This window comes from Gallinula chloropus (genome assembly GCF_964237585.1).
Source record: "Gallinula chloropus genome assembly, chromosome: 23".
Lineage (NCBI taxonomy): Eukaryota > Metazoa > Chordata > Aves > Gruiformes > Rallidae > Gallinula > Gallinula chloropus.
The window spans coordinates 6666436-6738524 of record NC_140108.1 but is presented as its reverse complement, the minus strand read 5'-3'; the positions used below and the strand labels follow the sequence as shown (position 1 = coordinate 6738524).

The 72089-nt window shown below is 46.2% G+C and overlaps 1 protein-coding gene across 2 annotated transcripts; it reads right to left on the bottom strand.

Moving 5' to 3' along the window:
* Positions 1-46123: 46123 nt before the first annotated feature.
* On the bottom strand, positions 46124-61250 carry ENO1 (enolase 1). Of its 2 annotated transcripts, none has more exons than XM_084274719.1 (12): positions 61183-61250; positions 55760-55853; positions 54339-54434; positions 51797-51855; positions 50864-50933; positions 50592-50725; positions 50223-50445; positions 48464-48661; positions 48084-48285; positions 47596-47704; positions 47090-47148; positions 46124-46586 (listed from the first exon to the last, which is right to left on the bottom strand). In XM_084274719.1, exons 2-12 carry the CDS (start codon positions 55842-55844, stop codon positions 46517-46519), a joined length of 1305 nt encoding a protein of 434 aa, XP_084130845.1. In that variant the 5' UTR covers positions 55845-55853; positions 61183-61250; the 3' UTR covers positions 46124-46516. The 2 variants fall into 2 exon arrangements, with proteins under 2 accessions (XP_084130845.1, XP_084130846.1); XM_084274720.1 differs by lacking the exon at positions 51797-51855 and adding an exon at positions 52142-52200 and having other exon boundaries at positions 61183-61228.
* Positions 61251-72089: the final 10839 nt, after the last annotated feature.

Sequence of the window (72089 nt, the reverse complement as noted above, 5' to 3'; positions counted from 1 at the left end):
AAGGTTACACCAGACCCCCCTACATTGACAACTAGACCCAAGGGTTTGTTTCTCTGGGAAGCATTGTGTCTCTAAAAATAAAGATGCAGAATATCACAGTATGAGTTAACTGGTACTTCCCCAGAAGACTCATCACAACACACTGGCATCGCAAGACTACAAGTCCATAGACCATGTTAGAATAATCACAGTAAAAGAAGCAATTCCAGTGAGTTAAAATCTGGAAGAAACATAACCAAAAGAAATCCCTGACCATTCTTCAGGATGCATTACTCATCCAGATCCTCTAAAAGGTGGAAGTTACTTTGATGTACGTCAAAAGGACTTTATTTTTAGCAAGTATTACCCATTTCAAGAGCAGATACTGCTCAGCCACCATAGCCTTAAGTCTCCTATATAGTTTGTTATTTCTGATTCCTCAAAGTCTCCTAATGAAATCAAATGTGATCAATACCACCTACTAAGATATTTTTCCCCCCCTCTTTCCACCAGACACCACAAAAGAAATCTGAGCTAAAGGTAGCAACCAAGTTCACATGCCTTCAGCTGTGGTTACAACAGACAAACTGTTGGTCCTCACTTTAATTTCAAGACATCAGTGTACCAACATGAATAAGAGTTGAACTGCAGGGAAACTTTCTTTGTATTAGCTGCAGACACACAGCAGTGTTTTGCCCAGAATTGCAGGATGGTGTTTTCATCTACCATGACAGCTGAGGCTGTGTAGACACCAAACACACAGTAAATGCAGCAAGCGTTTCTTTTAATAAACTGCCACAGAACAAGTATGAAAAAAATGATTCAAGCTGAGGACACGTTGATGAGTACAAAATCCTTGAGGCATTATGCAGCTCACACAAGCTCATGGATCAGTATTATTGCAGCAACCAGTAGCCGTCAAAGCCAATTACCCCAGGGACTTTCCCGAGCAGGACTGGGTTCTCTGGATGCCTCCTGTAACTGTCAGAGCCTGTGCAGGCTGGAGAGGAGAGGGAGTGCTGGAAATCTGTCACAGCCAATTACTGCCAATGTTTTATTTATGTCAGGATACACCTGATCAGCCAACAATAAAGCCATTTTACAAAGAAAAAAAAAATAGATGATTGCAAAACCAGAATGCAAAATGGCAACAACTAGTAGGAAAAATTCCACTTCTAGATGAACACAGCACACAGGGTCCCCACACAGCAACGTGCAAAGTGCATTCTCCACGCTGAAGCAGAGACACACATGGATTTTAAAGCCTGGAGACTGGTTTGTTTTGGGTTTTTTCCTTTTCAAATGCCATGACAAAAGGTTTATTTGGATCTAACTCATTTTAGAGTCAGGAAAATGCAAGTCAGTCTACTACAACAGATTTGGAGAATTAGATTTTATATGGAAGGCAACCAGAAAGGGAAAACACTGACACGATATGAAGTCCACAGAACATCTTTTCGGTGCAACACCAGTCCTTATTTCAGTTGCCCAACTACACTGACAAAAGAAAAGCATTATCTACAGGAAAGAGATAGAATTTATAACATCCTCCAAGGCCTGAAAACCTGCTTTGTACTTAGCTGCCCTCAATTTACAATATACCACCTGCACTTTAAAATTTAAACAGATTTAGGTTTAAATCTGCCCTTCAGCCACAGGACTCAACATGAGATCTCAAATACTGATGATGTTCCCACAGATACATAAGCTATGTCTAGTTTGATTCATACCAATTTTTAACTTACTTTCAGAAGAGGGCATTGTACAAAACTGCTCTGGATGAACAGATCAGCTGGAGCCTTGACATGTGAACATGCTGTCTGGGAAATCCTTCTTTGAGCAGAATTGACCTCACAGGCTAAGTTATATGAGTCACCAAGATGGAAATTGGCACATCTAGGTAATTCCTCTCAATTATTTTGCTGCCCTGAGTTCTGACTGTCAACATTCCTCATCCTCTCCACTAATGGATGTATTCTGACTCCCTCCCCAGAGCCACCAGACACATGTACAGATGTGAAGACGTAGTGACTACATCAACCATGTTCTGAAAACATGATTTCTCTAAGTCACCTTTGAAACAGCCAAGCTCGGGGTCTGCAGAACCTTTCCTAAGTATGGCCTTTTCAGGTACCAAATACAGACTGAGTGATACTCCATTGCTTTGAAAGTACTTTGAAATCTGTGGAGAAACAGCAATATAAGTTTCCAACCATAGTAATAATAATGACAATAATACAATAATCATAACAGTGGGGGAACATCTGTTTCTTATGTTGCAATGCTGAAAAATCACTTGGAATAATCTAATCATCTAATCTACTAGTCTGAAGAGCTACCACAATATTGGCTGCTCCTTCTGTTCATTCTTCAGTTTAAGTAAAACAGCTCAACCCAGGGCCTTAAATTAACTTTGGCTCACACATGTCCATACTTCAAGGAAATTCTAGAGACTATTTACCATACAAAAGGCTCTCCTCTCAAACACTACAAACATATCCCGCTCATCACCAGGATCCAACAGCAATTAGTCTCTAGAAAGAGACAGAACCTGAACTTCTCTGACTCAGATTCTTTCACAATACTGCCAATACAATGCAAGAATGTCAATTAATTTGAAAAGGAAAAATGAGTTTGCTAAAAAGCTGACCAACCTGTATGTCTTGATGAATCTAAAGGTGCTGAACACAAAGCTGGATGAGTGTAGGAATGCTCCACACACACCTAGCAGAGCTTCCTGGGTGTCCACAGCTCCACTGCAGCATGAGGCTAAGTAAGGAACAGAACTTAAGGATAGCCTGGTCACATCTTTCTCACTCCATCAGCTTCCTTCCTCCTGCCATTGGGGAAGTAACATCCCAACCACAGTGAGGACATGCCACAGCTTCAAGGGACTGTCACACACTGCAGCAGCAGCCGCCAGAAGTTAAACAGAGCTCGAGATTCACACCAGCCATCTGAGCTGCTGCAACAGCCAGAGACACAGGAAGCCCAAGGATTGAGAAACCAGAAAACCAAGACTGTATGTACCACCTTAAAGCCATCAACACAGACTGTACACAAGAGGATTTGGGTATGGTCTTCCCCAGGAGAAGAGGAAAGCAAACAATAAGCATTTGAGACCTGAACTAACAGTATGAAAGGAAGGGCTGTGAGGTGCCAAGCTCAGCACTGGATACCTGGATTCCCCCCTCCCTTTCACAGATGGGATATGCAGTGTTTTTTCAAATGGTCTTTTTGCTCACAAGTCAGATACCATGTGAGTACAGCTGCAGAATAAGATGACATTTTAACACAAAAATATACCCTCTATTTTGGGTTTTGTGCACATTTTGGTATACTTTTAAAAGCAGTATGACCTGTAGCTATTAGAAGGAAATATATAGCTTGCTGTTTTAATAGAGCTAAATGAAAGAGGATCAATATTATTTTAATTTTTAAAGGTCTGTTTATGAAATGCAATCATCCTTCATTAAAAATGCAAGCTGTGCTTCACAAGAGGTTAGTGTAAATGATTCATAGTTTGATATCTCTCCAGTATAATCATCTTCTCTCAGGAGGGTCCATTGGATGCTTCATTGCACCACTCAAGCTGGTATTATTAAAAAAAAAATACTTGCCCAAGACAAAAAATCACCACACTTCTTAAAAACCTTGTCCTGCACATTCTTCATCCCAGATACCTACAGCTCTGACACATGTATTATCAGATGGCTGCCTAATTGGTTGGATTATCTGGGGCTAACATGAAACAATCCAGCCACAGGGTTGGGTTTTTTAAAGCCATCTTTGAAAATAAACAGAAAGAGAGCTCACCCCCCCACACCCCCCAGCTAAAAATGTCCACACACACTCTGCATTACAAAAACATCTTTTATTTTCAAAAAGGGGAAAAAATAACATCAGAAAACAAACTGCCACCCTCAATAACATGTTAAGGGGAAGGAAAAAACCCTCTAATTGCTTGATTTCACTTACCTAGCCTGGAATTTCACTATGATTACTGCTCTTCGTTACAATAAAAGAGAATTTACCCTCAACATTGGACTTCAATGGGTTCTAAAGACTGAAATCTTCAAAGTCAAGCCGATGTAGTATTAAATGATAGACCCTTTATTTAAAAAACACTAATCGCAGCTGTTTCAAAACAGCAGCATCTGGCTAATTATAACATGAGGTTTTAACTAATAAATTCTTAATTATTAAACTCCAGTGTTCAATTTCTCTCACACAAATAAACAGCATATTACAGCAATTACAAACACTCTGGATACAAGTTTTTTTTCCTAACTGGTGTATCACAGAAATCCCTTTAAAAAAAGCTCACCAGCTGCTCCATTGCAGCACAGAATATAATGTGAGCATTATACCAGTGTCTACAGAAGCGTCCTTATGAGCTATTACACACAGATGTATACAGCCTTTATCTGGCTAGCAGATATTTCACCTTGCTATCTACCCACGCATAACACAGCAGCTCTGTTTGTGCCCATTACAAGACTATCTGCCAATAATTTCCATCTTTATTCTTTTCTCTACACGCCTTTGAATTTAATAGAACTGTACCACCAGCATCCAGGGTATTTATGGACGTGCTGATGAAAATATATTTAATCAAGGCAATATTACACACTGTAGTGTCTGAGCTCCTCAAGTTCCCTAGAGAATACACTCGGTTCAAGCTTTAATACCTGACAGGGACACCCTTCTCCTACCAAAAAAAAAATATAAAATCAGAAATATAGCAGATCTGACAGAATATTTTACAATGGAGTTGCACAGTATATGCATTCAATCGCTCTATTTCCCAGAAGATTCATTACAGTTGCATTAGAAAGTCAAATCAGGCAATTCTGCAGTCTGGTGAAAGCTAGCATATGAAAGCAGGTTAATACAAAAGAATTTCATTTTAAATAGAGGACATTTAGGACTTTTAAAAGCAACATTATGATAAAAATTTCAGGGTGTTTGTTCTGGCTTCAGAGCGTGCTTTTCAAGTCTTGTTTCAAGGAGGTAGCTGATTTTCTAAAGGAAAGAGGGAGGGGACATTAGATCTCCAAGGTTTGCCATCTTAATTACCCTCCCTGCCTCCACACGTTGCTAAGAATCACACTGGAGATGCACTTCTCTACTCAGCAGCCAGCACATAGTTGGAATCAGCTCTTAGTGGAAACGTTAAATGCATTCGTTAGCATTTCCAGAGGCTGGGCATCATGTGCTAACACATCACTGGGGGATGCATTTTAGACAAAGGTATTAAGTACACGACACAAGCTATTTAAAGTTCTCTGCTTACCTTACAACAGTATTATAGATCATTATTGCCATTTATAACCTTGCTCCACTTCAGGAGGTAAAATGCAGATGTAATTCCTTAATAAACTAATGGTCTAAGAATTGCCTGACAGGTAGGAAGACAAAAATGAGTATAAACTTAATCTGTATGGAGACAGCTCATTCTAGAGCAATTCTTACCTACAAGACACCTACACACACATGCAGAGCTACAAGCAACACCAAAACAGCCAAAACCACAGAACACAAACCCCAGTTGTCACAGCACAACCTTTGGCAGCATGAAAAGATGAACCATGCACCCCTGCCTGTGTTCAATTTAATCCAAACTGAATGCAATCAAAACATCTGGTGCAGTCTTGATGGTTACCAGGATAAATGAAGCTTGACATTCCACAGGAATGTGTAGAAAGGGGAAGGTCTACATTTGTTTCTGATCTTTAGGTGTACATGGTGTGGGTAACAGACTGCATGGAAAGGCAGATGCATCTATGAGGAAAACTCCTTCCTACCGTTTAGAGCATGCAAAAGAAATGCTCGCATCTTGGAGGGCAGGAAGGCAGGTCTTAGGGGCTGTCTCACTTGCTTACAGACCAGGTACAAGCCATTACATTCATATCACTGGAAGGCAGAGGAAGGTACCTTGACACTGAAACATCTAACCTCCCCCAAGAGCCCTGACTTTCTGATAAGACAGACACATTTCTTCCCATTTCAGTTTTTTCCTCATTCATCCCACCAGGTCACAGCCTCTCCAGGAACAACATTCTAGCAACTGCCCTCCCCCAAGTTATTTAAGCAGTCACCTTTTCTTCCTTAACTTTCCACCTGCAGTATTACAGAAGACCTGTAAGTTCAGTCACCAAGACAATCAAAGCCCAAGCTTTTACTCAAGTTTAATTCAAGAACACTGCTTACTACTATTGCTAGATGAATTTCACAGCCAGGCACATGTAATGTTGTTTCTAACAACGCAGTTAAGTTTAATTTTTTAATTATTTTTGCATGAATATTCACTGTGCTATTAGCATGCATTTGATTAAGTCTGTTGCACTCACTATCTCTTAAATTATTCTGAGACAAACTGGAGTCCCAGAAGTACTCAGAGCCCAGCATGTTTACCTGTTATTGTCTCAATCAGGGGGTGGGGTGAGTAGAAATCAAGAGTCAAGTTTTCATACTAATCTCTACTTGATCTTAATAGAAGCAAAATATCTACTACACTACTAGAAGGCACTGAGCTGCTAGTTCTGGCCCTCACACTGCAAAGCAGTCAGCTTGCACAGTTGATGAATATTAAGCTGCTTGTACAACCTATGAAATGGAAAGCATCTGATGTCAGCCACTTCACAGGGTAAACCAGGTATACCAAACTGGCAAATGAATATTAATTGGACCATGAATAAACCCCAGGCTTATTCTCTTTTCCAACCTCTGACAGAAAGGACAAGAATTTAAGCACCACAAACCAGATTTTTTCCTTTATCTGCTACTAAATCCAATATAATTCTTGCAGCATTTTGCCCGATCTGAAGGGCAGAGATCACAAGTTGGGGCAACACAGATACAGGGTCATGCGACTCCTGATCAGATATTAGTAAATGAACTCACACCTGCTATAGCCACAGGAGGCTTCACGCAGCATTTTCACATGTCTGTGTCAGAACACTATACATCAGGAATAAATACACCCCAGTCAAACCAAGAACCATGTTTCCCTTTAATAGCTCACATCTTGACTCAAGAGCTGTACAAAAAGTTATTAAAATTAATGCAAACTATCATAACTCTGTCTTTTTTATTACTGGTAATATTCCTTCTAAAATATTAGTCTCCTTGGCTGAACGAGCATGTCTTTTTTCAAAGTTGCCTTTGAAGATCAGAAACTCTTTATGCTAAAGAGTGAAACATGCAATCATGTTAATTTGACAAGGTAAAGGGAAAAAAATAAATCACTCCAGCTTAGTATTTCTGAAACTCAAGCTTTTTTTTTTTGAAGCAGTTTTTTTTCCCCCTGTTCCCACTACAGTAACTGAAGTGAGGATGTAACAAAGGCTTTTGGTACTCAAGCATTTTAAAAACAAAATAAGAAAGTATCATGCTTGGCAAGAGACCTAAGCAAACACTTCCCACCTTAAACAACATTAGTAGGTTAGAATAAATTGCTGAAGCACAAACAACCCTAGCAAGCCATCAAGTACTTATTTTCCCTTGTTTGCATAATAAATACTGCAGCAATATATACACACACACATATATATGAAGGAGGAAAGGGCAAGACTGAGCACACATGTGTTTTATAAACAAGAAATTCAAGCTGGAATGTCTTGCTCTTCCTTCTGAGGTTTGAGCTGTGTGCGTAGCCAAGACACCACATTATCCAGAACTGTTTTGTGAAGAGCAGGGATAGAGCATCAATGCATTTCAAGTTTGGTAAAAAAATCATTACAAAAATAAAATTAAGAACTCCCTGGGCTGGCAGAGGTATCAGTTTTGTCCAACAGTCAAGTGCAGTTTGTGGTAGCACCTCACACACGTATCACACTCTTGTTACCCTCTCATCTGCTTTGCACCAGGAGAACAGGTACTGCACCCGAATGACCTGAACAGCCCGTTTCACACTGCACCCATGTGCCACTGTTCCTACCAAGTAACCCACTCACCACTACTAGTCCTAAATATTTCTGAACACCTTTGCAGTCTAGTACAGCCTGTCTGCAGTGTTACCAGCACTGAGAATCCCATGCTTCTCAACCACCCTGTGCTACAAACTAAAAGCCAAAATTAAAGCCTCCAAGAGATGCTGGCATACAATCCTATTTGTCTGCAGTCAGATTTTGCAGAAGGATTCCCTTGGAAACCACAAGTTGTACCTCAGTACACGTGGTCAGCTTTCTCCAGGACAGACACCCACATTTCTCAGACATGCAAATCCAGACACACGGAGGCTGAAGTCCCCGAATAAATACACAAACAGAAATTCTGCCATTGCTGTGACTCTGACTTCCTGGTGCTGGGTCAAACACCGAATACTCGGCTCAGACAAAAGGAACCACGTACATCAGTGGCGACTAACCTCCTTTTCATAATTGCTCACTCAGTTTTTAAAAGCATGTTCCTCTCCCTTACAGTTATAGAATTATTTCAAAAGCATGAACCCATTAAACATTTGCCTCAGTCTGCCCTCAACAATAGCCTCAAGAGATAAAAATTCTCATTCATTTCAACAGAGGCCCTATTGATTCTGCTGTCACAGAATATGACTATTTTCTCCTCATGCTGCTTCAGAACAGAGCGTCCTGTCATGCAGCTATACATTTATTTCCTCTCCTGTCTTTTTACAGCAGCTTTGTAGCAGGGGTTTCTCACACCCCACCACCCTTCCCTACCCCAGCAGACAGCTTCCAGCAGTCAAGATGCACATGAGCCTACTCCACACACACTGATACACAGGAGAGTTCATGTGAAAAAGCAGCAATGGGTGGGCTTTAATCTGCAGGCATTCATACCCAAATTGAGGGGGAACACCAAAACTCTTCCCTGCCATACATACTGTTTCACACTACCCAGCAAGAACATCCAAGACTCTAGGAGCCAGCTGGAGATAACTACCTGTCCTATAGAAGCCACCCACTGCACCACACAATGCTGTTCTGTAGGAAAGGGAGGTAAGACTTATTACTGGCAATTCTGTGGATGTGGAAGTCTCCAGGCACCATGCTCAGCTCTCACAGTAAAGCTGCCAAGTTTTATTAGAGCTGGGGAATATTGACTGCATTCTGTCCCCTGAATGTCAATGATCTGATCCTCCAAGTCAAGTCAAGCACAACTTCTCTTTCCAGTGATGCAGGCAGCTGATGGATTCATGCCCTGGTCACAGCAGCTGAAGAGCAGCTGTTTAGGAAAGCCAGTACTACTTAAGCACAACCAGATAACTAAAGGTGTCCTTTATGCAACCTCCAGCCCACATCAAAGGCTGGGACTGTCTAGCCCTGACAGATTGTTCAGGCTTGTTGTTTCCCAAGAAGCAAACCACAACATGAAGTAGTTTTGTAAGCAACAAACCCAAGGACCTTCCAATAGACTCATGCCTCTTTCTAGAGAGTAAAGAGAGGTTGGTCACAGGCATGATGACAGTCTTTCCTTTCAACCCCCAGATACCTGTGAGGTGCTGCACACAGTTACTTTTTCCCAGCAATCCAAAAAAAAACCACCACAAAAAAACCCAAACCAAAATAAAATACCAAACAGAAAACAGACAGAGAAGATGCTCAGTCAGCAAGGTCACCATTCATGTTACCCTCACTCCTTCATACCTCTCCAGGAGAGCTATAGCCAGCCCAGTTACCCAGGCACACAAGGCAAGCTGAACTGTCAGATAGATACACCTGCTGCAGCAGAATAAAAAAACTGACAAGATGAAAAGCTCAGCACTGGGAATCCTATCTCCATCCAGAATTTAAACAAAAAAAAAACAATAACTGATTAACAACAAAATGATTTATGGTTGGGGTTACACATCTCCCCCCAGTACCTCACCACTGGTTTAAGCTTTGGTGCTCAAACAGTTCTTGACAGAGCCAAGCTCACCACAGACAGTTTCTAAATTCATGCTGTCTTCCCCCTTTGACTTTTTGCCAATATTTAAAGTACTTTCCATTCTTCCTTATAGAGAAGATTATTTTGTTTCATTTGTTTTGGGCTCTGTTTTTAATAACATGAACATTACATTGGGCACACCGTTCCTACTCCTGGTAGTTTACCACCCAGAAGCATTTACTCATCTTTCTACATTACAAACCAACAAAACCCTCAGAAAGGAAAACTGCAGGAAGACAGATGGGAAAGCAAGCATCAAGCTAAAACCAAAAGCAAGCTACTCAGTAGGTACTTTTTGTACCAACTGCTTGCAGAAGAGCAAACAAGCTAAGCAGAAATATCAACAGTCACAATTGAGAAGGTATCTGTCTCCCTGCTGAGTGGGTGTTTCAGAGCTTGGCACTGAAAAGCAAGAACTACAATCAGTTCCTACAGAGACCAAGCAAGTTTAAACAACCCTGGGTTTGTCAGGAAAGCACAGGGTATCACTACAGATGTTTAAATCCACATCCCACCTCACTGGCACAGTCTACAAAACATTCTCAGTCTTGATTGTAGTTTGGCCTCTAAAAGTCAGACTATCCAGTGGAGGCAGCTTGAGCAAGCCCTGACTCCAAGTCTCAAGGTTCTCTCTGCTTCCCCCAGTGCAGAACATGAGGTGAGCAGATTAATGGAATGGGGAAACTCTCACAACAGACACAATTCCTCATAGCACTCAATTCAACACTGTCATCAAAGTTACAATAAGCTAAAACACACACAGGATGAGTCATCTTCTGTGTCTTAAACCTTGAACCTTTGACTATACATTAGAGCTGCAAAAACACAGACACACATACAAGAACATCAAACACCACAAGAGAAGAGAAAGCACTGCACCTTCAGTCTTGTCATCTTAGCATGGCTTTGTTCAGCCTGACATAGATAAACTGAGTAGTCAGTTTGCCACTTGATTTTCTTAAAGATAATAAAATGACATACAACTTAGAGAAATTGAAAAAAATCAGATTGCTAATATTTGGGTCAGTACTGACCAGCCCTGAAACATTTCCCACTGATTTCATTTCCACCACAAGAACAACTAGATAGAGGCATCAGAATTTAGCAGACTACTTTATAGAGCTTACAGTTAGATCTAAATGCATTTTCAGTGATCCTCTAGTTCCACTTTAGTTGTAACGCTGCACAGTGCCACCTTCAGCTCACTAAAAAGAGATTCTGTTAAGTATTGTGAAATTTCAGCTTCTTTGATGGTAAGGAAAGAGCCCTCACTGAATCCATTTAAAAAAAAATAAGGTAGCATTAAGATGTGAGATATTTAGGGATGGGCTAAGCTAATTCCAGGAGCTACATGAAGCTGCTTAGTCTCAGAAGCAAACAGTGGTTAACATAAGAACTCCTTGTGACCCTGCTAATACCATGAGACAGACTACCTGCACACCCTGCCATCAGGGCCAAATGATTTCCTGTAGCAGACAGCTCACTGTCCCACTGAATTCAAGTGTTTCCAGACCTAGCAGAATATTCTGACAGCCTTATAAATCTCCTCTTAACCTCTCTGCTTCCCTAATCCTCAGAAGTGTAAGAACTTCCCCCCCCTCAGTATCCTGAGCAGTTTCAGTGGTATATAACTCCCACTTGAGCACTAACATATGGTTCAAACCAGCATCAGACTGTTGCATGGTTTTCATACCAGCCCTCATAATCCCTGGGTTCCTTACATCTGTCTTTCATTTGTGATATAATTACATTTATTTTCTATTTTACTAGTTTAATTCCATATACTGTTTACTTGATCTGGGGTATGATTTTGCTGCAGCAATGAGGCATCATGCTCCCTCCCAGCACAATATGTGGATGTTTCATCTGAGCAAACAGATTTACTTGTGTATAGAAGAGAACTACTTATACAGTCATCCGTCCTGTGTTGTCCCCCCCAACTACAAACTCTTCACACTTCATAAAAAACTTAGTGGGGAAAAAACACAGAAGATGGACCAGTTCCTCTATAAAAATTTCACAATGACTGCCAGGGCTTTAAGTGTACTGAAGGTGAAGGGGGGAGAAGAGGTATCAATATTTAATCTACTGCTAAAAACGTAGCATCAAAGCTCCATCCGAGTGGCATAATGTTGCAGCTGATTCCATTTTCGTGTTCTTACATTAAGAAACCAGATTTTCCTTTTGCATTATGTATTAAATAGTACATATTTTAGAATCTCAGAAAATAATCTCTAAGCCTCACTAAGTCTTTCTAATTGAAAAACCTGCATTGAGCATTTTACTGGCTAGACATGCACGAAATACTAAACTCAGAGGCAGAGCTAGTGTTAATTTCTTGATAGCCTCTTCTGATATATACCCCTTTGAACTCACTATATATGGAAAAGAGTAATCAATGTAATTATATGCCTAACTTAAAGCATGCTTGCGTTCTTCATGTTTAGCCAAAGAAAGTTCAGTCTTCCTATCCACACAAATTCCTCTGAGGAAGTTGCTGCCACATGGTGACTAGCTAGCACGTACATGTTGCCTGAGAACATTAAAAAGCCCAGTAAGCTGTGTTTCCTAACACAGTCATGCATTCATCAGAAGCTGTGCAAAGAAAAGCTGTTTCTGCAGGTTGCTACAGCCAGGAATTTTGTTTTCACGGTTCAAAGCAGGATGCTGGGAACGGGCACTGCTTTACAGGCTTGGAAATTGAGCTCATATCTCCTTCAATACGTGACCTCTAAACACAGCCACCTAACAGAAAGTCTTTCAGTAAATTCAGGAAGGTAGGCACATGTTTACACTGACAGCCCAACGCAGCCATCACTGCAGGGCAGAAGGAAAGCTGGATGAAGAGAATTAGACATATTGTTAACTGCATACACTTCTGGCAACCAAGGAGCAATTAAGATTAGAATTCTTAATCATCTCAAACTCCTCCAAATTTCAGATAAGCATATCAGCATGTGGAATAGTGGTAAAGTCAAGTTTTTTTGAGCCTGCTTTGGCAGGGGGGTTGTACCCAATGATCTCTTGAGGTCCCTTCCAACCCCTACGATTCTGTGATTCACAGTCATCATCAGCGTGGAACAGTGGTGTTTGCACTGGTGTTGCACAATGTTGGTGTGAGTCTCCATGAAGCACCGACTCAGACCTGTCTGTGTGCAGAGGGATCTCCTTTTCACTGCCCCACACAAACTCAGAGAGCTCTCGTGAAAAGTGTGAGGAAAAGGTTTTTAGAAGACATACAGAACAGAATAGCACAACACACTTCTGTAGCATGACAGAATGTGCCGGAAACCAGTTTTACTATGGAGGTGGAAGGGACACACCAGGATCAGAGCCCAACTCCTGGCTCCACACAGGGCCAGCCAAGTCAGAGCATGGGACTGAGTGCATCATCCAGACACTTCCTGACCTCAAGTCAAGCTCAGTTCTGTGACCACTTCCCTGGGGAGCCTGTCCCAGTGCCTGACCACCTCCCTCAGTAAAAACCCTCTTCCTAACATCCAACCTAAACCTCCCCTTGCACGTGTGTATAGATAAATAAATCCATTAAAAACTTCCCTACACAAAAGCGTCACCCCACAGATAACCTTTCACATTATCACTCATGTTTCCACAATGCATCAGTGCCTAATCAGACAATGTCAAAGTCGGCCACATCACCTCCCCTATTTGTCTTTTCTTGTAGCTAACACACACACAGTGGTAGCTAAAAAGTTCTGAAACCTGCCTGGTATCCATTATTAAAAGCTAAACAGATGTTTACTCAAACTGTAACATCATTGTTTGTAAAGCATACAGGAGCTGTTTATGTCGGCACAGAATGGGTGCCATTTACTTCTAGTGCTCTAGGATGAATCAGAAAGCATAACAATGAAAGGCATTCAAGCACAGCAAAACTTGCTAATGGATTTTGATAACAGCAGAGAGACACCCACTGTACTCTTCATTACTGCTGCAATATATTTCACAGTTAGTCCTAAACAGATCTAGACACAGGCATACAGTCACACTGTGTGCTGTATCTCAACTCGGTATTTATCTAAGCACAGGGCTCCCTCAGCACCTTGCTTACACTGCCTAACTGACCAAGGATGTACAAGCCCACCATAATGGAAGCTGTCTTCTCCAGAACCTGCTCATCAGTTCTTCTGCTCATTTGTGCCCTGCCCTCCAATGGCTTTCCATTCTTTAGTAAAATAACCTTAATGGTGTGACCAGAAAGCCGTCATCACAGTAACACTGGGAAAAACACTATTCCATTTCTAAATATCCCATTTAAAAAAGGACAATCACACCAAAGTGCAGCTTGGATTTCTCAGCTAGTGTAGATTTTGGAACTGAGATGCTTGCATTTTACTCATCTACAAATTAAAGCTATGAACAAATGCTGTGCAGGCAAATAATTCTGCTAACATGCCAACAATCACTTTAATCTCTTCCACTTAACAACTCATGAACCTTTTATGAACATAATCTCTTAGAAGGTAACTGGTAATACAAGATAATCCCAGTACAAGTTTAATTAAAAATACAAACTACATATAGCTCCATGCTCACCAACGCTTTCACGCTGAAAAAGCAAGAGTGGCTATTATTAATGGCTCTGTTAATCTGGCAAGCTAAAGTGCACAGAAACAAGCTAAAGCAGCATTCAACAGACCACTTCACACTGAAAAAAGTTTTCAGAAATTATAACTTGCCTTAGCACAAGCATTAGAAAAATCCCCATTTTAAATTGTTGAACTGAAGCGTGCTTGGAGAGTTATGGATCCCACTCTTTCAAAGAAAATCCAGTACAAGATTATTCATTGTTACAGGCTAGAATGGAATTAATCTAAAAAAAGCCATTTTCCTTCGAGAAACACAGAATTTGAGTTACTTGGCTGTCAGATGGAAGTCAACATCAATTTCATTTGAGTTTTGAATGCCAAGAACCTTATTTGACTGGACATAAAATACATTTGCTATTTTTAAACATACCACACATCATCATTTACCCAGAGCCCTGCAATTCGAACTGGGGAGCTCTTTTCACATTAAAAAGCTGATCAGAAGACATGTCTTTACAGCTCTGTTTAAACGTTGGCTTGTTTCCATAAATACATTTTGCTCTCCCAAGCTCCTGTAGTAATCATCTCCACAGCTCTTCCCCCTTCTGAGCCCAGTCAGAGATATTTCAGACTGCCTGAAAACCTCCAGAAAGCTTTTTCTCTTTACCCTTACCACAGCCACTGCCTCAAACCCATGGCAAACAAGAGCTTAGTTAGGTCAGTGATGACCACACACACACCATGGACACTCAGTAGTCTCTGCCTGTATCCATCTCTTCACTACTCTGACAGAGAATAACGATGCCCCAAGTGCTACTCTGCCTTTCTGTGGCACTAACAAGCAAGCCTGTCACCAATACAGAAATAGCATCCCAAGCTAGTTTCTCACCTCAAACACTTCAGCTGTTTAATTTAGGGCTTCAATAGTTATTCAAAGCCATAAAATTATTTCTCTTCAACATACAAAAGTAAAAACATCTATAATGCTCCATCCTGACACACAAAGTGATTCGCAGGTGAGCTCTAAGATGCCTCTTGTTGAGAGGCACACTCCCCAAACCAGTAAGTTTTTCATACCAACTTCTGGATTAGACTATGCCACGATGTGAGGGACTGCATGGGCTCAAAATGTGCACAAGCAAGCGCAAATTACATCTTGTAAACTAAAGCAGATCTCTTTGAACATGTTTCAGCTATGATGCTTGACCATGAACTAAATGCAGAGCAAATATTTTTGCCTCCTACAAGACAGCATCAAACTTTAGACACAGCTAAATGAGTTTCCTCAAGCTCAGGATTGTAAAGGGGGAAAAAAAAGAAAAACCAAAACAAATGACACACCAAAACCCAACAAACCAAGACTATACAAAGCCTTGGTCTTTTCTGACGTGTACTTAACTAATCATAATGGACTAACATAATTGAGATGGATATCCAGCTGCTGAAGGTATCAGGGAGGGCTGCTATTGCTCACAGTAAATTCTTCCATGTTTTGAAACCAGCACCTTTAATGTTGCACTGTAATAACATGCCTCAGCTCCCTCTGAAATGATTTTATGCATCTCATTGCAGTGCTACCCTAAAAGTCAGACTTCGTACCCCCTTTCTGAGCCCCTTCTCACTGATCTGAAAGCTTCCAATACAAGCTTCTGCAGGGCTCAGCCCCTGCAACAGCAGAGGGTTTGTTTTGGTACAAGTGGTAGAAATCAAAAATATGAAAAAAATGGGATTATGCTGCAGACACAACAGAGCCCAGCCTGACAGCCAATCTATCTACAGGCACAGCTCACAGCTAATCAAGTCACTGGAGTAAGCAGAACACCCACAGACCACGCTCTGCAAGTTCTTCCTGACAAACATTTAACATCTGGAAACTCAAGGCATTTCTCCACAGCTACAGAAGTCAGGTTGTGCCATGGATGACTGGCCCCTAACATCCTATTTCTGCAAGCAGGAACTGATGACCCGAGAACTGTTAACATCAAGGAACTAAGCAGGCAACAATCTCAAAGGGATGCTTAAGTGATGCTACCCAAATAGGTTGTTCCAGGATGAAAATCCACTACTTTCAAAAACTTACAATACTTTTTATATCACTAAGGCTTTTTCCTGAATCTTAAACATTGAGACAAGGGCTCTGCTGCTACACTGAAGCACTACTTTTGAATCCAGTGGTTCTGTACTGGCACAGAGTGGAAAACACAGTGCATATTGTCTTTTCTCTCAAAAAAAAAAAAAAACAACCTAGCAGGGGAAAATAAAGAAATCATGCACACATGCTGAAATACTTTCAGTAAAGAAGAAAAAATAAACCCTCTTTCCCCCCAGATATGCTCCCTGATAATTGTTTGTATGATGTCAAGTTCTGTATTGAAGTTTAAAGGCTATCCTGGTTTCACTCATGACACCAGCTTGCTGCAGACACCTCTTCTCCTAATCACAGCCTAGGCAGAAAGGCTGTACAAACCCAGGAACAGCTCCAGCCACACAGAGAACAGACCTGGGTAGACTTCAAACAGAACCTGAAGATCACAGAAGGATCAGCCTGTTTTCTGCACCACAAGTATTAATCTCTTCTACCTGATTTTCTCCTCTGGAGCCCTTCCTCCCTCTCTCACGCTGGGGACAAGGGGGAAAGCAAACTAGAAGGCATATAAATGTCATTCTTCATACACCCACTGAACCACAGGCTGATTTTAAAGAACCTTATTTAAATGAGGTTCAAATTATGCTCCTACTGAGCTAAGTTCTAAAGAGCATACTTTTATTAGAAGTAAACATGAGCTTACTAATGGATGCTGCTACCTCTTTTCCATTTTGGAAGGCTCATTCAACATTTATAGCTTCACCTTTGTACACCTGAAAGCAACATCCCAGTTTCATTCACTTTAAGGAGGTAGAGGGAATGTTACTGAGAGTGTATTTCCAGTATTGATTCAGAACTGTTCTCTGAATGAGCAAACAGTCAATTAGTAACGAGAGAGACTAAGTATGGGAGCTCTCCATTAGTAATACCCAGAGACATCCTGCTACTGCAAAGCACAAAGGCACGAATTTTCTGCTAAAAGCACCAAAAAAAAAAAGGAGTAAGAAGTTACAGTAATTCCTACAAGGCTTACTTTAAAGGCAAGCTTGATTCAGGACAAGAACTGTTGCAAAACACAGTTCTGAGCACCATGGAAAACAGAAAACTAGAAATTTATTCCAAAACTTTAAAGCAGCGTAGTGTAATCCAGATTTGGCAGCTAACAGAACAGGCATTAAAAAAATAAGAATAATTTTCATGCAATACTGAAGAACCAGATATTTTCTACAGCTGCTGTTACCATAAGATCCTTGTAACTACTTTTGATACGGAGAAGTAACACCACATGGTACATCAAGACAAAATAACAAGTGTGAAGATACAGCAGAAAGTTACCATAAGATTTTGAAGTAAAATAAAGAGCAACCATGTCTTAAAGTGATACAGGGAGAAAGCAGTGATCTAGAGCCACACTGAGCAGAGCTCCCTGGTGCCGTGATGTAAACAACCTAATATCTATCAGTCTCCAGATATCAGTACAGGGAAGGAAAAAACCCACCACCAAAACACCATCCACACTTTCAAAGCACAACTTACCCCCTTGTTATGTTCCAACAGGAAAAAGGAAAGCGTATCATGGTAAAATAGCAACACACACCCTCATTCCTCACTGGAAGAAGCAAGCAGTCACAATAAACTGGGAAGACAGCTGCTCAAATAACACGTTTGTAACGTAGTAATTTCTTCACCAGCAGCATAACAGGTTCCCCAGTTTTCCTACTGTTCCTATAACCCACTGCCATTAAAAAGAGCCACCACAAAACAAACAACCCCACATATTTCATCATTATTGTAGGGCCTACTGGTCCTCTCTACCAACCAGCAACATCCACAGGAAGGAAGCCAAAGGTTTGGCACAGCACAGATGCTCATGGTTCTGAGCTCTCTCTGTGTCTGAGGGTGCCCAAGCTGCCACCTTTGGAAAGATTTTTTTTTTGTGTGTCAACAAGCTATGTCATGATCATTGCAGAGAAGAAACATGTAATGTGTAACTAAGTGAACATACGCTTTCAGATTAGCAAAGTAAACACCACAATAAATCGCCTTTTCACATTGCTTAACATCTATAAAACTTCCTGATAACAAAGTATCATCACACCTCTGATACTGCAGGAGTGTTTTTCTGATAATGGGTTGTCAGCTCAGTCATGCAACAACGTGTGGGTTTGGGTTTTTTGAAGTGCCTGGAGCACAATGTGAATATTGTGATGCCAACACCACTAAACTCTCATGACGAATTAACATGCAAACCTTCCAGTCTCTCACAGTGTACTTGCAGCACGACCCTTTACCTTCTCCAGGAATTAAATATGTGACCTAATTAAAATAACTTTGGGATTTTATACAGGAAACATGTTTCATTTCAAACTATGTTATAAACAAGAGACCTCATTCACTAATAATTCCTCCCAGCCTTTGTTTCTATTCAAGAACAGTTAACGTGTGCAGTAGGGTCTCTGAAGAGTCCCAGCAAGGAAAAGTGTGAATATAACTTATCAGGGCTCAGAAGATTTCACTAAACAGACACAAAAGTAATTACTTTCCACGTCTTCCTAAACTTGTACTTTGGGACAAAAGCTATGGAAGTAGTTACTTGATGAATAATTAGTGTAGGGAAGAGAGCAGGGCTCTCATTAATTGAAGCGAGCCTGCACGGAGAGAAGCGACCTTACAGTGAGAATACACATGGAGCCAGGTTCATTCCTCACACACTACAGACATGGAAAAGGGAGGATGCAGTTAGACAATAAAATTCAGCAATAAAAGACTAAGCCTATTCAACATGAAGGGAAGGAGGAAATAAGAATCAAATGGCATTTTCCAGCCAGAGGCAGCAGCAGATATGCTGTTTATAGAGCTGTGTTTGACAAAGCCAGCCATGGCAGGTACGCTGGGACAGTGACTGAGACGTAAGAAACAGCCTCAAACACTCACAATGACCAAAAAGAGAGTCACAGCAGGTAGAATCCCAAAGCCTACTGTAGAGAAATTGATACTATTATGAAAGAAATGTAAGCAGAGGTATAAAGTAAATGTTATAAGCCACATACATTTCTACTGACCTGCTAAAAGACATCTGACTTAGCCAAATGTCACTGGTCATTCCAGCACCTCCCTATGAATTAATACAATGAAAAAAGTCTTAAAACTACTGGAGTGTGTATAACACTATCTTTACACCTACTGGACTTCTAGAATACCTCAAAACTTAGACAAAGAACATTTAAACAGCAGCCAGGACTGTTTTAGCAGGTCAGAAGAGAACTTAGATTCTCCCTAAGGTTTCCTTCAAGAGCATATGGGAACAGTCAAGTTGGCCCTTCTCTAATCCAAATATTATTCAGACTTTCATCCAGAAGTATGCATTGCAACCAAGCCCCAAAAGTCTGCCTATAAACAGAAAAGAGCTAACAACACACAGCCTTTATTCAGAAGTGTTTTGTTTGCATCTCTGCCTTTAGAGAACTGCTCCCACTACCACACTCCAGCCATGTCTCTTCAAACACACCTTCATCAAGTTACTCATGTTTGCCTCTTCTCACTCAATACCTTTGATTTAAAATTTAACCTCTGAAACAATACCCTATTCCAGCTTTGCCCAGCCAACACATGAGCAGCCTTAAACAGTTTTTCTACTGTCATCATCTGAAAGGCTTTCATAGCTTCCAGCCCAAGTTCAGCTGAATTAAGCATCAGGGAATATAAAGTTTACAATGGAAACTGAGTCACAGAAAACACTGAACAAGAAGGGGGAAGGAGGCTTCCCTGATTAACCACAGACACAAGGGGCAAATCGCAGCAAGTTCTCAGTAAAATAAAATAGGGTTTATTTCACTAAAAACATGACCATTTCAATTCTGGTCCTCACAGCATCAAATAAGCTTAAAATCACAGAATATCCTGAGTTGGAAGGGACTCATAAGGATCAAGTCCACTCCAACTTGAATGCATTTGAGATAATAAACCTATAGCTTAAGTCTTGCAAGTAAAATACAATAGAAATGAAATGCATATCTCAAACCAGTCTTATAGTAAGCCAGTTGATTTCCTGATGACTCTTACTAGCTGGGCATGTGGCTCTCCGACATCCTTAAATGTATAGATACCTTTAAGTTCACTCTCTCATTGGGTAAAGTTTCTCATCTTCAGGGCTCATGTTAGAAGGCAAGCAGCATAATTCAGTGGTTTAAGGAGCACTCAGAGGCAGGTCTATTAAGTTTTGTGAAAATGAATGACCTTGGAGACATAAATTAGATTTCCTGTGTCTCACTCCCAGTTTGTAAAAAGATGAGGATTGAGTGTTTAAGTCTCCTGCACTGACCTCATTTGAAGATCTCTAATAGAGACATTGTGTTCCTTTTTATACAAGGTGTACCATGCTGGCACAGAGCTGTCAGGTACCAGAAGAACACCCAGCTACTGTTGAACTGTGTGTGGTGTTCACCTAAACAACCTCTGGCCTGTTCTTGGTGAAGTTAAAAATGGGACAAGGGGCAAGGCAAAGGTTTTTTTCACCAAATCTTGTCATATACTGGACTTTAACCAGGTAAATATTAAGCAACTTCACCAATTCAGAATTCTACCTCCATATTTTGACATTTCTTTCACACTTCCAGGTTCACTCCTCAGTTCTAGATCATACTGAAGTACCATCAGTGAAGCTGATGAACCAGAACAAGAGGTGAAGCACCTGCATGAAAGCTGCTGCAGACAGCAGGGATAGGAAAACAAGTCTAATGACAGAGGAGAGCCAGGTTAAATTGTTTTTCTGGGGGGAAAAAAACCAAACAACTTCCAAAGAATAGATGAGCACCACTATTAAAAACCTCAAACCCACACCTACACATCCAGGCAGTGGAAGACAGAACTGGAAGAGAAAAGCAGCTCCCTTCAAGTTTTCCATGCCAGGAGCCACTCTTCAACAACAGGTCTTGGAAAAAGCATTTGATGTGTGTCCACCCCACCCCCATGAAGACACTTCCCACATGCCAGGTACTTTTTCTTAATGCAAAATACATCTGAAGCTCCAGATTCCCTAAGCACTTTTTTTTTTTACTGGGTATAATTTCTTGTAGAAATACAACCCTTAAACCACTTCAAATGTCATGATGTACCATCACATTCATGACACTTTTCATGTAAACACAGATGAATGGATGGAGACTCCTAAAGCAAGGAGAAGATAGAGGCATTTTAGCATCTACACCGTGTTTTCTAGACCCCTATGGCTGATGATTACTATAATCCTTAAACACATATTTAGTAAGTTTGATATTTAGTACCACGTTTCTGATCCTCTAACACACTATAACACATAGTTAATTACTTTTTTTTTAAAACCAGGGAATAAAAAGTCAAATTAACTGGTTGCCAAAACAGTAGGCTTTGACAGACACCATCGTATTTTATTTTAATTCTCTATTTCACCACACCAACACACTCAAGCCTAGATCACCCTGCTTTACATAGCAACACAACCACATAATTATCATAAATGCTCAAGTTTAAAACTAAATACAGTCTTACAAGTTCCAGCCAGACCATAGCTATTTCAGTAGCAGCACAGAAAAGACCTCTCTGGCGTCACAAGTCTGACTCAATGCTTTTAGCTGCCACTCTAACACTAGAAGGCTGCTATTCATACACATTTGATCTCTCCCAGTCTGTGTATGCTTAGAACAGCTTCTCACTTAAAGGAAACTTAAAACCTCTCCTCACTAGAGCTTCTATTGCCAACATCACAAGTATCCTGGTGAAAATGTAAGCTAAAATAAGATAATTTGTCAGTTTATGTAATACAAGCATGGTTATAGAATGAGTAGTACTACACAGACTACTGACTCAAGGTATAGATGCAGTCCCACAGGTCACACACACTCTGTGTTAAGTGCCCAGAGCCATTTACTGAAGCATAGAACTGAACAGGGCTGCTTGAAATTACCTGTCCTTCAAGGGAAGGACATCAGCTCCTCACATACACTGTCACTAAGAGTGAACACTTGCTGCATGTCTAACTTTGAGCTACACAACAACTTACCCTACACTAACTCATCTGCGTGCCCCTACCTCACACTAGGTGTAAATATATTTAGGCTGCACATGTGATGTGCATGATCAACAGTCCCTGTCCCCAGGTCCATCCCCCATCCATTCAGACTGTGATTCCAACAGAAATCCAAATGCAGGATCAAGAGTTGGGTATACAATATCTGCCCAAGAAATTAACACACACCACTTTAACAAACCCAAGTTCAAATATGATCTGTAATTTTTTATTCCCATAAAATGAATTAGGCTTATTCTAAATAAGGATTCATTTGAGGGGGAATTGGTATAAACACACCAAGAGCCATGTCAAACTACACAAAAGCTGGATTTCCTAAAGTTTTAAACAGTGATTTCTCACTAATAAGAAGTGCTGCTGTTCAGTGGGTTTTTTTTCATTTTTAGCATAATATTCAACAAGAATATTTCCAATACATAACTTAACCAGCAGTTCTACAAAATGCCTGCTGATTACTAAGGAGGTTTCCAAACAGCTAGGAAAAGAGGACAGAAGATCAGCAGAAATATGGGCCCAGTGCCCAAGAACTTGTCAGTTTGCACCCTGAAACAATTGGCCACATGAAGACGACAAACATAAAAGAGAAACAGCTCATCAGGCAGACAGAAAATATTTATTAGCACTAGATGACAGAACTTCCTTTCTCTTCCTTTAAACCCAGTTTCTCTGAGAGAGTAAACTTCCCCAGTTCACCTCACTGCCCCCCTCTCCCCAATTCCCTCATCCTCCCCTTGCACAGCAGTAACTTCTGGTGCGTAATGACTTCCAAACAAGCTGCCACGACAGTCATCTCAGCAACAACCAACATTCCTGAGAGTTTTGTGCAAACCAGCAGATGGATAGGAAAAAGCTCTCTAATTAATTACATCCCCACAAAGGCATGGCCAGACAGAAACCAGCAAGTTGTTCTTGGCAGCCAGCTAGTCCATAGGCACGTCCATGCCCCTCGCCCAGTTCAAGTGTTGCGAAGGACAAGGGAGAAAGAAGTAACTGGCAACAGGGATGGAGAGAAACTGCAGGACTAACAAGCTCTTGTCTCTTCAGAAGAGTTACTAGAGTATAAGCTTCATTAGAGTGCTGCTGGTCATGAACATTAGTTTACAATACAGCCTTCACAGCGTGCACTAGGAAAGACCAGAAATCCTGTTACATATTTGAAACAGGCCAAAACTGACTCTCAGAACCAGGGACTGGTAACACCACTATAACAATTCTACTTATTTTTAAAACTGTAGAGAAGTAGATTAAATACACAGATCAACTAAACCCTCAAAATTCATCACCCCTCATCTTCTTCCACCTTAAAACAGTGAACCAGCCTCTCACTTGTGCTCTGTGGGAAGAACAAAAGACAGGCTACATGTTCAAAGAATTACCCATTTTTCAATAACTCCATCATAAAAAATTTAATCTCTCACATTTCTGCAACACCCAAGCTGATCTCCATTTTCAGAGTTACACTTCCAGTAGAATTAGGATGGCAAAAACAAATGCAATCTTTTATGCTTAGAATTCAGAGAGAGACCCTCAGCTCTGCCACAGAGCATTTCACTGCACACATTTCTAAGAATTCAACAAAAAAGGCCATCATTATCCCCATTAGCAGAAAGGGAAAAGCAGTGTTTGTACCCAAGCTAGTTTCACTTTTCTCTAGGTCAATGTACCATTCTGGATGCTCAGTGAACTACACAGACATTTGTATAAAACCCCCACAACAAACACCAGCCATTGAGATGGGAATAGTCAGCTAATATTTCGATCTGTTTGGGTGGTTTGTTTGGGGTTTTTTTTTCCAGTCAGTCACAGCAAGTCCTTGCCCCTGTAGACTTCTAAATCTAAAGAGCCAGTGCAGTATTCATATCTTGTTTGCTCCTTTGTTCACACACCAGCCTCTCTGAAAAGAGCAGTTGGGCACAGCTACCAACATTATAAAAGCTTGTGTAAAATGCTGCTGGCAAACCGACATAAAGAGCACAATACTGCGTTGTAGATCCTGCTCCCTAACACCTCCTATCACTCCAAGGAGGAGATAGGTTTTTCTTCCTAGCAGCTTGCTGGAAACACCATTGCAGCTGATGACACTCACCTCCTCCTGATACCTTCCACAGGACCAATACCCATCTCACACACCTTCCAGCTGCCCTACCACAACAACCAACTACACATCAGTGGAGCACGAGCTTCACTTCAGGCACATTTAAAAGAGCACACTAAATACACAGGTCCCCCATCAATAGGGGGGTGGTTCAGTTTTGGTTCCAAGATCAGTCTTTTTTCTAAAATATGCTGCATTTTAAGCCTATTGATTTAAATTTAAGCTCTGAGCTGAAGTTAGATACTACACATCCCTTTAAGTCAAGCAGGATGACTTGTTTAGACTTCATCCAGCTGCAATATATTCCCATAGCAAAACCAGAGTTAACCAATAGTTATAATCAGGACACCGACCTAGAAGACTATTAGTAACACACACACAACTGTACATTAGGAAGTTACAGAGGGTTGGTTTCATGCTTGCCTTGTTGTTGGGGTTATTTTTAAAGGCTAACTCCAACCCTGACCACCACTTTTCAATTTACATAGCTGCTCACTCATTTCAGGTCCACTAAGAACTAATTGTTTTCCAACTGTCATTATTTTTTTTAATCTAGACATTCTCCACAATTAAAATAATCCAGCCATATGCCAACAACACACAGCACAACATATTCCAAAAGCTTCACAGTGTCCTTAAATATTGCACATAACGAAAGCAAAGCTACCCTCAGGCCATCTTAATGTCTGAACACCTCTGCTGAGAGGATAGCACAGGTTCTGCTGGGCCATTACCCAGCCAGTCACACAGGCTTGCAAAATTCTATCTGCTCATAGTACACCTTTTTTTTCCCCCCCTCCCACTCCCAGAAGTGAAATAAACTTCTTTATGGGCAAAATAACTACCCAGCAGAGCTAGAGCAGGGAGGTGTGTTTTGTAACGATGACAGTAAATTTAAAAGTAGCATGTTAATAAAAAAAAAGTCAATTATTAAACTGCACCATCAGAATGTGGTTTTTCTCACCCAAGCTGTGCTCAGCAGTAAGAATTACACACACTGCATCTCTTCACATTCATCAGTGTTGTTGACTATCAGCTTTCTGCTGCAGCAGCAGCACTGAATCTATACACACAACTCCACAGGATGGACTTCTGCACACACAGAAACCCCCCCACAAAGTAAAAGCAAACCCCTGGAAGAAATCCCAGCTGTGTAACTGCTATTTAAGGCAGGTCTGCCTTGCCTGGCCCCAGTTACCTTTTCTTCCAGAGCAATGCTTCCCATTTTGCAGGGAGATATGAAGAGCTCTGTCCAAAGGGAGAGTTATCCCCCTCTGAGTCACTTCACAGCACAAATTCACGTGCCATAGGAATGAAAAAGCCACAGAGAGGCAGCATAAGTACTCCATTGTACCTCTCTGAACTCAGATCATGTAGGCAATAGCCTATGACATCAAAACTATCACCAGCTGCACCAGAGCTACACAAGTGGAGGCAAAATCCAAAATGAAAAGCATGTCCCCAACCCAGAGGCAATCACAGCCCTCTACTGGGGTAAGGACACTGGAGTCATTTACCCCAATTACAGGCTGAGGTTAGGTAAAGAGTCAAACCCAGAACTTGGAGGCCCCACGATTAACCTGTGGCAGGCACTGCTGCCTATTTGCCAAAGCTCTAACACACTGATCTTTTCCTCAACTCCCACGCGTTACTTTTTAACCCCCTTCAGCTGACCTCAGTATGATCCACTAGTTGAAGTTATCAGTGGGCTAAGTGAGACTCTACAGGACCTCAACACAACCCCATCTACAGAGCAGCTGCTCCTCCCCAGCTTCAGCACACACTACAGCAGTAGTGCTGTGAGGAGGAGGGAGATGGACTCAGTGATCCAATGATCCTTACGGGTCCCTTCCCTCTCCAGATACACCATGACTGTACAGCTGGGGGGTGTTTGGGTTTGGGGTGTTTTTGTCCAGTTGTTTTCAAGGTTTTTGTGTTTTGTAGGGGAGGAGTTTGGTTTTTTAACTAGATCCTGCTGTAACAACAGAAACATTAATCAATCAAGAAAGGAAACCATGTACACACCAAAATCAACCTCTGCACACTTCCTTTTACTTCTGCCATCCCAACAGCTTTATCTGAAGCATTCTCCCTCGACAGCAGCTCCCTTGCACATGTGCCTCCAGACCAAGCATCCCAAAGCTATGAAAAAATCATTCCACTTCAGCTTTGTGCATTTCAAGCCAGCTGGGGCTCTCATTTGTGGGGGGAGAAGGTAAAACATGAAAGAAAGTTGAGAGAGGCTCAAAAGAGTGTACTTCCCAGTCTCACCTCATGTGCTCCCTCTCTTTATATATTCATTTGCAGACAGGGAAGGCAGCAGAGCCTGCACTGGGAGGGGAGGAGGACAGACACACGGAATGTTTTGCTGCTCTTTAGCTTCTAATGCACTATTTTGCTAGGTTACTAAAAGGCCATTCTGGGGAAGGAAGAAAGAGGTAGGAAATGCTTGCCATTCTCTCTCTCTCTCACACTTCTCTAAAGAAAAACATCCCCACGTTTGAGTGCTAACATGGTCCCAAACACAGCAGAGTGTACGGCAAAGAACAATGAGCTCCCAAGCCTGGGCATTGTGTGCATCTACCTCCTCCTCCTCCCTCCAGACCTCATCAACCAACAAGACAAATCTTTAAAATCAATACTCATCCAAACCAGGCCACTGAAATCAATCCCTGTTCATAGCTTATGGTACAAACTCGAGGAGTAAAACCAAGATAAGATGTATTTACCAGAAGTGCTTTTATTATAGCAGCACTTCCACCCCTCTTAACCACTGTGGATTTCTCAATTCTAAAGGAGCTGTGTACAAAAATAAAGCCCAAACCTTGAAGTGTTTGCCTGGTAATACCAGAATTACAAAAAATATTGCACACTGCACATTAATGAGAAATTTGACATACACCTTTTACAACCAGCAGCTGCTCCTCTAGACACAAGGTTCATCTTTATCTGGTTCAAATCCCTATTTAAGAACAGGCAGACTAATTTGAATTACGCCACTTCAGATTTGTTCTGAGAAAGCATTTCTACTGAATCCTAGCAGTAAGAACTAATGGCTGAGGCTCCTCATTTCAGTTCCATCGGTGCACAAGCACAATAACACCTTTGATTTCAATAATCGGTCAATGTAACTCAGGAGTAAACAGACATCAGGCAGCAGCCTGGTGACTGCATAAAAATGTTCTGAGCTTCTAATCTCCAAGAACATTACAGCTTTGAGGAAAAACTCAGCATAAGAAGTCAGTAAATCAAAATAACTGCACCCAGCACGTAAAAATAAATCTAAGGGAAAAGACAATTCAACAATGAATCATATTGTTTCCTTCCCAGCAATTTCTTGAACAGCCAGTTTCAGCAATAAAACCTCTGATGTTTTCTACCTCCTGCTACTTCTCCTGATTCTGGTCACCTTTTCACACTTGGTAAAGAGAAATGGGAAAGAAAGAAAGAAAAAAGAAAAGAGAAAAACCCCACCCCTTCCTATGCTGCTGGAAATGTTCTGATTAAACCCATTTGCATAAAAGCTTCATCTCACAATCCCATACCCACCACAGATGCAAATAAGTGCATCTTTTCAGCACCTAAGCCCGTTTCCTCTGTGTGTCCACCCGAGTTAAACATTTCCCAGCCCGGGGTTTATTTGGGAGGTTAACAAGTTACAACCCCTCCTCTGCCGGGCATCACACGGGCACCGCACTCAACAGGAAAAACAACCAAACAACCCCCCCTAAACACCCCCCACACCCCCCAAAACCAAGCCAGCCCGACAGAAACACCACCCCCCCGCATCCCCCCCCAGAGAGGGCAGAGCAGCCCCAAGTCTGGGGAACGACTTTGCCCCCCCACACCCACCCCCCCACCCCGCAGCCACAGCCCCCTCCGCGCCTTTCCCGCGCCAAGCCCCGGGCATTCTTCCCGGGGTGCCCTCACCTCGCCTCCCGCACTCATCACGGCGGAGAGGCGAATAAACAAACATGCCCGCAGCGCACAAGGGAGGAGGGAAGGGCCTCGCACACACACACCTCCCCCCCACCTACCCCTTTCACCCCGGCCCCTCCAAGCCCCGGCAAGTTCCCTACCTCGGCGGTGCGCTACACCATCAACGGCGGCTCCGTCTCGCTGCCGGGACAAAGCGGCAGGCGGCGGCGGCGGGGCCGCTGGGGGCTGCGCGGGCGCGGGGCGGCCAACAGCTCCCCTCTTGCCCTGGGCGACGGCGGCGAGCGGCAGAGTCCAGCCCCCCCCGCGCGGTACCTCACCAGCGGCAGCCCAGGGGCATTTTAACGGGGAGACAAGGAGCGGGGCGGCGACCGGGGCGGGGGACCGTGGGGAGGGAGGAGGAGGAGGAGGAGGAGGAAGAGGAGGAGGAGAAGGAGGAGGGGCGGCGGCAGCGGCGGGCTGGGGGGTCCAGGCAGCCGAGCGCTGCCTCCGCCTGCCTTCCCTCACGCACGCACGCACCGAGCGGGCACCCAGCAACGCAGCCAGGCCGGAGCCGCATGCCAGTATCCGGCTTCTCTATTGGAGGAGGAGGGGCACCCCGTGACCCGGCAGGAGGCCGGAACCAATCAGCGAAGTGGATGGAAGTGATTTAAAAGAATAGGGGGAAGGCGGAGAGGGGGGTGCGCGTGGGGAGCGGGCTGATGCCGCTGCCGCCCTCGGGGGCGCCGGGCCCGGTGGCACAAAGGCGGCCGGTACCGCCCCCCACCGCCCCGCTCCGGAGCGGGTCATGCGCTGGGCCTACCCGCCGAGGCCGGGGCCGGGGCCGGGGCCGGGCCTCCCCACGCACTGCCGCCCGCCCGCCAGCAGAGCGCAGCCACGGGCCCCCGGGGTGTTCGGCGGGGCGGTTTAACGATCAAACGTCAGGCGGGGATGGGGTGGGGCGGGGGGGCTGCCCGCACCCCTCCCGCAGCGTCAGGCCGGCGGAGAGAGAAGCACGGGGAGCGTCAGCCCCGCCACCCCCCTCCCCCCCCTTAGCCCGGGCCGTGTGGCCCAGCCCGGCGCCGCACGAGGCCTGGTGTCAAGGCGGAGCGGGGCTGCCGAGGCACCGCGCTGGGTAGCGCCCTCCTGCCAGGCCCCTGCCTGCCCACAGTCTGCTCCTCAGGCCGGCCTTTCCTCTCAGCTGTCTCCTTCTCATGAATAAATAAACAGCTGCCGGTGCTGTGAGCACACCTATGGCTGAGGCCTCTTCAGCACAAGGCCAGGCACAAGGTTTCATTGCTGCCAGGAGCTTTGGGCTGTGCCCGGGCTCTGGTCCATCGGACCTTTTACATCCACCCTCTGTTAGTCTCACTAAGCCACTGTCGCTGGTCTCACACCAAGAGCTGAGGTTACGCGTTAAAAGCATTGGGTGTGTTAAAAGGAGGGGATCCTCCCCCTCTGCTCTGCCCTGCTCAGGCCCCAGCTGGAGTGTTGTGTCCAGTGCTGGGCTCCCCAGTACAAAGAGGACAGGGATCTCCTGGGAAGAATCCAGTGGAAGGACACGGAGATGAGTAAGGGCCTGGAGCATCTCCCCTGTGAGGAAAGGCTGAGTGAGCTGGGGCTGTTCAGCCTGGAGAAAAGAGACTGAGAGGGGATCTGATCAATGGTTCTCAGTATCTGAAGGGTGGGACACAGGGGGAAATGGGCAGCCTCTTCCCAGTGTCTGTGGGGACAGGACAAGGGGCGATGGCCCCAAGTTGGAGCACAGAGAGTTCCACACCAACATGGGGAAGAACAACTTCCCAGTGAGGGTGAGGGAGCCCTGGGACAGGCTGCCCAGGGGGTGTGGAGTCTCCTTCTCTGGAGAGATTCCAGCCCCATCTGGATGCCGCCCTGTGCGCCCTGTCCTAGGGACCCTGCTTTGGCAGGGGGTTGGACCCCATGGGCTCTGGAGGTCCCTTCTGACCCCTACCGTCCTGTGAAGCTGTGAAGCTGTGTAAGTGCATTACTAGATAAAAACCTGACGCTGCTTCTTACTGCTCTGTGCAGTGAGGAAGTTGTCACAACAGCAGAATTGCAAATTAATGAGCAGCAGTTAATAAACCCTTGGACACTGAGGAGATTTTTAAGCTGCTTCATCTCTGAGCTATCACATAGTCAGAAAAGGTAGCACGAAGGTACCAGTGCCCAAAACAGAGCAAACTCATCACTTAACATTAACCTCACCTTTCTTTTATCCACAGACCACAGGCCAGCAAAATAAATCACATGGCTGTAGAGAAAGTCACACCTCCTTCCTGGGGAGCTGAGAAATTTCATGTGGAATTATATCTTCTTTCTGAAAAAGCGTTGGGACAGATTTTGCCCTCAATTACACTGGTGTAACCCCAACTGTTTGCTGTCTCTGTAAACTGCCTTCATGGGCGATGCTGGTAGTATCCCAGGAGATGAGTCTGAGGCTCTTAACGTTATTGCCTTTAGCAGAGGGAAGTGGGAACTGTTTTCACTGAAGAGAAAGGCAGACACAAGGAGATTTGAGGTCGGCACATCAGAGGGATTCAGCTCTTTGCCCTGAACATACAGGACAAATTTATCCCTAGCATAACTGCAGGGCCATTCACCGCCAGAGGTTGAGACACAGAGTTGATTGTGTTCTAATAACTAATTTAGATAAGCGTCTAAAAATGCACATCAGTTAAATGTCTGACACAGCCATTTTGGAGGCTACACTGAAGCTGTCCTTGATAGAGCCTGATTCCATCACTCCTATTTTCTCTGCTAATTACAATTTCATGTTCCTTCATCTCTGGGTGCATGCATTAAACACTGTACAAATTGCCACCACAGCAGGCTTGCCTCCAGCTCTCTCCAGTCCTCATCTCTGTAGTAGAAGGTTTTCCACAGCACTCAGCTTCGCTCTCCTCCTTCCTCCTCTTCCTCTTCTGCTAACCTGGGGATCACATCACCACACAAGGATGACTTGTATTTCCTCCTGACGCTTTCAACTCCTATTTTGTTGTTAAACAGAAATAATCATGTTTGGTGGGAACTCCCCCCTCCCTTGTGTAACTAACATCTGTGCACCCCCTGAAATTCAGGTAAGTTGAGCTGCAAAGCACCTGATTATTCACAGCCCATTGAGCAGGCAAAGCCACATCCTCATACCACGCACAAGAGATCCAGTTCTGAGCTTGCTTCCTAACCAGAGGACGGTTGCAGGAGTAGCACTTGAAGCTGCTGGCTTGTTGGGCTTTGGTTGGTGCGTTTGGGGTTGGTTTCTATTTTTATTTTCACAAAGATGCAGCCCAACCTGTGGAGAGTAATAAGCAAAACCACAGAGCTCGTTCTGTAACCTTCCACCAGCCCTGTCTGGATGCCAACCTGTGTGCCCTGTCCTAGGGACCCTGCTTTGGCAGGGGGTTGGACCCCATGAGCTCTGGGGTCCTTCCAACCCCTACAGCTCTGTGATTCTGTGAGAGTACAAGGAAGATCAAGGAAGACCCAAATGCCACAGAGAGACATCACTGGTCTGCTGACTGCAGATTCTGTGTCCCAGCAGAGAGAGCACCACATGACGGGGCATGTTCTATGCATAGAATATTTTAGGTGCACTTAGATGGTCTGTATGAGACACTGGCAGGGCTCTAACAAGGCAGTGTCTGACATCTTTGCAATGTTTTGTGCCTCTGTCCCTCAGTGCTCCTGGGAGATACAAAGCTGCTGATGCAGAGAAAGGCTAATTGGCCAAATCCACAAAGAGACTTAAATTCCAACATGCCACATAAAGTATCGACATACACAATGTTAATCCTCAAAATCCTGGTCCTTTAGCCCAGGATGTTTCTACAGACCCAATGCAGCAGCATTTCTGCTAACTGTTCTGGATCTGCAGCGCTGCTGCTGCTCTCAACTGGAAACACAATCAGGGTGACACCAGAGTCCCATCAGTATTCACAGCCCCACTGCAGGGCTGCCTGTCCTGGGTGGATGTGTAGGTGTCCGTGCCATAGATGCATCACAGAGCCAAGAACATGCTCTGGGGTGCTGCAGGAACCTTGCTGAGGCTGCAAGGTGCCCTTTGGGTTAGCAGAAAGCACACGGTGTTGCTCCTGCCTCATCTGCTGCTCTCCCATCTTGCCCACTCTCACAGACCTCCTGCCCTGAGTTGTTCTGCCAGCTGCCCCTCAGCTACCGAGATCCGTTCTGCTGGCCACGCATCCAGCATCCACTCAGGCAAACTTCAGGTGGTTGGTGGTTTTATTCCTACCTATTCCATCACCATTTAAGAAAAAAAAAACCATAAAACCTACACAAACCCCCCAGTGAACAGACAGAAAGTGGGCAATGATGCAGAAGGGAAACCACTTTTGGATGAAATAGGCCATCAGTGAGTGCAGAGTGAAGATGTTTCATGACAACTTTGCTGCCAAATCCAAATCACCCTCACACTGGTGTCAGGAGTATCTGCAGAAAACCCATGAAATTAGAAACCAGCCCTTGACCATGACAGATGAGTCAGGTCCCCACTCCCAGGTCCTTCTGGGCTGCAGCTGTGTGCCAGGTGCCAAAAATGAGGCTGATGGGGATGGTCCCATCTTGTAAAAGGCTCCATGCTGGTGGAGGGTCTGGTGGCTTCTTCTCATTCAGGCAGGACTGCTGTTTAGGAGAAGTGGTGAGCCAGTGAGGGAGCGTTGCTGTAAGAGAGCACCGGATGCACCAAGAGGGAGGTGATTGGGGCTGGATGGTGGACTGGATAGTCATGGGGACAACTCTGAGAGGAGAGTGAGCACAATATGCCACTCAAGGGGTAAGAGGGAAGGCAGTGAGGTTTGTGTCCAAGACTTGGAGGAGTGGTGGCAGCTGCCTAGATGAGATTATGGAGATATCACCCTTTTGGCACAGGGCTAAAGTGATGTAAGGATGTTTTAAGTCCATTTCCTTGGCTAGGATAGCCCTGAGCCCAAGGGTCAGAGGGGCTGCGTGTCAGCTCTGTGTGGGTGTTTCAGGCCAGCAACATGGCTCAGTCCTCACACCTCTGCTTTGGGAGCTGTCACTTGAGGTTTAATGTTTTTCAAGACAGACTCTGGTCAAGCTGGAAGACAACACAGGGCAGTGTTAGGACTGTTCCCTCTGCCAGGAAAGCCCTGAGCCCTTCAGGGAGCAGGGCTGCTTGGGGGCTCCATTGGGAGGTTTCAGGCCAGGTATGTCTTTCCTCACACCTTCGGCGTGGCAGCTACTGCTGGGTGTTTAGGATTTTTGAAGGTGGACGCTGGTAGAGCTGTAAAATGCCATAGGGCAGTGTTAGGAACCTTCCCTCTGCCAGGAAAGGCCTGAGGCCCAGGGTCGGTGGGGCTGCCTGGGGGCTCCATGGGGCAGCAACACCTTTCAGTCCTGGCTCCTTTGGTTTGGGAGCTGCCTCTGGTCGCTTCCCAGCTCTGGCCTCAGAGGCTGGTAGAGCACACCTGTGGCTTTCCCCCAGCAGGGCCTGAGCCTCCGCAGGCTGCAGCCTCAGGGAGTGTCCCCCTCACAGACACCCCGAGCCTGGCGCTTCGGATCCGGGTCACTGTGTCCTCGGCTGTCTGTCCCTGCTAAACCGTCCCCCTGGAAACAGTGACCTTGTGACTTCCATTCCCTGTCAGTTCTGTTCCCGCCTTTCCCAGTCCAAAGCCCATCCCCCGGACAGCCCGTGCTCGGGACTTCGGTTCCCGAGTGTTTTGCTTCCCGCCCGGTGGCACAAGTGATGCTCTGGAATCGCCTCTTGACATGGGCAATCATTTTGAGCCTCAAAGAGGCCCTTTTTTTGCCTTCTCTGTCTCTCTCCCCCTGTCTGGCCTCCAGCCACCGTTGGTGTGTCCTGCCCTGAATGGGTCCCATCACCCATGGGTGCTTTTGCCCTCTCGCTCTCTCTCTGCCCAGCTCTTCATTCCAGACACTCACACCTCATGGCCACTCAATTTCTTTCTCCGTCTCTGTTCCCTGCCCCTCATTTTGGGCCTTCCCTCTCTGTTCCAGAGCTCTTCTGCCTTTCCTCAGGAAAGGGCATTCTCAGGACTGTTCCCTGGGCTAGGAGAGCCCTGAGCCCCAGGGCCAGAGGGGCTGCACGTGGGCCGCCTGGGGAGGTTTCAGGCTGGGTATGTCTGTCAGTCCTGGCTCCTTTGGTTTGGGACCAAACTGCTGGACATTTAGCATGTTTTTAACTGAATGCTGCTAGAGCCTATTCAAGTACCTAAGGAACTGTCAGGACCATTCCCTGGGCTAGGAAAGCCCCAAGCCCCAGGGGCAGACGGGCTGTGCATGGGCTCCAGGTGCTCCAAACTCAGCTCTCATCAAACAGCCAAATGTCAATGCAGAGATTAGCTTGGAAGACAATATTCTGAGAGGCTTTTCCAGACGACCTAACTCCACTCACAAGAAAAGGATTCTATTCTTTCTTTCCCTCTGTAACATCTGAATTCCAGCCCTCTAGCTGAGAACTGTTTGCTGGGGGGGTGGGGTGGGGGGAGGGAGGGTTGTGTCCTGTTTTGTCTTGTTTACCATAGAAATCTCAGCAATTTAAAGTCTCATTTTCATACTCACCACAGTGAACTTTTTGGAAATCTCTTGCCACTTGAATTACAAAGCACTGGACGGTTGTGAACTGCTCCTGGACACAGTTATCTCTGTTCAAACCTGGCTGCATTGAAAGCAAAAGTCATGTAAATGAGACTCAAATCAGCGTGAGCATATTCCCACAGAAAATTACAGCAGCTCAACAGGGTCTGTTACAACAAACCAGGTTGTTTGTTAATGTGATGGAGGCTTTTCAGAAGCTGCAGAAACAAGTTACCAACAGGATGGGCTAAAGAGACAGGTTCCTGGGTCTCCGCTGCTCCACGGACACCGTGGTACAGATGCTGTTGGTGTCTTGCTGGGCCACTGGAAGAGGAAGAAGCTACTGGTTATTCATCACAGGGTGACAACATGCTCACTGCAGAGATCATGGTGTTAGAGGCACACAGCACGTTCACACCCAGCTTCCACCTTGGTGGCTTCTTTCAGATCAGGCTCCTAAGTCACCTTTGAGTACATTGTCTGTGGGCTAAGAAAGTGTCTTGTCTGTGTCTGTGCACAGGACTCAGTCACTGTGTCTTTGCTGTGAAGTGTTGGATACATTGATAGCACACATAACCCTGACATTTCTGGGTTTAATATTCTAAATCATCCCAGGAATGTCAAGTGTTGGAAATTAGTTTCCTCATTAAAACAAAAAAAAATTTAAAAGAAAAACCCCAACCCTTTTCATCTTTTAAAGGTTCTTCCATTTCCCTGACTCAGAAAGTTTCCTAGTGGGTTCTGCATAATGAATATTAGCAGAGGTTGGCTTACCACAGCGTCTGCTGAGACTCATTTATCAAAGCCCAGGATGTGCACCATGCAAAGGGGGAAAAAAAACCCATGGAAAAGGAAGGGAAAATTTCAGGCCTGACAATAGCTCCTCTCATCCCTGTGTACTTGGGCACGTTCCAGTGCACGCAGCGAGAAGACAAACTGGCCATCTGCAGAACATGAGAGGTATCTGAGGAGAGATTTGTACACCTTGAAAGTCACCAGTGCTGGAGCTGCAAATGACTAATGACAGTCTTTCCTCATGAGTGGGATTAATGGCATCACCCCGTGAGGCGTATGTCTGTATCCCATTTACACCTGGGGACCGTCGTGAGGTGAGTGGGTCTCTGATTTACATACTGGATAAAGTCTGGTAACTAAAGCAAATAAAAGTTACTCTCATCCCCAAACAGCTTTTGGTTAGTAGGGACGTTGCAAAGCAGTAAGTAGTCCTTTCAAGCAGTGAAAGGATCCTGAGCCCCAGCAGGTTTTGTCCTGTGCTACGGTACCTGCCCACCGTCGAGGATCGTAGCCTTGTGCCTGAGGAGTAGCAGCCACTGGACACTGAGTAGAGCCAGAGTACACACACATTCACACACACTTACACCTAGCTTGGCAGCCACACGCAGCAAAGCGTGTGCTCTGCTGCTTCCCAGGTTTGTGTAAGGTCACCTACTGCAGACACACAGACACACATGGACAAACTGCCGTGTGTAAGGCACAGCAACGATCTACCACAGCTCAGAAGTGGGTGTATTTCCAACTCCATCTAAACTCTTGGACTTTTGTAAATGGACTCTACTCCCCCAGCAGCACTGCCTCCAGCTCTGGGGTCCCCAGGACAAGAAGGACATGGAGCTGTTGGAGCATGTCTCAGCCTGGAGAAGGCTGTGGAGAGAGCTCCGAGCCCCTTCCCATCCCTCGAGGGGCTCCAGGAGAGCTGGAGAGGGGCTGGTGCACTGGGCAGGGAGGGCCAGGCCCAGGGGAACATCCTTCAGCTGCAGGAGGGGGATGGAGAGGGGTTGGGAGGCAGAAATCCTTCCTGGGGAGGGGGGGAGGCCCTGGCACAGGGAGAATTTCCCAAAAAGAGCACCGACACCTCCGTGCCACCGGTGACAACTCAGAGCCGGGGCAGCAGAGGGTACACGAGTCCACAGAGCTGCTGACACATCTGGCTCCCAAGGTCTCCGTGCTTTCTGCTTGTTCCAAGGTTTGCTCTGACACTCCTGAGTCATCCTCTACCTCCACCACAGACCCCTCCTCTGCGCACTTACCTCTTTTCCACCATCAGTTCACTGCTGCTCCTTGAGCGCCCAAAGCCCTGAATGGATTTACAAGCTTCTCCTCCCATCCTCTGACTCCACTTCGAGCTGTTACAAACGGGAGAGAGCCAGGGATCGATCTCAGATTTGCATCTTTGTCCTTCCCACTGCAAACCGGCTCCTCCAGGAGGAGGTTTCTGCCTCCCACCTCCCCGGTGTAGCTGCTCCTTCCACCGCTCCCTTTGATGGCACATCTGAATGTACCTGGTGAAAAGGAGAAGGAAAAAGAGACACACAAATGGGGAAATTTCCATTTCAAGCACTAGTCTCCTTTTTTCCCCCCTTCAGCACTTGTTATCTTCAAAGCATTGTACAAAATCCACGGATGAATTCTCCCCACCTTCCTGGGAAGTGTCATCACCACCCCCCTCCCCATGGGACAGGGGGGACAAGTGAGCAATAGAGAAATGGAACACTATACCCCAGGGCTCTGAATAGGTCTGGAGTAAGCAGAGCTCACACCCTCCTGGCACTTTCTTGGGGACTCTTTCCATGGAAGAGGCCTGTCCTTAACACTCTTCACCCTGAACAGCTGGGCAAGAGGATTGTAGGGTTTGTTAAGTAATGGAGAAATCTCTCTGCCTTCCCAAAGACATGGTCATCTCCTGTTCAGAGCCCAAACACAGGTTCAAGCTGTACCTACCTAAAATCATCTGTTCTCTGGGTTTTGATGGGATAATAAACTTTCAGGCTCTGAATTCAGCTATTCCCACTGTCAGTGATTTTATGACCTACTCAGAAGCCACAATAAGCCTCTTCCAACCCCTGTTTATTGCAGGAGATGGTTCAAGAAGAACCTGAGCACCACAGAGCATAAACCCCACGGGTTCGGGCTTATTGAAAGTACCACAGTAAAGCTGAGCAGTCAGCTCTGCAACAGGAGAGCAGTGCAGCAGCCTGGGAGCTTTTCCTCCCCAGCTTTGGTTTGCAGACCTGCTTCAGTGAAGAGACAAATCAAAAAACAGCAGTGTGGAGGTAGGAACACATCCTGGAACCTGCCAGTGCAAAAGTCTGGTGGCCCCACACTGATTAAAGGCAGGGATGGGCCACCTACCCCCCAAGTCCTGGCTCAGGAGCTTTTTCAGCATCTTTTTGTGATTTTGCATGTACTCACAACAGTGTGAATGAGACACAGTTGGTTTCAGGCATCCCCAAGCCTGTCCTGGACCAATATTCACCCACCAGCTGGTGTCTCTGGAGCAATGGTGAGGCTGGGAGGTCAGCAGGGCTTTTTCCAGGCAGCACTCCACACGCAGCAACGCTTCAGACACCTAAAACCCAGGAAGACTCTGGTCACAGAGGGAAGGAAGCTAAAGGAAAGCACAAACCTCTGTCATTCCCTGTAAAAACCCACCCTGGGGAGAAAGGAGCCTCAGATTCAGCTCATCCCTTCGGAGGGTGTCTCTGAGACAGGGGTTAAATTAAACCAACTTAATCTAGTCAGGTTGTGGCAGTGTTTTCTGTCCTTGAAATCTGTGAACACCGATCACCTCAGCTCATAGTAGAGGTCTCTGGTCAGGAACAGTCTGACATTTACTGGGTTAGGTGGATGAACATTCATCCTGACACTCTGAATAAGAAACAGAGGGTCAGGTCATCACCAGTCATGGAAAACAAGGTCTGCAGACTCTGCTGAAGAGCTTTCAGAGGCAGATTAAAAAGCATTTTCCCCCAAGGTCATCCTCACCCCACACCTTCTCCTCACCCCACACCTTCTCCCCTCCCCCCCCCCCCCCCCCCCCCCCCCCCCATGGCAGGGCCAGGCTGCTCTCTGTGGTCAGCTGCTGGGATCTCACTGCTGATGCACACAGCACAGAGCATCTTCCCTGGCATTTCAGTCTCACCACCTGCACAGGTCCTGGATTAGCAGAACTGGCTGTTATTTTGCAGCACTGGATGCCTGTTTAATGTGATGTGTATTATTTATTCAAGACCCTTCTGCAAAATTTCAGGAAGCAAGAACAAGCACTTAAAATGAGAGATGGATAAAGCAACCAACCAAGGCACAGCAGGGGCTTGGTGCACAAAGTTCTCCTGCACCTTTTGCTTCTAGGCACTTCTAGACTAAGGCAGCTGCTCTAGGACACCGGTGCCTCCAGCACTGACACCATGAGCATTTTGTAAGCCAGAGTCAGCTGTGCCTTTGGGTGACTTCTCAGACTAAAACACACTCTGAAACACTTGCTGTTGAACAGAGCAATAAAATTAAGGGGGTTCCCCAGGGTGAGGGGTTCAGGCAACTCCTCCTGTCAGTTAAACACACACAAAGATCAAAGTTTCCATTTCCCTTGTCTGCACACAAAGTGTGTTGGGTCACCAAGTCACCCAGCAATGTGGAACATCAGCAAAGAAAATGTTTTGGCTGGCAGGAAGCATTTGCTTTCCTTGTGAGTTTGTTTTAAAAGTTTGCAGAAAGAAACATCCCTTCAAAACAAACAGTGTCAGTGGAAGTGCTTTGCTCTCAGAGTGCTAAAAACAAAACACAGCATCACACAAGTAATATTTTGAGCTCAAATCAATTCACCGAGTTTGTAAACAGCTCCAGGTGGAGAGAAGTGATCTTTGTCATTCATCACTGCTAGCAGGAGAGGGATGTGTCTGAAGGGAAGCATCTGGCAGAGGAGGAGCCGCTCGCTGCTTTTGGAAAAACACCTTTCTGGGCAGCAAGGGATGCTGCTTCCTTGGGATGCTGCTTCCTTGGACCAGTCTGGCCCTTGCAAAGAAACCAAGGGAGAGCACGTGCTGCTTTTGTAACACAACAAACCAGGTGCTTCTCCAGCTCCTTTTCAGAGGGAACACTACACCCCTGCCTGCCACAGAACTCCCTCCTTCTCAAATGTCTCTTTGGAGAACTGGGTTAACCCCCACACCTTGTTAAATTGCTAGGTGCTGACAGCCAGCATCAGCAAGGGGAGATGCTGAACTTAGCCCAGCTGCAAGTGCAGCCAAGGAGGAGGTTCAGCCCTGTTGGAAGCAGGAGGTGACAGCCCAGGGATGCTCAGTGCTGCTCAGGTGCCACCACCACAGACACTGGTGTCAGCCTGGTGTTGTTTTGCCTGGGCTTCATCCAGGGTTTTTATTTTACAGCACTAGTTTGTATTTCTTTGCTCTCCTGTAACTTAAGCCTGTAACTGCCACCCTGGGTGTTTCTAGACAGAGCTAAGCCCATGCATCATACTATAGACAGGGGATTTCACCACATGCACACTTCAGGTGTGGCAGAGGGGTCTGGACCTTGTGGTTATGTTCTTCCTCATAGTTTATTTTGTATCTCTGATTTTTATCATCCGAGTTCTTCACTCAACCATTTTTCTTCCTGTCTGAGTTCTCTTCCTTGTTTTTTGCTGAATTTTTCCCCCCTCCTTTTTTACCTTCAGCTTTCCTTAGCAGACTCCAGCACTGCAGCTGCTATGGCTTTATTCCTCCTTCTTACCCTCCTCCACACCCTGCACTTCTGCTCTCTGTGACTGTGCCTGTCCGTGGAGCACAAACTGCATGCAGAACCTGGCCAAGCTGTTGGCACTTCAGTCCCTCCTGGGCAGAAAAGAGGGAAAACAAAGGGGTGTATCCCCTCTGGCTGCAGGACAGCCTGAGCACCACCAGCACAGCAGCCCTGGCAGTCAGAGGCAGGGAGAGGCACAGCGTTCCCGTGTGCTCGGAGAGGAGCAGGGTTCTTGTGTCTTATTCTCACACCCACCCACAGCTCCTATCTACAAGGAAATCGCTTCACCCAGCAATACAAAGAGAACAGTAATAAAAGCTTTCCAAGGGAGTGGAGGGACTAAGCTGATGCCTGGCACAGTTCTTTAAATCCTGCTGTGAAAGGGAGCACGAGGCCACAGCCTGAGATGCTGCTGCAGGGCAGGCAGGGCTGGCTGCCTGCCCAGCAGAGATCCTTTCTCCCTGCATCCACCATCCACCCTCCTTCCTGTCTCCTTGCAGCCTGCACAGCAGCAGGAAAGCCAAATATACTCCTCCCAGTGGGAGAACACACAGCAGCTGAGCTCCCTTCATCTGCTGGTCCTGGTCCTTCGTGCTGTTGTGGGGCTTCTCCCCTCAGCTGCCCGCTGAGCAGCCCCCGGCCGCGGGCGAAGCTGTTTCCACCAGCCTTTCTGCCTGGGAAGGAGCAGGCGGGCGATGACAAAGCGCTGCAGTCAGTGAAGTCCCTTCAAAGAAAAATGGCTCTCCCACAGCTTCTGCCTCTCCAGAGACACAGGAACGTGGCCTGGCTTAGCCAAGGTCCCATCCCAGGGACATCAGAGGGCAGAGCAGCCCAGGGCGAGTAGAGTGTGTGTCACAGGCTCCCCTGGGATGGTCGTGCTGGATGCACACAATGAGGCAGTGATGGGTTTGTGCCCGGGATAAGCAAGCAGGGGGGGGAAAACCCAAACCACTGGGTGTAAAATTGTTCTTAACCACTTCAGAGGCAGTAAAATCTCCCACCTATAGCAAGCCTCAAGATTTCACTGAGCTGAGCACTTCCCACAAGGAACAGGGTCAGTCTGCTATCAGCTGTAGTTTTGTTTCATCAACTCTGAGCAAAAAATAACCATTCTAACATGTTGGAATGACACAAAAACCAGGGAAGAAAGGTGACTGGGGACACACAGAGCAATGCAGCTCATCACCCCAACCAGCATTGTGATATCTGAGGTCAGTCACTGTGCTCCTGGGCCAGAGCTGCCTTCAGGAGGCAGGAGAGCTCCAGGCAGCACCAGGCTGAACAGGCAGGTTGAAGTGCTCCTACATCTGACACTGTTCCTGCTGCTGGAAGCTGGAGTCCAGTTTTGGTACCCACAGTACTAGAAAATGAGCGAGCTCTATGGGTGGTTCAAAGTAACCAATGGGTTGGAAAACGCCTCACAGTGCCAGCTTCAGCTTCTGAGGGTAAAGTTATGAACGACATGCTCATGCCCTACCAGGGGCTGATGTCTAGTGAGAGAAAGCCAGATAGCAGCAAATCATTTCTCATTGATTACAGAGGGACAGTGACATTCCTTTTTGGCCAGAACAGGCTCTGAGACAGGCCTTGTACAGGCCCTAAAAGCCAAGAGATGAATACAAAGAGCAGGCTGAGCTACAAAGCAGGAAAGTTACCTTTACAAGCCCAGAAATGGAGCCAACGGGTAATGGGAGATCTTTCCCTCTCCAGCCCTTTGCATCACTCCATTATACACCCTGTTACCTGAATAGCTCCCGAAAGTGCCACCTGCCTCTCCTCTCCGCTCATCAGTCATCTCTTCTGCCTGCTTCTCACTTCAGATCCGCTTTTAAGGCTGCCTGCTATTCTCAGAATAGCCTCCCAGTTCGTGTTTGCTAAGCTGATGCCTCCTTCTGCTCCAAAGAGTGCCATCCCTGCAAATTATTACAGTAATAAAGCCACTGGCTGTGCTGCATTTGCACTCTGTTATAAAGCACAGCTCTGCGAGCAGGAGCTCCGCGGGGACGGTGCGGAGAGGTGAGGAGCTATGCAGCAGGATTCAAGCCCTGATTAAGGAGCAGACACATCTCTCCCCCTCTCCAGCACCACAGGTTTAGGTCTTGATTTTCAGCCATCAAACCGTGTTCCCCATTCACTTATCCCCCCCTCACTCCAAACACACACACAGAGTTACCAAATCATTTCAATTCTAACACGTTTTGAATTCTTACCTACAAACCAGAGCTCCACGTTCCAGCACTTACCCATTCCAGGCTCTTTTCTTCCTTTGCAAGTTACTCCTTTCAATGCTCCAGCCTCATTAGGTAGAGCCTGAATCCTCTGCAGCTGGAAGCACCTTGCTGATCTGGTCCAAATGTTCTCTGAGATTTAACTTGAAAGCTTTTTCTAGCTCTGGTTTGATGGGACAGGTGAGCACAGCATCTGACAGGGGGATTGATTTCCTGGTGTAGGAAGGAGCAGGCAGTTCAGCAGCATCTGACTTCAGCTTTTGACTTTAGAGCCCAGGAGATGTTCCTCTAGCCCTGCCACTGAGCAGGCCATTTCCTGGCTATTTTAAGAGATGATGCATCTGGTAATTGTGTCTGTAACAGTTCTCCATCATGTACTGACAACAAGGTGTGCAGGGTAATTAATTAATGCCTGGGCTTCATTTGCAGCCTCATTAACCAGCCAAAAGCAGGCAGCTCTTTTGGCAGAGCTGGGACCAAACTCTTCACAGGATCCCAGCAGAGCACTAGGTCACTGTTCCCCTGGGTTGAAGCCACAACTCCCATCAGTCCCTTCAGCACAGCTGTGCCACCAGTGAGGCATTTGGCCCTTTACAGCAGCCAGGGACCTGATTTCGGCTTCTGGTGCTTATTAAGAGCAAAGCAGCAGAGGGAAATGCAGAGGCCCAGGTAAGGTGGGGTGGGAGTTTGGACTTCTCCAAAGCACCAGGTGGGAAGCAGCCACAGCACTGCTCCCTGACACCCTGCTGCTGGAGAGCTTTCCCAGCAATTCTGCATGTATTACAAGCTTGCCTCCTTGACAGAAGAGGGGGAAAAAAAATCCCTTGATAGGATTTGTGTGTAATTAGCTGGTTTATTCATTTAACAGGTCTAATTCAGAGATCAGCTGTGTGTGAAAAGTGCACTGGGTTTCAAATCTGCACAGAGCACAACCAGCTTAGACCCATGCCTTATTCAAAGGACAAATTTGTGTGAGAAGAGGCTTGTACCATGTGCTGAGCTCAGGCTGGGAAATTTGGTATTTATAGCAAAGCTCTCTTTAAGAAGGGCTTGACAGAGGAGATAAATCTCTTCAGAAGAAACAGTTGCCAACTGCCCAACAAAGGGATGTTTTCATGGCAGCAGCACAGCCTTTGTCTCAGCAGGCAGCTGTGTCTGCACTTGCTTTGACTCCCTCTGCTGAAGGGCTGGGGAAGCCTAGACTGGGGTTGGGGTCTGCACCCAAGGGACCCTGGCCCAGGCTCACCTGAACATAGCAGAGGACAGACCTAGACACAAACAGCTCCACAGCAGGTGACAGGAGCTCACTTCTTCCCTCCAAGACACAGGAGCTGTAGGACTGGGGGCTGCATCCCCTCAGGAGACAAGCTCAGCCTTTGCACAGGGCCCCAGGCAGCAGAAGCCACTGCACTGCGCAAGAGTTGGGTCATTTCCTCCTTCTGTGGGCTCAGCTCCAGTGAAGACACCAAAACCTCATCCTCTCCCATGAGGGGCACCCAGCACTCGGTGCTGCAGCCTCTCCAGCCTTTATACAACACAAGGTACTTGGGAAACACCAATAAGAGGAACCAGATAAAGAGCCCTGATCAATAGACACTGCAGAGGCCAAGCTCTCCCATCAACAGTCCTTTGTGCTCAGCCCTTCCACAGCCATTACTCATGCTAGTACCAGGCAGACCTCACATCTCCCAGCAGCTCTGACATCTGTTCTGGCACTGCTCCTCCCAGGGCAGCCCCAGAGCCCTTTTCCTAGGATGGCAGAGCCCTGGTGTACAGGTTGGTCTGGGGATATAAATCATCACCAGTCAGGATTTTACAGCTCAGTACTTCAGCTTTTTAAGTGGAACATGCTGGGTTTTTCCTCAAATTAGAGTTGAGGATGTTCTGCAAGATTCAGGGTTTTAGGTAAGTGATGACATACACCCTGCAGGCACCACAAGCTTTGAACACACTGCCCATCTCACCTATTTAAACCCAATGTAACACTGGCTGACAGCACCCCCTGGCAGCACACACAGCTCCCACAGCAGGGCACTGTTGTGCTCCTCTCAAATCTCCAGCCACAGGCGATTTAGATTTCTGGAACTGAAAGACCAGTAGGAGAGTCATGGAAATTAATCAGGAATTAGTATTTTCCTGAAAAATCCACCATTACAGAAAAAACTCCCCAAGCAACAACTGGCTTAAACCACCCCTCCCTTCACTGTGCAGTGATTTGCTGTATTCTGCAGGGTGAGTGCTCTGCTTTGCTCCCCATTCCCCACTCAGAAGGGGCTGCTCTGGAAACAACTGCACAGGGCACTGGAACAGCCCTGTGACAGAGCCACTCAGCCTCCTGCCAAAGCCCAGCAAGAAGGAATTCTTCCTCCTCATCTCCACACACACATAAGCACTGACTGAGGATGAGCCACACGCTCAGCTGCCTTTCCCTCCCAGGCAAACCAGCAGAGCTGCAACCTCAACAAAACAAAGGAGGTTGGAAACACCAATATTTGCTCACAAGCCTGTTGTTTACAGCCATCTGCTCTGGCACAGCTGGAAACCCCCTGAAGTCTTTTCTTCCCCCACATGAAATATGGTACCTAGAAGCTAACAGGGTAAAAACTGAAGCACAGCTATCAGATCAGCTTTCAATTACACCTCGTATTAGAGTGCTGTTGAAGCACAAAGGTTCAGTAACAGTTCTGTTCTACAACTCCTGGGGAGCTCCATCTCCTCACAGCAACAGATCAAAAGTGAGGTTACAAATTCCCTTCCAACACAGCTAATGTTGTGCCAACCTCTTGCTAAAAGCCAAGGCTGGTGCTGTGTTTTTGCAGTAGTGCTGTGACAAGACCAACAAGCAGACATTGTGAGAAAGGTTAACCAGAGCACTTGTCAGGATACACCTCATCTTTGAGGAGAGGACAGACCTTTTGAGCTCCTCGTCTTCCCCTGCAGGATCACAACCAATCTGGGGGTTCAAAACTTCTTCTTGGTCTCCCTTCCAAATGACCAGACAATCTTTGGAGTCCACCTCAATAGCAGGCACACACAGTCAGCTGTTTGTCACAAAGCAATTTAAGCCCACTCCATGGCCAGTGACACCAGTCCAGCTCTTTTTCCCTGCAGAACAGCATGTGATGGTGCAGAGGCAGCACACCCACTCTTCACCCTCCCCAAGTCACCCCAAGCCACACGCTGTTGGGTTGTTTGATGCTTTTATTTCTCACATGAAAAACACTACTATTTGTGTTTGCAGGTACCTCTTGCTGCACTGCGAGTCACACAGCTCCAAACACTGAAGATGAGACAGGCAGAGAAAGGGATTAAGGTGTTTATGCCCAGAGTCACATGGCCATGGTCCTGGAGGGTGTTTAATACACAGAGCCCCCGCAAGGACTGTTCTACAAAAGCAGTAGAGCATTACAAGTAACAGAGTTGGTGAAAACACTAGGTGAAGGAATCATCTAGAGGGAAGAGGACCTGCAAACTGGTCTTTTTCCTTCAGCTGCCCTTATCTTTCTAGTACAGGTACTGGTGATCTAAGCTGACTAGCACATTAAGCCAGAGCAGGCGTTGGCTGGTCCACACGGCTTAGTTGACACGAGGGTTCCTGAAGTTCCTCCCAGCAAAGCGAGCCTTGCTGCCCAGCTCCTCTTCAATTCTGAGGGGAAGGGAAGAGAGCTGGTGTGAGCATGCAGCACACAACTCCTGCACTTACCACAGCTGCTGGCCTTGTGCTGTACCACCTCATCTAACTGGTACTGAAGATACTACCAGAATCACAAGTTGGTTCAGGCCAGCAACTCCAGTTAGATCCACATTTAACTGCACTGGTCAGGACCACCCAGCTCATGCAACTTCAAACGTTTTAAATGCTTGTCTGAGGGAACAGCATCAGGAAGACAGTGTCTCATGTATCACAGGATGCTTTGCATGATGCTCCCCCATCACCTAATGGACATTACCCGTCCAATTCATCATTAGCCTCCTGCCTGCTCTGCAAGCACAGCACCAGCCAAAAGCACCTCTGCAGCTTAAGGACAAAAAACAACACTGGCAGAGTGGTTCAGAGATGAAGACAAAGCTGTGCCCTGAACCCATCAGTAGAGCATCCATTCTGTGTCAGGCTTAGCCCTCAACTCATCCCCCACTCCAGAGTCTCACCTCAGCAGCTGGTTGTACTTGGCTAGACGCTCAGATCGGCAAGGGGCACCAGTTTTGATCTGGAAGACCAATCAGGAGGTTAGTCAAGAGCCACAGCAGAAATAAGGCCACAGACACCACTGCATAACTGTGTTACTCTGTTCAGAGTAGTAAGCATAATGACAAGCTTCATGTCAGCATAAGGCTCTAACATCTGTATGCTCAAATAGGACAGGGCTTGGGAGCAGTAGAGGCTGTTCACTTGCCAACAGCTTCAGTATCAGGAAATCCTGATACCCCCATGGGAGTCACCTAGCATTTCTTTAAATTGGTGGTTAAAGGTCAGTTGACACAAGATAACATGTTCCCACATCACACTCCCATTAGACAAATCAGTGTCCTACACACAGGAACAGCCATCTGCATGTCTCCAGTCAGAGCAGACCCCATCTGCTGCACAGTATGGCTTCATCACCATATCACCTCATCAAGCAACAAGGTAAACTACAGCAGCTACAGGTACCAACCTGACCAGTGCAGAGACCAACCACCAGATCAGCAATGAAGGTATCTTCTGTTTCTCCAGAACGATGACTCACCATCACACCCCAGCCATTGGACTGGGCAAGCTTGCAGCTAGAAGATAAACCAGACAGTGTCACACTGTGCCCATGTGCTCAGCAGCCTTTGCTCCAGTGGCAGGCACATCCTGCCTTGGCAGGACAGAACTGCCCTTAGGTACACATCAGAGTTATGACCGTGTGACAACACAGTGATGATGTGCTGCTTTTACACATTGCTTCGACCCAGCAAAGTTATTTTAAGTGCCTAAATGACTTCAAGGCCACACAAAGGTACAGGTTTACTTGCCAGTATCCTCCACAGGTTAATAACTTTTCTCCCTTCACAGATACCCATCAGCAGATTTCTATTCCACCAGCTCTGGTCTGTATGTTGACCTCCCCCAACTAAGACAATCCCCCCTCCCAGCCACAGCCAAGAGGGGAACACTTACGCTTGCAGGGACTCTGTCACAGAGCCAATCTGGTTGACCTTAAGCAGGAGGCAGTTGCAGGATTTCTCCTCCACAGCCTTGGCAATGCGCTTTGGATTGGTCACAGTCAGATCATCACCAACCACCTGGATGCCAACACTGCCAGTGAACTTCTTCCAGGCAGCCCAGTCATCCTGGTCAAACGGGTCTTCAATGGACACCACTGTAGAGGGATACAAAGAGCTTTAAGATAACGCCACCCTCAAAGGTCTTGTTTGAAAGCAGTGGCACTGAAGTGCTGCTGCCAAGTACCATTTGCTCTGCTCTTTCCCAACTCCTTCCTTCAGCAATCAACCCCTATTCACCACTACTAGTGTGCTTTTTCTTGATGAAGAACTTACAGGGGTAGTTCTTGACAAAGCCCTTGTACAGGTCAGCCAGCTGATCAGGAGTAATGTATCTGCTGGGATCATCAGGGGATTTGAAGTCCAGGTCATACTTTCCATCACGGTAGAACTCTGAGGCAGCCACATCCATGCCAATGACAACCTTCTCAGTATAGCCAGCCTTGCTGATGGCAGTCTTCAGCAACTCCAGAGCTGAAACACAGTAAAGCATTTCTAAGTTCCCAAACACCTTACCTCAAAAGCTATTCATTTACCAGCAACAGAACATTCACTTGGGTAAGAATTTACATTATGCCCTTGGAAAGCCAAAAAACTGCACTGAAAACATTCTTAAACTCTCTCACTTCTGAACTGACTGGAACAAGATACTACTTTAATACTGCTTTTAGCTTGTAATACTCTTGAGACACCATTATGGGATTCGTAATCTCTTCAGGCAGGACTACACATGCCAGCCCAGAAAGCTTAATGCTCCATGACACCACATCTGCTTCCAGCTTTGTGCGTGTGGCAGGAAGAAGTGCACTTAATCCCTTCTAGCTCCAGACCAGGTGCTGACCATGGAAGTGGGTAGCAGCCAAACCCTGGCAGGCAATGTGATGTACAGCCTCCTTCTGCACCAGGAACCCTCTCCTTAACATCTGCCAGCTCTCCACTTGCATGCACAGGAGGGAATGGAACAGCTCAGGAGCAGCCTCTGGATACGACCTGCTACACTTCCCTGGCTGGCAGAGCTCAAAGGAGGAAATGAATGGTCATGACCAGTTAGACTCTCCCTGTCACTCCTGACTCAAAGGCAAGCAGCTGGGTCAGAGAGACTAGTTACAGCAGGAAGCTTAGATAAAGTGGGGTTTTATTGGGTTGCAGTTTATGAGGAATTTTTAGGTGCTCATGCAGTACAAACTGCAGAAGCAACTGCTGCCAGCAACACAAATTCCTTGGACTGTAATCGTGATTCAAGGTCACCTTCACTGACACCTGCTTATGTACACGCCTAGCAAGAGCTGCACAGGATTCAAGCACCTCCATTCCTGGTGCTGGCATAGTATGTCCAGTGCCCAGCACTGCAGTTCAGAGGCCACCTTCAATAATAATGTAACTAACAGCTTGGAAGTAACAAGTAACTTGGAGTTCCAGTATTCTGCTGACTTACCAGCAGCTTCATTTCTGCAAGAGGGGCAGAAAACCAGCTCTTCTGGTACAGCTTTTGTAGGATCAAGTGTTTTCCTTTCCAAAAGGACAAACTGCCTCCCTCCCCCACAGGCTTCTGAACAGAATTGTTTGGCTGCAGAAGCAGCAAAACCTTCAGCTTCCCAGGCAAGCCTTCACACACTCCCACTCATCACCAGGCATAGTTCAAACTGTTTTCTTCCTTGGTTAGCATTAAAAACAACTCCACTCAACTTTGACTACCGACTTCTGTGAAACCTGGAATGTACAGACACCCCCTTCCACCTGCAGTGGTGTGGGAATAAGATTCCCTTACACTGCTACAGGAAAGAAACAGTAATGAGGCCTTGAAGTCAAAGCTGTGCTGTCAAGCTGTATAAGGTTATGTATAAACAACTAGCTCTGTGGTCCTAGACTGCACCACACCAGTATAACATCCTGGAAAGTTTGTCAGGATAGAAGTGAAGAAACAGCAGGAAGTCCTACAGCCTACTGATCTTGTTTTCCATTGATACTGGACAGATACCAGCTTCAGCTCAACTGACTGTTAAGAGATTAAGTGTAGGAGGTGGCATATTCTTACCTTCTTTGTTTTCCAGGATGTTGGGAGCAAAGCCACCCTCGTCACCCACATTGGTTGCATCCTTGCCATACTTCTCCTTGATGACATTCTTGAGATTGTGATAGACCTCTGCACCAATGCGCATTGCCTCCTTGAAGCTGTCAGCACCCACAGGGAGGATCATGAACTCCTGCATAGCCAGCTTATTGCCAGCATGGGAGCCACCATTGATCACATTGAAAGCCTTGGAGTAACCAGAAAGAAAAGTCAAGTTAGAATGTTTTAGGGAAAATGGGTAACAGCATTTGTGTTAACTAGAAAACTTGATCCAAGGCCTCATGAAGCACTTGGTCAGATCAAGTCTTCACCAAGCCCCATCAGGACACTTACAGGAACTGGAAGAATGACTTCCGCATTTCCAGCAAGGTCAGCAATGTGACGGTACAGTGGGACTCCCTTCTCAGCAGCACCAGCTTTGCATACAGCCAGAGACACCCCCAGGATGGCATTGGCACCAAATTTAGCTGCAACAGGAAGAAATTGTTTACTGAAGTGCTACATCTTCGCATAAGGACCCAGCAATACCAGCACCATGGTCTTGGTTATGGCAGATGCCCAGTCTTCATCTTTTCATGCATCACTGCAAGACAAAGCCCACTTACATTTGTTCTCTGATCCATCCATTTCCAGCATCAGTTTGTCAATCTTCTCTTGCTCCACAACGTTGACATTCTGCAGAGAGAAGCAAAGCAAGCACTGCTTGACACCAAACATGGCTCTATAAACTCTCACCTACCCACTGCACTTTCATCTCCCTGACAGGCACCAAGAAGTGCTAAAGGACAACTACCACTGGCTGAATGGACTAGCTCTTGTCATCACCACACAGCAGCTCCTCTGGCCATCTCCAGCCAACCATGACTGACAGATAAGATAGACATATCACAAGCTTGTTTTGCTATTCACATTCAGGGCTGTAAGTCTATCATTCTCCTTGACTTCCTGACATTTGCACTACTACCTGCCTGGCACAGGAGAAAGCTCCAGTTCATGTCACCTGTCCCTTTACTACAAGCTCAAGGACAAACAGATTGCACACAACATACACCCATTTGCAACTTATTACACAGTGTCTGGAATTATCACTAAGAACATGCAATCATTTTATGCATTACTACTGAATTTTGCACCATTCTTTCTGCTAGGGCTTAGCACTCACAGAGTAATCTCAGTCAAGCAGACTTTACTCAGATTCCCTTCCAAATTAGCCAGCTTGAATAAAACCCACTCCCTCCCCATCATTCAGCCACCGTTTTTGAGAATAAAGCAGCTTGTATCTTAACTGCACAACACTCAGGTTCCCAGGTGCTTAAATATTGCTGCACACAACAACACTTTGCTGCTAGAGATGGTTTTGATTAAGTGTTAGATATGCAGTAAGTAAAGCTTATTACTGTAGGTCAGTTTGTTCACGTGCACCCCAATACCCCCCCATGTAATACAGTTCCCACAACTGTCTCTAGGGAGACAACCCACCAGTCTGGGTGCACTGGACTGGCATTAACTGGTGTTAGCAGAAGACAGATAGCTCCTACCTTGCTAATCAGTGCAGGTGCAATTGTTTTATTGACGTGCTCAACAGCTTTTGAAACACCTGGAGGGAACAAGCAAATCAGACACTGGTCAACCACACTGGCTTTGCAGGCATTAGTAGGTGATCTCAAAGAGTAAACTCAAGAATACCACCTCATGCTACACAAACCCCAATCCAACCTGAGCTTACAGCTACATCTGAACACTTACAGAGGTCATGTCAATTGAATGGAAGTCGCATGAAGTAAGCATCATCTAGGAATGCCTGCTGCAATGTTAGTTTGCAAGACCATGCACTGGAGAAAGTCATCCAAGTGACAAGGTTGCAGTGAAAGCACATCCATTACCTGTGTACACAATGCTGTCCCCAGGAACTCGTTAACATATTTAACAGCTCTGGATACACCTGACAGAAGCGAAATGGACAAGAGAATCAAGGAAGAGATGAAGACTCACAGCCAAAACCAAAGCCAGTCATGCAAGAGAAAGAAAAGGACACAGAGGTAAACAGATCTACAAGTTAGCAAGTGTCTGATGCTGAGCAGCAGAGCAGAAACAGAGGGTTCCAAAGGTGGAAGAAACTGCAGTCAGCAAGACTGTATTTGGTCTTTCCACACAGGTTTCTGTACTATTGCAAACCCCACTGTGGACCCAAATCTCAACTGGCTGAATGACAGCATTTAGAGAGGTTTTAGGATAGGCTACTCCTACCCATTCATAGAATGGGTGAGTGAGGGGAAGAGAAAGATTTCCTCAGAAGTTCAGCATGCAGCAGCTCAGGCATTTCACTATCTGCTATGGTTCTGTACACTAAGGTACCACCACAGCACACGTTTTACACTTGATTCAACATCCCAGTACCTGGCTGGATGCAAGCACAGAAATTGTCTGCTCTTGCTTCAGACAGGGATCAAAGCATGAAGACAGCACCATCCTTTTAATCTGTGTAGCCCATCACTGTGTAAAACAGCAGTTCTAGCATGAACTTGCTTCTTCACCATAAGCAGATACCATCATACCACAGCTATCTGTATTAGCCTAAGGAACAGCATCATCCCTGCGCAGTGTTCACAGACTTACAACCACCTCAGCCTCAGAGCTGGTGAACGGTAGGTAATTAATTGCACCCTGAATCACACTGCCTTTTAAATGGCTTTAGTCTGGAGATTTATATCACAGAAGAACTACCAGCTATCTGCAACTCACCCCATTTGGAGATGTTTTTCATAACTCATGTTATTCCCCAGCTGACAAAAACCTTCAGCTGAAGTAGCCTGTTGTAGAGCTAGACTACCCCCTAATTAGTCCCAGGAAGAACAGTCTGTAAGATCACATTTAATGAGTCTAAGCACACACACATTTAGAACAGAGGTAAGTACACATTTACTCTTCTCAAGGAAAAAAAGACCACAGTAAACAGCATAAGCTCTTCAGCTCTTTGGGATACTCAGTCACCCAGGAGTTTATTCTGTGTTGAAGCAGTACCAACCATAAATCTTCTCAGACAAGCTTCTCCAAGTTCAATTCAGTAGTTACCCATTCTAACCAGTCTTCCTTAATAGGCACACATATTTCAGCTTCCTTTCAGCTGACTGGCAGGAAAGTTTCAAGGCAAGTAGTTCTCTCTTCCAGCCAAAACTTAAAATGACTGCACACACTCAGAAGGCACAGCCAATGCTTTTACAGCAGCAGGCTAAAAAGCAGTCCAAGTCCTGACTGTTGAAGCTCTCAGAGCAGTCATAAGAATTACCGTTAGGGTGTTTATTAGGGTAATGAAATCTTGTAGGTGGCTATTAATTTCCCCCCTACTTGTTACCAAGCCAGTCTGGTGACTGTTTAGTTTCCTTTCAGAACATACAACTGGTCCCTAGACAAACTAACACCCTGGCTACCTGTAACGAAGGACAAAGAGGCTTCAGCTATTATGGAGTCCAAAATAAAGCATCTTCCACAATTATCAGCATAAAGTTGCACATTAGCCATGGTCAGCCATTGTCATAAGCCTCAGTTCCAGGATTCTAAGGAGCCTACAGTGCCAAAGCACATACATTTAACAGTTCCTTGAAATCTGGTCTATGAATAGATCTTGTGACTGGCTGCAGTATTGCCAACCCTTTTGCAGCAGGTAGCTTAGATGTTCTTACGACACTACTAAAATCACTCTGAACTCTTACATGCACCAACACGCAGGGGAACAGGGATGGTATAACAAAATATGTTTGGGCATTCTGTACTAGAGACTTTATCACCTAGCTGGCATGCCTGAGTTCCACAAACCTACCTAGGGAAGTACAGTGATGTCCAGCATTATGTAGCTGTACTCTCTACACTGTCCCCTGGAAAACCCAGCAGCCTGTGCTTTACCTCTGCCCCTGCCCCAAACCCCTATGTGGTACACACTGCTTTTGCTTCACTGCCATGCCTTGTACAGAATAGAGAGAGCAGTGAAGGAGCCCATGTGTCCTCTGCTGCAAACTGGCATAAACATATGCAGCAACACTGCCACTGTAAGAGCCCAAGCTGGGTTCTGAAATGCAGGTTTACCTTTGCCCATGTAGCGTGTTTTGTCATTGTCACGAAGCTCCAGAGCTTCATAGATTCCAGTTGATGCACCGCTGGGAACAGCGGCTCTGAACAGACCTGTTACAACAGAAAAAGGATGGTCTTAGCACATTCAAACCCACAAAACATTCCCCACCCATACACCATCCCAACCTACCACATAATTCCAACCCTGGAGATAGGTTAAGTAATCTCTAACCACACCTCTGCTCATTTATATGGTGATCCAGAGAGAAGTGGCTGCTTCTTTCCAGTGCCACCAGTTCATCAGTGTCCCACTCATACTGAACCAACACCAAGGTGACTCACTTATTCTCTTCCACTGTGCATTTCAAGTGTTTAAATTAAGAAAGTCATCCATTGCCCTTCCAGAAAAGGTAGCTTTGTTCACTGGATCTACTTTTGATCTCAGTCTGGCAGGCAAGCTCTTAAATTCTTCTAAGATATAGCATACCAGGGAAAATTAGGAGGTCACTGTTGTTAAAAGGAATTCTGAACTCCTGTGGTAACAGCATAACCACCCAGACAGTTCATTCTTCCAGCCAAGGATGCTGAACTTTATGGGTAAATCAGTACAGTGGAGCCTGTTCTGCCTGTGGTTCAGGATGCCAACTTCAGGCTCCAGTCTTTTCCTTATCCCACTACAGCAAAGAGCTTAGTAGGGGCAATCTCATTAAATGACCACATTAATCTTTTGAGGCAGAAAGATCAGCTATTTAGTTAGTGTATTACAGCTATTGTGTTTGCTCATTCCACCAAACCAAACTGGTATGTATTTGCACAATGCCTTTGTCAGATCCCATCAGATATGGGATGAACAAGAAACAAACCAAGGGAAAGTCCTCCAATTAAAAATATAAGACGTGAAAACCCAATTAGACAAGTTGTTTAGTCATGCCTGAGTGCTTACAGAGAAGCAGCCATTACCCAAGATTCAGCTCTGCAGCTGCAGATGACTGCTAGACAAATCAAGGATTAAACTTCAAGTGGAGTCACACAGACCTTAGAGAACACTGAAAACCAAGACCATTAGCAGCTGCTCAAGGACAGGAAGGAAGGCCTTGTTAACTCTTCATTTGCAACTGCTACCCAGGCTTATACTCAGGGCAAGGGGAGGAGGATAGGTTTGGGTTAACACATGCACAATTAAGACTAAAAAAGCAGCACAACAAGAAATCCATCACTGTCCAGGTCAGTATCTTGAGCCCTGCAAATTCATCCCAGTAGAAGGAGATAAGTATTTTTCCTGCAAGTCCCACAGAGGCTCAGCAACATGTTATACACAGGGAGGAAAAAGCAAGCACTACTCCACTGATAGAATAGGACAGTCTGTACACTTTTGACTGTCTCTTTAGTTCTCCCAGATACAAGGAGGAACATACACCTACAGGTAAAGGACTCACCTTTGTTGGTATAGAGATCTACTTCAACAGTGGGATTCCCACGGGAGTCAAAGATTTCACGGGCATGGATCTTGAGAATGGACATCTTTAATACCTGAAAAACAGAGTTTAGCATTGGTCATTGAACTGGTTTGGGTCAGAATGACCTTTTCAAGCATCTAGTTCAATGCCCTTGTCATAGGCAGGTCATCTTTCACTAAGTCAGGCAGCTCCAAGCCCCATTCAGCTTGACTGTGAACACTTCAAGCGATCCACAATTTCTCTGGGCAACCTCTTATATCTTTTAGCACTTTCATCATAAAAAAAAATTTGTAGCACCAAGTTTCAGTGACAGTAATTAGATTACAGCTTTTGAGGTGCACAGGGGCTTCCACCTTCTCCTGTTTGTCACCCATTCTGCATGCATTGGTACAGAGGCACTTCAGCTGGGCTACCTACTCTGTCAGCTTCTTTAGAACAAGCCTGAACCCCTTTGAGAAAATTCACAATTGCTTCCCTGTTGGTTTCTAACATATCAGCATACCCTGGCTTTTGGTTACTCCACCTCTCTTCCACACTAAGTCTCATTTAAAGCTCTCCTTTTAAGTCTAGACAGCTTGCTGGCACAAGTGCTCTTGCTCTACTTGGTCAGGTGAATCCCATCAGCTCATAGAAGACTCACTTCTCAAAGGCTGATCCATAATCATAAAAGCCAAAGCCCTGAGCATTGCACCAGCTAGGCAGCCTGCCAATTGCCTGTTGAATTCATTTCCTCCTTCCTGAACCCCTTTTTCTGACTACCTACACTCCTGTTCCCTTAAAAACTGCCCCAAGGGACACAGTATCTTTTGATGCTTCTACACTACCTCCCTGTAGGATCATTACACCTTACACAGACTGCTAGGAGCACAGGATAGTCTGTACTGTTCACCAGGCTTGCTAATCTCTCAGTGATGCCACAAATTCAAGTTTGAAATTGCAACAAACACCTCTAGATAAAGCATCTGAATGGAAAAGGGGCTTCAGAGCCTCTTGGTAAGGAATCTTTAATTACTAATGTCTTACATGTTGGGGATTTTTTGTGGCATCAGTTTTAAGGCAGGTGTGGCTGGATCAATTTCACATGGTTTGTTTCTCCTGGATCTTGTCTATTAAATCACATGCTCTTCATTCCACAACCTGAGAGCATCATGTCTGCTGTACAGGTGCATTTCAGAGCACAGTGGAAGGTTCTTCCACACTAACTGGAGACAAGGGCCCAGTCTCTATCTCATGACATCCTTGCCTCAGTCAGCTCAATGCTGAATTCAAGCTTTCCTCCCCCTAGCACAGCATTAAAGCAGGGCTCAGCCTAGGACAGTGCACATATCCTCCTCCTGCTTGCACCCCTGGATACTGCACAGCCTGTTCAGCTCCTCTTCTAACACAGCTACTTGTTCAAAGACGTTTTCCCATGTATGCACCTGCAGATATAATATCCACTGCTGCCTTCATGTGCCAGACAGACTTCCAGGTAACTGAAGCTCCATGCAACCTAAGGTCTGGACAGCTATTCCAGTCCTTGGGAGGAGACACCAGCACAGATAAGCTGTAGTGCTCCTGTTCAGGTTTCAGCCACAGCCTTGCTGTTGCAGCAGGTGGACACTATTCCCTTTCAGCAGGACAGTTTCCCTGTAGCTCTTAAAGGAAAAACAAGTCCACTAATAAAGCTGTGAATCTTTTGGAAGATGTCATCCTTCTAATTCCCTGGACACCTCAAGCTTTTAGGTAGGCTTGTACAGCCACCAGGTGAATTTTGGTGACCATCAGTCACTTTATAAGCCTGCAGGTTAGCAGAGCAGGCAGCTGCCCAGTCACCAGCACACCCTTCCCACAAGAGCTGCCACACAAACTGCTCACACTGCTCCCAAAAGATCCCATTCCCTGTTTTCCATGCCCTAGTTGCTTGTGCTCTCTAGACACATCCAGCAGCTTAAATTGGCCACAGGCACAACTAGCATCAGCCAACTCTCACCCCTCTTATGAGACCTGCCAGCTGGTCCATCTCCCACACAGCCTATCAGTGCCACTGGTGCAAACTCCCCCACATCCCACCCCCCCTTCCCAGGGACCTCACAAGAGCCTCACATTCCTCTCATCACACAGCAAGTGCTGCTGCTGGCACCAGCTTGACATTTGTATCCTGCAGAACCATCTGTGGTCGTAACAAACCTTCACACTATTTCAACTGAGAAAACTTTTTTATACTTGATCAAAATTAAGAGCTGCACACTGAGAGGACAGAAATCTCAACCTAGGTAGGAAGAACAACATCAAACCAAAAGTCTTGTTTCCAGAGAGACTGAAGGGAACATAACCTCATCACCTAAGAGCTGCCAAGCAACCCTAATACAGGAAGTCTCTCACCAGTTAGAACTCTGATAAGAAGCTAAAGTGCAACAGTTCTTAGTATGCACAGCAGCTGTTCAGAGCCAAATGTAACCCATCTTGAAATAGAAACAGACAGGCACAGCTCTAATTAGGAACTTGCATTAATAGCTACACCCTAAATATTTACAGGAATAGATTTTCCTCTTAAAAGGAAGAAAAATCACCACAACCTTTTGAGTACTTTCTTCTCCCTCCCTTTTCATACATTATACACTTCTCCTTAAGAAAACCACAGCAAGGAATGTCTTACATAAGCTCAGCTACATTTTAAAAAATCAAGTTATACAAATGCCTGAAGCTCTTGACTGGCACCAAACCCAGCCCATCTGCAGAGAAGGAAGATCAGCCTCAGATGTAGAACCATCTGGAAGCTGCTTTTTGGCAAGCAAATATGGGTGGTAACCCTGTTTACAGAAATGGTCATGAATCTCTCCACAGTTACTGCAAAGTTCAGAAAGCAGGACCTTAGAAATACTGCTGCTTGTACAGTGTGTGTATGTGTGAGGAAGGTTGAAGGCATACACTCATTCTTGCCCTCCCCATTTTAAAAAAAGCAGCTATTTAGTTCATCCCATTGGCTTTAAAGTGTCCCTTCCAGTTCTGGCACTAAGGAGCATATTATATAAAGCAGCACAAAGATTTTTAGATATTGCCTGATTTACAGTAAGACAGATATGACTGCATAGTGCCACTGCTTAACTTTTATCAGGAAATGCATAAGCTAGAAATAAATCCCTGCAACTCTCCTCTTATCAGCCCCATCCATGCTAACACTTCTCTCTCTCTGCATGTGCACTGAGCAATGGCTAACAGGAAAAATCCCCATTTATCTGAAAAGGGCACCTGCTATGTCTTAAACTTTTCAGGCTTTGCAAGAAAACATGAGGTGCTTTATTCTTTGAAAGCACAGCCAGCTCTCAGGAAGTCCTGGTGCAATGCAAGGACTATTTGTTCACCTTCACAAAGAAGATGGCCCTTTAGGAATGCACCCCGCAGGAGCTTCCACTAGGAATGTCTGAAAGGTTTGACTTTATTCATGCATCCTCAACAAATCACCCTCTAGTAATCCCTCCCTTTTCTTTAGGGGGAGGCATTTCACAGCACTTTGCCATTCCAGAAATTCCTCACACCATTTTTTTCCCCCTACCTATTTGCAAACCCCCTCACTTCTGTGCTCAAGAAACATTTTTTCCCACTGAGCTATTCCTGGGTAAAGATCTGATGCTGTTTAGCTCATCACAAGCTGAGCATTACGTGTTCTGCCTCAGTCAGTTCAACTCGTCTAGAAAGGGAGAGTCAGTCCATGCAAAGGTCTAGCTGGAGAAATGCTAACGCAAGAGAGCTCCAGACCTTTGTACTCAGTGATGAGACTAGCCAAACACACAGAAACACCAGGGTGGTATTTAATGCATGCACGTACTATGATCTGCTGGCAAGGTCAGTGTCTCCCTTTCGGGGAAGAACCACAGGCACTAGTTTTCCTGACCTTCCCAGGAGCACGTATTATCTACTTCAAGGCTAAGTTACAGCCCAACATACCATTACCAGTTCTGAATACCAGCTTCACTATCGACTGCACTCCAAGAAATGATCACTTGCTATCTGATCCGGTGCTTTGCAGAGGGAATTCAGTACTCCCAACAATGCACACTACTGCAACTTAAAATAATTTTCAGGTATTCTGCTTACAGCCAACTTTATCACCAGAAGCTCTATTTGTGACCTATTTGGCAGCCACATTTATCTTAAGCTGGAGCTAAGACTGAGCAGCACAAGCATCTGAATGGAGATGAAAAACACCACGGTGAAATCTGGCCATAGAAAGAACTATCCTGGTTAGTGTCTTATTACAGAATTGCCATGCAGTTGCCAGTGAAAGTTTTACATGGCACTTGAAAGTCCTCAAAGACACCCAACTTTCACACAACCACCACTCTGAAAAAAGCTCATTAGACCTTTGGCCTCACAGCAGTAGACCCTAACCAGGCAATTCTACCACTGAAGCACTCCTAAAAACTGGACAAATATGGACCAAAGGCACCATCCTACTCTTTTGCATACCACAGCACTAATGCAGCTCTGTGCTCTGCAACATGATGCAATGAGTTTTAAATAATGCCTGGCAGGGAGAAGTCACAGGCATGCTGAGCCACTTTCACTCTCGTTCAGCGAGATGGAGGCCTGAAACTGCACTGCCTCGATCTGTGGGTTTGGATGAGCAAACTTCACTACTTCCTGGCAGGCTCAGAAAGTCATAGCCCTGCCCTGTGACTCAGCAGGCAAGTAACGGAACAGCAGACACACCAAGAGCCGCTCCGGCAGTGTTGCACGAGGTGAGCTGGGTCAGGGCATTTCCTCCCCCCCCCCCCCCCTCCCCTTTTAAGACTCAGAGATGCACATTAAGTCGCCAGGTACAGCTCCCCCCTAAAGCTACCTTGAGATAGCCAGCACTTAATAAACTCCCCTACAAGACTTAAGATAGGTGCACTGCAGCGCTGACATCAAGTTAAATATTTGAGACGCCAAGCTGAAGGACATCCACTGCCGCTAAAGAGGGGAAGGTCCAAATCACGACACACAATCCACGAGAAACTGTTAATGATTAAGAGAGAGAGGTTAAACCCTGCCTCTGAAGGAAGCCTTGACCCACCGCGCTGCACGGAAGGTTTTACCACCCACCCACACACCCACCCACCCACACACCCCCTCCCCGCGCACGCTGACGGGGCGACGGCCAGCGCGGGCCTCCCCCCGCCCCCGCGGTACCGCTGGCGGGCCGCGGGGCGAGCAGCAGGCCCACAGCGGCCAGCACCCGCCCGGAGACCGCCCAGGCCCGGCACGGCCTGCAGGCACGGCCGGCGCGGGCCCATCTCACGGGGGCGGCCGGAGCTCCGAAGCTGCCTCCGGGGTTCGGGAGAGGGAAAACCGCTGCCCCACCGCGCCCTCTCGCCTGACAGGGAATTGCGGAAAGGCTGAGGCGCCCCTCAGGCCCCCGCTGCTGCCGCCATACTCACCTTCGGCCCAGCAGCCCCGCAGCGCAGCACAGCTCTCCGCAACGCCTCACCTCTGACTGGGAAGAGGCGGCTGCGCGGACGCCAGGCTATAACCCACCCCATGCAGATGAGACGCCCGCCTCCTTCTCCCCATTGGCCAGCGCAGCCCCTCTCCAGCCTCCCATTGGTCGTACCGGCCCCTCGCCCCTCTCCCATTGGTTACCTCTCCCTCGCGCCAGAGGCGGGCTTGTGTGCGTGAGCTACGTGCCGCGGAGGACCGGGCCGCTCAGCCCTTCGCCTCGTGGAAAATCCCAGCGGGGGGGGGGGCGGAGGAAGGGGCGGGGCGGCTCCGCCCCGGCCGGGCTCGCGCGTGGAGAGCGGCGGCGGCGGCGGCTGGCGGCCCCGAGGGGTCTGGGTGCGTGGGGAGAGGGGGTCTGGGCTGGGGGTGCTCCCCCCGACCCCACCTTGTGTGGCGAGCCCTGGAAGCGGGGCCGTCCCCGGGGCTTTGGCGCAGAGGAGCGATCCCTTTGTGCGCGCAGGCGTTGCTGGGGTGCCTGTGCGGACCCCCTGAGGCACCACGCTCCGTGGGGGGGAAGAGGGGCGAGTCCAGCGCTGCTTCTCCCAGCCCCTGGCAGCCGAGCTTGGGCTGTGCAGAGACCCCACGGGCGCTGCCGTGTGCCGAGGTGGCATCGCCGCTTGCTGGGAAGAGGGGTACGGGGGGCACACAAACCGCCAAGGCTCAAGGGGGGGGGGGGGGGCTTTTTAAGCAGGAGGAAAAGGTGAATCACAAATACAATGAGTTTTTTACGTTGATTTTTAAGTGAGGAACTATTAATGTGTCCCGGGGTGGAGGAGGAGCGCTCGCTGGGTGGCTGATGGCACCCCAGAATCTGGCGTGCCAATGGGAATGAAAACTTCTCCAAGCGCTCTGCGTGGATCGGTAGGAGAGCACCCACTGCCCCGTGCCGTGCCTGAGCACTGGGTTGTGGCCAGGAACAGCGCTCGGTCAACGCCAGGCCTCAGAATTAAAGGCTTTGCCAAAATGGAGCAAAGCTCCTGAACCCCCCCCCCCGATACCTCTGGATGTTCTGTAAAGAAAAAACCCAACCAAACAACAAAACCCCACCAAATGATTCATTGATAATTATTTCGTGTGTTGTGCTATGGTGGAGTATGAATCATGTGTGCCACTGATCTTGTGATCGGCAGAGCCTCTGTCCCTGGAAAGTGATGCTCAGCTTTCTATGGACTCAGCAGTAACCACGTGTCATGGTGTTTGATAAGAACACGACTGCTGACATGAATTGTCCCCTGCTGCGGTGCAATGTTCCTTCCTGGACATACCCATCCCAGGTAGCTGCTCCCTAACACCAGCTTGGCACACGCTCCATCTCCCCCTCCCTGTGCTTTTCTAACTGAGGGAAAGTCACACACTGGACTGCCAAAGGGAGTCTGCGATGAGGGGGATCCCTCTGGAAGGTCAAAACATTTGAACAAGGGCATTGATGACCTGGGAAAGGCACAGTCTTACCCCTTCTCACCTTCACATGCCCTTCGCCTTTACTCTGGGACATGATGTTCCTGTTCAACACAGAGCACCATCCCCAGCTGTGACAGTGCGAAGCTCCAAGCAGGGATTGGCACTTTGCCTTGCTGGGACACTGTAGAGCCCAGACACATGTGTAACCCCACAGGGATTCCCAATTCCCCTGGGTTTGCTTCCTCCTGTTTCAGCTGACACTACCTAGCCTGTGTTTGGACTGATGGGAGCCTGGCCCTGCTCCCATTTCAAGTGTGTAACATCAAATCTGTGCAGTTCCCCAAGCCTGGGTTTGGGGTCTGGGGGGCTCTAGGGGTCTGACAGTGCCCAGTTCAGCCTGACTGCACCAAAGCAAGCCGTGTTGTTGCTTGCAATGTTAGTTCTGTTTGTGCTTGCTCCAGAACCGCCTCGCCCTTCCAGCCTGATTATGTCTGATCATTTCTTCTGGGCACGTTTTTCTTTCCTTCCTGAGAACATCCCCTCGAGGCAAGCTTTAAGTCTAATAAAAAGCAAAGGAAATGGGGTGAACTGACTGCCTTCCCTCGGCACGCCACGCTGACACAACAGCCCGTGGAGCACCCCGCCTGACTCCTGGGCTCTTGCAAGGAGTCTGTTTGAAACACAAGCTGTGTCGTGACAGTACGATATGGCCCACATGCCCACAGCAGCACTGCATGCTGGATTTTGAGCTTTTTTTCTGCCTTCCTGGGGGTGCAGATGCATGTGGGCTGCCCAGCCATGAGTCAGGTTGTGCTGCTGCTGGGTTGCACGCAGCTGAGATAAAGCAATATTGCTTTCATGGATCTGTATTCATGTTCAAACAAACCAAAGCTGTGGGAGAGCAGCCTAAACTCTCCCATTGTCTCTTGCCTAGGCTCTTCTTTTCTTGTGACCTCAAAACCAGAGCAAGCAAATTTCCTCCACTGGAGTGTAAGTGACAAGCCGTGTGTGCTGAGAACCTGCATTCCCCCCCCTGCTCACCCATCCCCATCCCTGGTGAGTAGACTCACCCATGGTTCTGGCCACAGACACTGTGCCAAGAGCCATATCCGCTCCACTGACTCGTGTGTCTCTGAAGACACTGGTACTACAGTAGCTAGAGGCAGCATTGACCAGGCATCCATGATCAGAAGCCTGGCACTGCTCAGGTGTTGGTATAATCTTTCCTGGATCAGCAGATTTAGAATTGCACTGTACCATACATGTTAAATAAATCAGGACTGATATTAAAAATGCCACTGCTCAGTCATGTATCCTGCCTGATTTTTTATTTTTTTTTTTTAATTTTAAAGCAGCTGAGCATCCCTAAGGCGATGGAATATCTAGCTGGCACGAGTTGCTGTGGGAACGTGGGCTTGTAACCAGTTAATCAAATATTTAGTGCACTGCTTTAAAAACAATACACTTCCCTGGTTTGAGAGGGGAATGTATGGCTAGTGGGGCGGGCATTGGGACAGGGAGTTTCAGGAAACATAAAGCCACTGTGATCCAGTTTGACAGCCCACACAAGTACACTAACACGTTGGTGTGACGTGCTGGTGGAGCAGATGGAGAAAAGCCACTCACATGAATCTGGCTTACAGGCATCCACCACCCAGCAAGGGAAAACAATTCTCCTGATGAAAACCCCCTTCCACTGCAAGGCCTAGTCATGCCTCATAGGCCGTGGTAGAATTCTAAGCGTAACACATGTACAGTTTTTGATCGTTTGCACCATGCTGGTGAGTGCAGAAGGTGGCTTGGCCAGCCTCTTCCTTCCCTGTTTAAAGTGGTGGGGCAGGAGAGTTCAGAGCTCTGCTGAGCGTGAAATCACCGGTTCAAAGGGCTGAGGATGCCGAGGCCGGGAGCAGAACCACCACAGATCAGGACTTGTTTGCTGGTGTGTTAATATGCTTAATAACAGGTAAGCGTGCCTGCCGGGGCGTGAGCTCTTACAGCACCTTGAACACCACCGGGACTTCCCTTTCTCCCCAGTGCTTCACAAGACACCTGAAGAGCACGTGTCTGGGTCGGTGTGGATGCACCACCCTCATCTCCTCTGCCTGACAGCTCTGCAAGTGCCGGCCTGTTTATGTTATGAGAGGTTTCTGAGTGAAAAGCAGCCCTGCATCCATAGGAACTGCGTTCCTACGTCACCGCGGTCTAGGCCAGACCTCCGGAGGAAGGCGATCAGCTGCAGGAGGCAGCGCTCTTGTCCCTCAGGTTTCTTCTCCTCATTCACTCTGCAGATCGTGGCATTTTTAAGGAACGTCCATTGGAAAGGTAATGGCAGAGTCTGACTAATGCTGTTCCTGGGTAGCTACTGAAATTATTGAATGGCTATTTAAGATGTTTTTCTTCCAGGCATTCAAAACCCGCCCTGGCTTTACATCCTCCCCTGCTTCTCATCCCCCCTTTCTATCGTGCTTTTCTCTTACAGCTTAACTTTGTGTGATTAAACACAAGTTTTAGGCACGTGAATGATGGAATTACTTGAGATGACAGACCTGGTGTCTTAATGCTTGTAACTTCCACTGCTTCTCTTAATTCTGCCTTCTCCCAGGATTTGAGAGATGGACTGGCTACTGTTCTGAAAACAATTTAAAAGCCACCAGTTCCTGCACTAAGTAAACACTTGAAAGTAACTTCAGCACAATGACTGGAGTCTGTAAGGGAAAGGACTAAACTGAATTAGGATCTTGCATAGAAAACTTGCAATTAAAGCACAAAAAACAAACTGAGAGTTGTTAATAAGGCTCTGCTATCAGTGACAAACCTCTCAGCCTGCTGTCTCACCTGATTTCTGATTTTCCAACTCCTGCTGGTTTCAGTAGGTTTGGGATCTTTTCTATGGGAATTTCTGCCCCTGGTTTGCAATCCAGCAAGGACAGGCCAGGGTGCTTCCTGACCTTGGGCAGAGAATTTGATGTCTGATTTTCTATGAAACAGGAGTTCAGAGTTTATTCAGTACTGCAGGGGTTTTAGTGGATGCTGTGGGGTGGTACTATGGACACAGGTGTAGCTGTGAGTTTGTAGCATGTGTCAGTCATCAGCCTACATGAGTATATGAGAGCTGCAATAGCCACTCAGGTTCTAGGCAGAACACTCTGAATGTACTTTATTTAAAATGGAATGTCACTGCACAACCACCTACGACAGCAAAGCAGCAGGTAAGATGGCTGGAATAGGGACAATACATACTGCTTTTTAACTACTGCCTGTGCTAACCTACATATAACACTACTATATCCATTTTCAGGTGATGGGTTATTTGGAAGTGAACCAAGGCACAAATCGGGGTGCTAATAGCAAAGACAACATTTCCCAGCAGCTAATGATCTTGAGGTGAAACTGAAAGCTTTTAAACCAGCTGGGTATTAATTGCCAGGAATTGTCCATCCAAAGGCCATAGCTGCTTGTTCAGACCATGATAAAAAACAGGAAATAATCCTCTTTATAGGGACCACCGTGCGAGCCTTGCACTGTCTCTTACAGGGTGTTTGGGAGTCCTTGCTGAGCAGGTCTTTCCCCTCTCCCTTACATATATATTCTGCTATAAAAGGGAGAGCAAGCTAGAAATTGATTAGCTATTAAGAAATTATATTGAACATTTAGGGGTTTTTTTCTTTAGAAGGGAAAACTGAAAAAAACAGTCTAAGTAAACCAGTCAACACTCATTTGTTTTCTTAATACTCATGTAAAGTGTTTAATACTTATGTAAAGCACAAAGGTTATCAAGCAGGAATCTCCTGCCACGGAACAGGTACAGCACAGACAGGAGGATTTAAATTTCCTTTATGTTGTCTTCCCACCTTAAAAATTGACCTGATTCTCATGAGAATCTCTATTAGCTCCTACCTCCTTCCCTGCTCTTGCACAGGCAGAGTGATGAGCTGCTGGGAGAGGAGGGGTTGTGGATGCTTCTGGTCTTGCTGGAATGTCCTTGCACGGACCTTGCCTGCAGCAAAAAAGAAAAACACCCTAAAAAAACACTGCAGGTCTGAGCAAACAAAAACTGGGGCACAGATGACTTGGAGAGACTAGGGACTCATCTCTTGATCTCTGAAACTGGATGCATCTGTCCATATTTTGGATGTTTGAGTCATCCAAGCCTGCTTTTATAATCAAAAGGAAAGAGGAGTGTCTGGATTGAGCTCAGAGACATACCTGCTGTGTTTTCTAGGGTATCAGGGCTGTTTCTCTGCATGGGCTGGAAAGGAAGCTTAAGGTGGCTAACGAACCTAGACACGTAAATTTACACAGCTTCCTGGATCTCCTATGGGATATGGAGTAACTGCACCTACAGCCCTGACTGAAAACTCCATCCAGGGGCTGCCAGCAGCTCAGCAAATCCACCCTGTCCCCCCCATCTGTTCCCTCAGAGAGTACTTCAAGCACAGGCAAAGGGCTGGGCAAAGTCTGAAATGCAGCAGATGGACTAAATGCTACAAAGAAACCCCTGTCAGAGACTTTATACCCACTGTTCCTCCCCCATTAACTGCAAAAACCCATCTCTTGGCCCATTTCTTTCTTTCTGGAATAGGTGTTTGCTGGCATCAGTCTGGAGGGCTGATTGTCACGTGTGTGGAGAGCGGTTTCCCCTTCTCATGTGTACTTTTAGGGTCACTACATTCATCTGCCTTCCCCAAGCTGAGTCGGGGTTAATGAATTACTGCTTGCACAGCTCTTTGAGGAGGAGCAGTGCCATGGCAGGGCTCTGTTATTGTTACCCTGGATGAAGAGTTCTGTACCAAACCCAACTGTATTGTGTTTGGCCACTGGATGTCACAGCTGCTCAACACACAATGTGGCTGAAATAAGAAAGGAAAAGTGCTTACTCAGCAGCGGGAACAGCCACCTTTCCAGAACTGATGTTTGTTCTGTCAAGAGTGTGTGTTTGTTAAGAGGCTCAGGGGCTTCTCCTGTGCTGATACACATCCAGCAGTGATTTTCAGAGAGATGAGCAGAGACTGTGCATCCTCTGTGTGTCCTTTCACTGGGAGATCAGGAGCAAAAGGAGTATTTTTACAGAAGGAGGCACAGATATATATAAAACGTTAACACCTGAGAAGGTGGACGGGCATTTGCACATGCTGACAAGCTGTCTTACCACTGAATTATTCCTTCTTCACCAGCAGTTCACAGCATGGAGCCCTCATATGATGGAAAAATTTCTCCAGGCTGGCTCTAGGCAGTAGCCTTACATTCCTGTGTACCTCGTGCTAAATGCAGAGGGAAGAGTGACCACCCCCCTCCTAATCCTCCCTTACACTTCGCTTTTTCCAAGGTCTCAAGGAGAGACCCAGAACATGAAGTCACTTTCAGCAGAGTCCGTGGAGCGAACCTACAGAGCTGCTACAAGAACTGTGATGGCATTTCCTGGAAATTAAAACAAAGAGGGATTATTTGACCACGTTCTCTTCTTTTTATAGCATCACATTGATCTTTTCACCACCTTGGGGAAATGGCGAGTAAAAGGCTGCTCGTGCTCCTGGTGTGGTGAGGTGATAACACACCCCCCTGCCCAGAAGTGATGTGAACATTAAAGAGGGAAAAGCATTTGAAGATAATCCAAGGACTACAGCTATCACTAAGAGTAATTGGCTGAGACTGAGCAAAAGAAAATTTAGGTTGACAATGAACTGCAGGCAGCTAATGCTGAGATCTGTTAGACCGTGAAATGGAGTTTGCAGAGGAAACCTCTCTGCTTTAAACTGGGCAAATCCTGCTTTTAGGAATGCTGGTGTAAACCTCCAGTGTCCATCTCTGCCTGCCTCAAAGCCTGTTTCTATCACAAAGCTTCAGCAGCATCAACAAATGTACCTGAAATTATGGTGGTGGAAGGTGATTTAGCTGAGCACAGGAAGGAAGCCTAAAGAGACTGTGTGACCTGGGGAAATGAATCCTTGTGCTTTTTCTACCTCTGACTGACGTGCTCTCTGTAGGTAGTTGAAAACCAGGAGACAAAAGGGGGAAATAAAAATATAAAAGGAGGGAAAAAAACCCCAAACTCCTACAGCCAAAATTCAAAAAAAAGGCCAGTTTTGGAAGGAAGATGTAAAAACATTGGAGGAACTGTTGACTAGAAGGATTTCATGTTTCAAGCCTCACAGCCATGGCCAGCTTTACTCATGGGCTTGGGCCAACCAGCACTAGCTGCTTGTTGCCCTTTCCAAAACCCGTGTAGGCTCTGAACATTTTCATTCATCCAGCACAACTTCAGCAGAGAGCTTTATCTGGAGAGGGTTTAGACTCACAAAAACCTAGCTAGCCTGATTGAAGGCAATCTGTCCATCTCACAGCAAACAGCCTGGTCCTGGTCAAATGTTTGCTGGGAGTGATGCAGCTATTACTGCAACCCTTGATGAAATTCCTGCTGATTCAGAGGGAAAGGGGTTAACCCTTTCAAGTTCTGGGTCAAAGGAGCACTGAGGGATCAAGCCAGCTATTTCAATAAGATGTCAAGATTTTGACGTGGCTACCAATATTCAGGGTGGGTCTGAAAGTCAGGCTTGAGCTGAGCTTTAGGCCAGTGAGGACAGAGGGAATAGCCTGGCAGAAGCAGGATTTAAAAGATGGCAGAGAGTCAGGGAAAACTGTAGAGATAAAAGTGAAGTGCATGGAAGCCAATGATGTGGGATTAAAGGCTTATTTCCTACTGTAGTTGGGGGCAGGAGGGGGGAGGCTGGAGCCTGTGGAACTGCATCTGTGTGAACGTAGCCTGGCTTTGTGGAGACATCACGCCAGGAACACTCATGGCTGAGATAGCTGGCAGTAGATTTTCCTGCTGGCTAAATTTGGATGTAGAGATGATTCCTCGTAGACCTACAGACTTCTTCACCTCTAATCCACCAGTTTACTTTGAGCACAGCCCTGCTGTGGTGTCTGGAGTTCCTAGGCACTATGTTCATGCTTTTCTCTAGCAAGCAGACTGAGGTAGCACACCAGATGAATAATAAAGACAAGTGTCAAGCTAGCCAGGTTTAACACCATATACACTTAAGAAGCTACAGCTCTAAGAACCAGTAAGTAACTGGTGGTGTGTGTGATGCTTTATACAGAAGGGCTTCTCCTATATTACTTATCTGGTAGTTAGAAGCTTAATATTGAAATACACTTGAAGAGGTTAATTAAAATTGTTCTGTTGCAAATCCAAACCAAATTCAGACTTCTTGCCCTCAGTAAATCCTCACCCCAGACTGACGTGTCTTCCAGAGCAGCCACTAATTTGGAGGAAGCTAATTTGAGCTGGGAGAGAGATGTGGGTTTTGGATGTGCTGAGCACACGCAGCTCCTGCTGATGTCAAGTGCAATGTCACCGTTTTAGCATGGCAAAAAGCTCCATTAAAAGTTAATTCACTGGCATCTCCAGCTTCCTGGCACCAGTGGGTTCCCAAATGGGCTTTATTTCAGCTCCTCTCTGCAGACAGGGCTAGCTGATCGATGAAGCAGAGGCAAGAGAAACAGCTTGTCCCTAAGTGACATCTATTTAAACACTCCTGGCACGCACACAGGCAGGGCAATGGGAGGGATGCTGTGGTGCAGAGGTGACCTCCACTCCTCACCCTTGTTCACACCCTCATGTGCTGCTGTGTGGAGCATAAACAGGTATAGACACCCCCCCAGCCCCCCACCCCGATTTCTCCCTCAGCTGATTTCAAAGCTTATTTACCCAGCTAGATACACAAGGATTATGAAGTGCATCGCGGGGCATGTTTGATTAGTTTAGTCCTTACACAGTTCAGTGCAACTGTCAGAATAAATGACTTCTTTAGGGAAGAGAGGGGAAAAGACACGTTTGGGTAATCAAGTTGGTATTACAGCAGCTTCCAAAGATTAAATATGCACTGTGAAAACCAGCAAACCAGGAAAGGCCTTTAATGTTAACGATTCACTTGCAAAGAATAAGATTTTTGACTAAAGAAACCCCTGCTTCTGTTCCTCAGCACATTTTAATCCTAGAAACTTGAGCTCACGTGAAATCTCTCTTAACTCATCAATGGCTCTGTTGAGTTGCTGTTATCAGGTACCTTATTGCTGAAAATAATAATTACAGATATTATTGTAGGGACATTGCAAACAGGAGTACTGAGCTTTCACTGATGTGACCTTTCTTAGCAAATATATCTTGCCTGTCACCTAAAATCAGCAGCAAAGTTGGACCTATTTGGTGGAGGCTGTAGCTCCTCTCCGTACCAGGTGAAAATTCCATTCCTGAGGAGATTTCTGGTCCCTTTTGTTACTAAACTGCAGGTTTATGGGTTGGGAGGCACTGCTGGGCAGAAAGGGCTGGTGGTAGTGGAGCATTCTTTGGGGGAGGAGAAGGCTTTTCAAAGGGAACGGCATTTCCCTAGCAGCAGGATACAAAAAGCCAGTGAGAAGAACCTGGTCTAATGAATTACTTCTTATAATGGACCTTGGGTAATTACTTGGTTGGGACATATTTTTAAGGAAACAGAGTGCCTGAAGATCCAGAGCAGCTGCTGAAGTCCACAAAAGCATTCAGAGATCTGACACTGGCTAGTTTTCATTTGAGTTCCTGTATGTTTGGGTTTTTTTTAAAGCCACCAGGGTTTCAGCAACTCATATCCTACCTGTATCTTTCAAAGAGCTTTTCAGAGCTCTGAATTTTCCAAAGGCTGCAAATCTCTCACATTCAAAACTAGATTTGCAGTCAGTAGAGAAGGTGGTGAAAGCAAAATGCTTTGAAATACTAGGCTTGAGGATGTGGAGCAATTTTATATCTGGCCATGGAAATCTGCTTTTCAAAGGTGCCAAGTGTCTACACTGTTGACTTCTAGTAAGACTGTGAAGGCTCAGCACTTTGAAAACCAAACCCCTAAATACCTTTTGCCTTGGTAACAAGGAGACCACTGGCCACGTCAGGACAGTGTTTGAGAGCTGCATTGGGTATCTTTGCTTACCAAGTGCTGTTCTACACATACTTGCAGAGAAGCTCTTCTTCCTGCTCATCAGGAATGGATGGACAGGAACAGTGGGCAGGGTGTGTAGCTGCTGGGGTCAGACAGCGAGTCCGAGGCCGTTGGGTATCGGGGGTAACCTGGTATTGGCACAGATTGGTTCAGAGGATCAATAAAGAACCTTTAGTGTTTAAAGCTGACTGTTCATAGAATCACAGACTGGTCTGGGTTGGAAGGGACCCCAAGGGTCACAGAGCTCCAGGCCTAGAGCTACACAAGGTTGCCCAGGGCCCCATCCAACCTGGCCTTGAACACCCCCAGGGACGGGGCACCCACCACTGTTTGCTGTTATTTTGGATGGGTGAGGGGAAGGGAGGGATGGGTGCTGGACAGACCAGCCCTAGAATAAATTGCAATTGATGCTTCCTGAGGATTTTTACCTCATTATGCTGCCCAGCTCCGTTCTGACTGCAGGTCCAGCGAGGGTC

Excerpts from the sequence above, each read along its gene's own strand:
- ENO1 (XM_084274719.1), bottom strand. The coding sequence starts at position 55,844 with ATGTCCATTCTCAAGATCCATGCCCGTGAAATCTTTGACTCCCGTGGG. Across the intron at positions 51,856-54,338 it reads AACACGCTACATGGGCAAAG|GTGTTTCAAAAGCTGTTGAG; the intron begins GTAAACCTGCAT and ends TGTTCCCTCCAG. Across the intron at positions 48,286-48,463 it reads CTTTGTCAAGAACTACCCCT|TGGTGTCCATTGAAGACCCG; the intron begins GTAAGTTCTTCA and ends ATCCCTCTACAG.